This window comes from Saccopteryx bilineata, chromosome 1, assembly GCF_036850765.1.
Source record: "Saccopteryx bilineata isolate mSacBil1 chromosome 1, mSacBil1_pri_phased_curated, whole genome shotgun sequence".
In the NCBI taxonomy this organism is placed as follows: domain Eukaryota; kingdom Metazoa; phylum Chordata; class Mammalia; order Chiroptera; family Emballonuridae; genus Saccopteryx; species Saccopteryx bilineata.
Window position 1 is genome coordinate 301,456,659 of NC_089490.1, and position 72,089 is coordinate 301,528,747.

The window sequence follows — 72,089 nt, forward strand, 5'->3', positions numbered from 1 at the left end:
ATCGATGTTTCGGTCTGTTTCTCTGTCTCTCTAATTCTCTCTCTAAAATCAATCAAATAATTTTTTTTAAATATGTGTGAATAAATAATCCCAGGAAAAACAGGATCCTTACTATTTTGGAGGTAGATGAGAGATAGATCCATATTTTGTGGGACCCAAACCTTATACCTTTGTGGGGAAGGGGAGAAATCTTTAAGGAAAAGAATATAAAATACTAGAAAATTAGGTGCAGGCCTTGAAGGGGACTGTGCAACTAATCCACCTCTGAGAACGGTACATAGGGTAGAGGAGGAGGACCACCCACTCTCTGATTAAATCAGGGAGGAGGCTCCATGGTAGAAAGGAATTTGAACTGAGAATGAAAGGAGATGTCACTTTGAGGTTGAGGTTCTCAGATCTTTTTCTAGGAAAGAGATCTGTACATACCCACAAACACAAAACACAACTACACAATCTGTTTATCTCCCTGGGTGGAGAGGCCACTGGAGACACTAAGGACTGTTTCTCAGAGTTCCAGAAAAAAGCAGGCAAGGGCCAGAGATAGGCTGAGGAAGGAGAAGAAAGGGCATCGGGAGTGAAGTGGGGTTGTGACATGTAGACAGTCGATGCGTGTATGCAGGCATGAATACACGAATAAATACGAAAAAAATTTGATACATGGAAAGGTCCTGTTTTCCCTCACTAACCTGTACTCCTTCGTAGTTCATACTTTATTATCATGTATACATCTCTCAACTCATGGATTTTTCACAGATCATTAAGAACGGGCTCTGAAGAAAAGGCAAGGAAATCAGGGGCAACATCTGAAAAGATTCCTCCTGACTATGGCTCACACACACACAAGGCATGCTGGCATGTGTGTTTTCAGGAAGAGAGCATCAAACACAAACCTGGATGGATATGTAGTACGAGCAGACAGCATTTCCAGGGATGTCTATTTTGTCATCATGTTGATTAGAACATGAGGTTGTTAAGAGAGCAGAAGGAGCTCACAGTTTGAAAAGATCGTCCCCTTTGCTTCAGAATAGTATGAAGGGAGGGATAGAGGGTGGGTGTAGGTATGGATGGAACAAGATTAGTACAGCTAGTGCTCGACTTACGGCCACGATTGGTTCCGACAGACCAGTCATAACACGATTTGGTCATAAGTTGAGTAGCCTATATGTACAGTACTGTGAAATGATGTTATAAAAATCTTTAAGTCATATTTTATCACAATGTTCTTTCATTATTGTTATATATTATAATTTTCTTTGTTCATTTTATGCCATTTGTATCATCTCTACACTATTTTGTTTCTTATTTTTACACTCATCAGGTTTAAGTAAAACACTGCATTACCAGTACAACTGGTTTAATAATTGCAAAGACAGTTTCCTCTTGGTAGACATCTTGGGAGGGATTTGATGAAAAATATCCAAGATACAAAACACAAATTGCTGTACCGAGTCTGGGATAACAGTTGAAATGGTGCACGCGGGGATGGTAGTGCTGCCAGAAGCTGGTCTGCGCTGTTGTACACCCAGCTGGGCAATGCTTGCGCTGCCAGATGCAGAGCAGTCGTGGCTAGCGATTGTGGCCATAAAGTCGAATGGTCATAAGTTGCATAGCTCATAAGTCGATCAATATTTGTACTAGTGGATAATTTTTGGAGTAGCTAATTAGACATGAGATTCCTTCATTCCATTTGCTCTACTTTTGTAGCTGTTTGATGTTTTCCTATAAGAAAAGAAAAGGAGGGGACATTCCAGATGATCTTGCTTGCCTCCCTGCACTCCCACAACCACTGATGATCTAATCAGACTGCTTAGATGTTGGGCTTCATGCGCATAAATCAGGATGCTGTTCTCTCCTTGCTGACTGTCCCACGCCTCTCCTTTCACTCCCTAGTACCACAAGGTGATCAATAAGTTGACTATGAATAGGGGAATACATTGGTCAACATTAATGTCTTGAATGTCATAAATCCCAATTTTCTTCTGAGTTTTGCTGTAAAGATTAACCCCCACCTGCATGCTATGTCAGCATGTAGGTGTGGGCAGGAGGAGTCACTGTTGTAGTCTAGAGACAAAAACATGAAGTGTCATGGCCCCAGCCACTTGACTCAGGAGTTGGGCCTGTTGTTGACCTGTTGGGGAACCTTGGCAAGTTACCTAATGTGTATTTTACAATTGTGGTGTGAAAATCAAATAAGGGTAAAATATTTAACCAAAGCCTAGCATTTAGCTACACTCAGTAAAGGCAAATTACTTCTTTTCTTGTCAGAACCTGCCTCTTGGCAGCAGTCACAAGTAGGGATAGGAAGCTGGTAGACTGCCACCTACTTATAGCTGCTGTCTTCGCAGCAGCCAGAGATGGGAGGGAGCACTCTCTTCTGGTACATTCTGGTTCTCAATGGGTTCCTTGGATGGGGGAGTCTTTTATATATATATATTTTTTTAATTTTATTTTATTTTACAGAGACAGAGAGAGAGTCAGAGTGAGGGATAGACAGGGACAGACAGACAGGAATGAAGAGATGAGAAGCATTAATTATTAGTTTTTCATTGCACATTGCGACACCCTAGTTGTTCATTGATTGCTTTCTCATATGTGCCTTCAGCAGACCGAGTAACCCCTTGCTTGAGCCAGTGACTTTGGGTCCAAGCTGTTGAGCTTTTGCTCAAACCAGATGAGCCCTCTCTCAAGCTGGTGACCTCGGGGTCTCAAACCTGGGTCCTCAGCATCCCAGTCCGATGCTCTATCCACTGCGCCACCGCCTGGTCAGGCGAGTCTTTTATTTCTGTTTATACAAATACTAAGTGATAACTTTATAAAATACATAGATAAGCACACATAAAGAAATAAAAACTAGCCACAATTCTTTGACTAAGGTAACCATGGTTAACATTTTGTGGTATATGATATATAGAAATATATAAATGCACATAATATTCATATATATATACACACACACTTTTTATGAAGGTGAAATTATATTCTATATACTGTTTGGTCACCTGCTTTTCTCAGTTAATAATATATCAAAAACATTTTTCACGTCATTAATTTCATCTACATCACTTTAAAACTGCTGCCTAGAGTAAGCAGAATGGACATTTCCTAAATATCTGTATATATTCACAGTAAATTAGGGTATGTCCCTGAAGGTAGCATGCTGGGTCAAAGCATGCATGTATTTGAAAATGTGATCCATGAAGTCACACTGCCCTCCAGGAAACCACATCATCATATAGTCTCATGGCTTCACTGTTGTCGTCTCAGAAGTAGAGAGTAATTTTAACTTGAAGTCCACGAATTTTCTCATCAAATATATATTGCCGGCTTACTGACTGGCTTTTATGCCTTTCATGGGATCCTCCCCCAGAATCCAGACCCACATCTGATCTTGGGCATTCCCCCTAAACCAAACATTGCTGAGTTCCTGGCACCTGTCTCTGCTACTGCCTAAAAAGCTGAAACAGGAAGGCTTTCCAATTGTGACAGCCCTCCCTAACTGGTCACTGCCTCTGCGGTGGGAGCAACCATGGCCTGGAGTTTGCACAGGAAAGCACAGCTTGGTGGACTGCTCCTTTCTCTCCTTGGCTGGGTCTGCTCATGTGTCACCACCACACTGCCCCAGTGGAAGACGCTCAATCTGGATCTGAATGAAAAAGAGACCTGGATCTTGGGCCTCTGGGAGGCCCAAGGAGGAAGTGGCTTCTGTGTGCCAGGCCTTTGAGTCCTTCTTGTCTCTACCCCAGGAGCTCCAGGTGGCCTCCTGGAGCCTCCCATCATCATGGTGGCCTCCCATGGCTGGGGTTATTGGGGCTCCTGCTCTCTGGCTTTGGATCCAAATGCTGTCAGCTTCACGAGATCAGATGAGTATTTAAGAGGTGGCTTTGCATCCTAGGAGGTACTTTGGAGGCATCAGCTTCAGCCACTGCCCTCTTTCTAGTCTCCTGGGTGGCCTAACTCACAATCCAAGACTTCTGGGATGACAGCATCCCTGAGATTGTGCCTCGATGAAAATTTGGAGATGCCCTCTAGCTAGGCTAGGCTGCTAGTGTTTTCCTGGCTCTTGGTGGGTTACTCCTCATCTGCTTGGCCTGCCTTGGAAAAGACATGCCCTGCCCTCAGCTGGCTGGTCCTACCGCCTGCCATCATATGCTCCTGCAGAAAAGTCCGGTGACTCCTTCTATCTAATACCAAGTTCCAAGAACCTGCTCATCTAGGACTAGTTTCTGCCAAGAACTCTCTGGAATAAAGGAATATCAGTAGAATCCTCTCTTTTTCTTACCTTTCATTACTCTGTTTTTGTTTGCCTCTTTTAGGGGTTGGTGGTCACAGTCCCATTGGTTAAGGTTTTCACTATCTTTGTGGTATTGTGATCCTAATTTCAGAATAAAAAATCAAGGCACAGTTTCTACAAACATGTTTCTCTGAGTTAGATCTCACTTATATAGAATGCTTTTAAATCCACAGTATTAATTATATATCGGATTGTATACTACTATACTAAGAAAAATATGTTATAAAATTGCATCCATCATAGAAAAATCTAGTATGAATAGTCACTGTGTATATAGCTAGAAGAAGAAACCTTGGAAAACGATAATGAATTATTGGCTTAGAATAGCACCTTAAGATAAGAACCTTACTTGTGTCTATTTTCAGCATCAGGTGAACAGTTTAACAGGGAGCTTCACAATATATCTTTGTATTTTGTAGAGTCTTAATATCCTAGAGAAATATTCTTGTTATCGCTTTGTTAGGAGCCTAAGGGGGTCTGCTCTTTCTCTCTAGACTGAAGGTAAGAAACAGAGTAAGTATGGTAGGTGTTGGAATCCAAGGGAGTCCGAAAAGACCAGAGTAACAGGTTTTATTGAAAGGAAGAAAGGAACCCTGCCCAGCACTTCTCCGCGGAGAAGGGCACGAGCACAAGCTAGGGGATGAATTTTATAGGGTAAGTGAGGATCTTGAGCAAAGTGGGTGTTGAATCAAAAGTCCTGGTATGCCAGAATGCTCCTCCTTGGGGAAGCTTGCCAGGTTCTTGGAATTCCTCCGTCTCAAGGGCAATAGTCCAGTGAGTAAGGGTGAGGTCTGACAGATAAGCAGAACATCAAAAGGGCAGTTTGGAATTCACGTATCTATCATTTCTCAACTCTGTGGTATGATACTAAAGGAAAAGAGGTAGGGGGAAGGAAAGGGTATGGGGTTCAGGAAGGAGATTTGTCTCAGATTGGCAATCTTCTGGAGCTACTTCCTGATGTTATCCCTATTGAGGCCTCCTTCATCAACCCCCCTGCACGGGGTAGTTGGAGTAGGGGTGTAAAAGCATTTGATTGTAGGTAATCCTGGAGATTTTTCTCACTCAAGCCTGTAGGAACTTGATAAAGAAAGAGGCAAGCATTAAAATTAGGCACAAAATTAGGATTGGTCCTATAATTGGTGCTAGCTTGGAGAATAAGGGGTTTTTCCACCATTGTTCAAAGTAGGGGTGTTTTTATAGGGTTCCAGATTTTTCTGTTTCACGAGGGCAGATTTCAGGGTTGGTGTGTAGGGTTAGGTAGGTTTTTCCAATTTTCTGATTGGCGAAGGTCTGCATGCGGTTCTGAAAGAAACTAGTGAACAAACATAAGAGGCAGGGTCCAACAGTTAGAAAAATAAATAGGAGAGTGAGTGGACCAATGAAAGGCAATAGTCAAGACACCTAGTTTGTGTGAAACCACTGATTCCATGTTTACAAATTCGCTGGGCTTCAGAGAGAGAGAGAGAGAGAATAAGTCAGGGCAGTGGCCAGTCTCCCTGCCCCTAGACCTATTTTTATAGAAATTCTTAAGGCAATAAGAAGAGGAATTACCTGTATAGCTCATTTGGTCCTTAGATTGATGGGTAGTGTACTAGGAATTGAAAGAGGCTCATGGGGTGGGATTAGGTTGATATAGGGGGTGAGATAGATTATGGTACAGGTTTCTGTGTAATTAGTAAGGAGACACATATAGGTGTTGGTCCCACAGAAGTAGAAAGCCCCTGATTGGATGATACAGGATGAGAAGTGAATAGAGAAGAGAAGGACAGGGGTCGATTTTGTTTCTCTGTTTCTGAGATGGTCAGGGTGGAGGAAATAGCTGCCCTAATAAGTGGGGAGAGTAGAAGATTGTTAGCTAGGGTGACTAATTAAACATTCTTTGAAAACCAGTTTTCCTGCTGTTCAAATTCTTTTTTCTCTATACAAACCTCCTACAACTTACATAAACCTTCAGCTTTCATTCACTTTCTTATCCAGAAATAACTAACCTTCATGACAACTTGCTTTTTCCTTTTTCTTTCAAAAGTATTTCCATACCTTATACCTTCTATTATCAAAACCATACAATTCCTTTCTAGCCAGAACTTTTGATTTAAAAATCTTTAACCTTTAGTGAAAATTAAGTTGACTTTCTTTTCACCCTAGATTCCCTTTTCCCAAAGTCTGATTAAAAGAGTCCTTAGTTTTTCATATATTCGCCATACATAGACCAACCAGCTTCAGATGTGTAATTGGAGTAAGGCATGCCATTTTTCTACTTTAGCAGCAGTGGGAGTTGTCAGGATCACGGTGTGTGGACCTGTCCACTTGAAAGTCAGTCCTTGGGTGATGTAATACTGGAAGCGCCTTTTGGACAGTCTTTGAACAGTTTGCTGAGTAACCTGTAAATCCTGTAAGTACTTAGGGAAAGGGTGGTTACATTTCTACACTTTGCAGCTAGAGTTTAAGTCCTAGTGACCACTGCTTCTAGCTGAAATTAGCAGCAGGTCCCAGCCTACAATTGGCATGGGGCATTGAGACAAGAGGAATAAAGGAGATGCTATACATTAAATAAAGTAACAAAATCAGACTGTCAATACCCACAGTAGAGATCTTTGAGGGATAAATAAAATTCAAATATTCAGTCAAGGCATAGTAGATGGCTCTTGTGTTCACAAGAAATGAGATCAGCTTATCTGTTACTTGGAAGAAATACCTTGGGTTTGTGAACGATGTCCTTGGACCTTCAGTGGCAATTCCCAGCATGCTGGGCAAGGTCAGGTCACAGGTGGCTGGAGCAGGGCTAGAAGAGACTGAACCCTTCTTCCATGGAGCAAGGGGGCAGCTTACCATCTCATGTCCCTCTTCCACAGCACAGACGTGTCAACCAGTGGGGCCAGGAAGCCTGGCAGGCTTCAGTTCAATGACCTTTCTTTCCACTCTGGAGCAGGGCCTTGATGGAATTCTATGAAGCCCTTTAGGGTGCTGGAGTCTTTAAGAGCATATGCTAAAAGCTGATATTTCCTGACTTCTTTTGGGGCTTTATTTGCCTTTTCTGTTACTTCCTTGGACATTATAGACCTTAAAAGCCATGCTCAGAAGATCTCACTGAGAGGCTTGACTAAGAGAGCAAAATTGGGAATCCAGTATTTAAAGAAGCCTATTAGACTGAGGAAAGAAAGGATTTGATTTGCGGTGGTATGTGGTTGGAGACTGAGAAGGGTCTGAGTTCGATCTAGGGTGAGACCTCAGGTGGTGGGGGTTAAAATGATGCCCAGATAGACTATGGACTAAGAGTAAAGTTGAGTCTTAGCAGAGAAGACATGATATCACTTCATGGTGAGGAAATTAAGAAGGGTGGCGGTCAGAAGTAATGGCGCGGTAGGAAGCGATACCAATAAATCTCCCCCAAAACTCAACAAGATCTTCAACCAGAAACAGAAAAACCTATCCTTGGAGCCTCCAGATGTTTCGCAATACACCCAAAGGTATGGTCGAGTGAAAAATGGGCTAAATATATAATCAAACCCCGAAGGAAATAGGGAGTAAGAAATGCTCCACCTTCCTCACTAACCTAAATAGGGCTGCTTTCAATGGGAAATGAGAATATAGAAACTGAGGCGGGCAAAGGGGGTGAATAGATCCAGGCCACGGCACAAACGGCCGAACCAGGCTGTGGCACGACGATCCAAGCCTAGGAGAAACTGTGCCTGTGGCAACCTAGTCAATACAAGCTAACACTCGCGCCAAACCCAGACAAAGAAAGACAAGTGGGGCAGACATTTTCCCTGATCTCCTGGTCGGCACGTGCAGATAGTGGGCGAGAGATTCCTCCGAGTGCCTCAGCAGTGGAAGCTCGTGTCACCCCACAGAAAGGCAGAGTCAGAGGCCTTTGTGTGGGCTGAAAGTGGAATTTCCAGGCCGCCCTAGCACCCTGAAAAAGCCGAGCACGGGAAGGGAGCGAGAGCCAATTCCAATGCTGGAACTTTTCCGTGCGGGCGGGGGTTTCACTCAGAGTGTGAGACTTCTGGCCTGATATCCTGGTCTGTGCACAGATAGTGAGTAAGAGTTTCCTCCAAGCGCCCCAGGAGTGGGCGCCCGCTCCTGTTACCAGACAGAGTGGCAGAGCCAGAGGTCTTTGAGTGGGTGCGAGCCCCGCCTGATTATGCTAGCAGCTCTGACTGACTGAGCCTTACCCAGAGCCCTGTGCAGAGTGGGAATAGAGTAGGGAGTTGCCAGCTCTTTGAGCCTCTTACTATCCAGGTAGAGGCAGAAGCAACCCCATAGCTGGATTATCAGGCTACTAATTGAGGAAGGAAAGACGAGGAGAGAGGCTCCAGGAACACGGACTCTCTCACTGTCAGAGCCTATAAATCCTAATGAGCCTCGACTGCCAACGAGACTAAAGCACAATACATGACATCGCCATAGAGACTTATCAACTGCAAACCTCTACCTGAGCGTGCCAAAGGGGCAGAACCCAGGGTACAGAGTGACCGACCAGGAAGAGGGAGAGAAAAGAAAAAGCAAGAAGATAACCTCTCAAAATCAAGAATAATCTGCAGATTTTATAACCTATCCCATTTTATTATATTTGTTTGTTTGTTTCTCTTATCTTCATTCTTGATTTTTTTTTTCCCTCTTCCAAATTGGTCGTTTAACTCTCTGCCGGTCTTACTATCTCCTCTCCTTGAATTACACTACCCATAAGTGTTACATCTCCCATTATCTTTTCTTTCCTCTTCCTTTCTCTCTATGAGGGTTGCACTCCAAAACCCTAAACTCTCTCTCTCTCTCTCTCTCTCTCTTTTATTTTTTCTTCTTTTACTGGTTCCCTCTTTATTTTCTCTCTTTCTTTTCTCCCTCTATATTAGTTTATTTCTTTCTCCTTTACGTCTCTTCTCATTCAAACCTCAATAATGAACAAATTATCTTATCTGGGACTCAAACTTAGGTTTGTGGCATTCTGGGGGGTTTTCACTTCACCTTTTTAACTCACTAGCAGTGCTCCCATCCCTAGCTCTCCATTTTATCTAGTTCTTGTTCCACTAAATACAATAGTAATTTTTTAATTTGTCCCCCTATTTTCCTGTTTCCCTCTTATTCCTCTCATCATAACTCTTAGTCAACCAACACCTAAAAGCAAATCATTTTATTCTTGACCCAAATTTTTTCCTTATTTGCTTTTTGTGGGTCCATACCCCCTTTTTACTGTTTTTGTGTGTGTGTGTTTTCTTTTTTTTTGCCCCTTTATTACTTCTCCCCAATTCAGGCCCTCCATTAGAGGCATTGTTTGTTGTATTTAGTACAATATAAATTCACAGTTCACCACAAGATTTTCTCAAGAAAGAAGGGAGAGGCCCTGGTCGGTTGGCTCAGTGGTAGAGCATCGGCCTGGCGTGCAGGAGTCCCGGGTTCAATTCCCGGCCAGGGAACACAGGAGAAGCACCCATCTGCTTCTCCACCCCTCCCCCTCTCCTTCCCCTCTGTCTCTCTCTTCCCCTCCCGCAGCGAGGCTCCATTGGAGCAAAGATGGCCTGGGCGCTAGGGATGGCTCCTTGGCCTCTGCCGCAGGCGCTGGAGTGGCTCTGGTCGCGACAGAGCAACACGCCAGAGGGGCAGAGCATTGCCCCCTGGTGGCCAGAGCGTCGCCCCCTGGTGGGTGTGCCAGGTGGATCCCGGTCGGACACATGTGGGAGTCTGTCTGACTGTCTCTCCCCATTTCCAGCTTCAGGAAAATACAAAAAAAAAACAAAAAAACAAAAAACAAAAAACAAAAACAACCCCCCCCCACAAAAGATAGAAAAATGAAAGAGAAGGATCAAACAAGACACAAAACTAACAGAAAGCAATCTATAAAATGGTAACAGGGAACTCACAAGTGTCAATAATTACACTAAATGTAAACGAATTAAACTCACCAATAAAAAGGCACAGAGCAGCAGAATGGATTAAAAAAGAAAATCCAACTGTATGCTGCCTACAAGAAATTCATCTAAGTAACAAGGATAAAAACAAATTCAAAGTGAAAGGCTGGAAAATAATACTCCAAGCAAATAACATCCAAAAAAAGCAGGCGTAGCAATACTCATATCTGTAATGCTGATTACAAGACAGCAAAAGTACTCAGAGACAAAAATGGCCATTTCATAATGGCTATGGGGACACTGAATCAAGAAGACAAAACAATTCTTTTCCTTTTTTTCTTTTTTTTGTATTTTTCTGAAGCTAGAAATGGGGAGAGACAGTCAGACAGACTCCCGCATGCACCCGACCGGATCCACCCGGCACGCTCACCAGGGGCGATGCTCTGCCCACCAGGGGGCGATGCTCTGCCCCTCCGGGGCGTCCGCTCTGCCGCGACCAGAGCCACTCTAGCGCCTGGGGCAGAGGCCAAGGAGCCATCCCCAGCACCCGGGCCATCTTTGCTCCAATGGAGCCTTGGCTGCGGGAGGGGAAGAGAGAGACAGAGAGGAAGGAGGGGGGAAGTGGAGAAGCAAATGGGTGCTTCTCCTGTGTGCCCTGGCCAGGAATCGAACCCAGGTCCCCCGCACACCAGGCCGACGCTCTACCGCTGAGCCAACCGGCCAGGGAAAAACAATTTTTAATATATATGCACCAAACCAAGGATCACCAAAATATATAAGACAGCTACTTATTGACCTTAAAACAAAAACTGAAAAAAATATAATCATACTTGGAGACCTCAATACACCGCTGACGGCTCTAGATCGGTCATCCAAACAGAGAATCAAAAAGATATAGTGGCCTTAAACAAAACACTAGAGCACCTGGATATGATAGATATCTACAGGACATTTCATCCCAAAGGGACTGAGCATACATTTTTCTCCAGTGTACATGGATCATTCTCAAGAATTGACCATATGTTGGGCCACAAAAACATCAGCAAATTCAGAAAAATCGAAGTTGTACCAAGCATATTTTCTGATCATAAAGTCTTGAAACTAGAATTCAACTGCAAAAAAGAGGAAAAAAATCCCACAAAAATGTGGAAACTAAACAACATACTTTTAAAAAATGAATGGGTCAGAAAAAAATAAGTGCAGAGATCAAAAGATATATACAGACAAATGAAAATGACAATACAAGATATCAGAATCTATGGGATGCAGCCAAAGCAGTGATAAGAGGGAAGTTCATATCACTTCAGGCATATATGAACAAACAAGAGAGAGCCCAAGTGAACCACTTAACTTCACACCTTAAGGAACTAGAAAAAGAAGAACAAAGACAACCCAAAACCAGCCGAAGAAAGGAGATAATAAAAATCAGAGCAGAAATAAATGAAATAGAGAACAGAAAAACTATAGAAAAAATTAATAGAACAAGGAGCTGGTTCTTTGAAAAGATCAACAAAATTGACAAACCCTTGGCAAGACTTACCAAGGACAAAAGAGAAAGAACTCATATAAACAAAATCCAAAATGAAAGAGGAGAAATCACCACGGACACCATAGATATACAAAGAATTATTGTAGAATACTATGAAAAACTTTATGCCACTAAATTCAACAACCTAGAAGAAATGGATAAATTCCTAGAACAATACAACCTTCCTAGACTGAGTCAAGAAGAAGCAGAAAGCCTAAACAGACCTGTTAGTAGAGAAAAAATAGAAAAAAACATTAAAAACCTCTCCAAAAATAAAAGTCCAGGCCAAGACGGCTATTCCAGTGAATTTTATCAAACATTCAAAGAGGACTTGGTTTCTATTCTACTGAAAGTCTTCCAAAAAATTGAAGAAGAAGCAATACTTCCAAACACATTTTATGAGACCAACATAACCCTCATACCAAAACCAGGCAAGGATGGCACAAAAAAAGAAAACTACAGACCAATATCTTTAATGAATACAGGTGCTAAAATACTAAACAAAATACTAGCAAATCGAATACAACAACATATTAAAAAAATAATACATCATGATCAAGTGGGATTCATCCCAGAATCTCAAGGATGGTTCAACATACGTAAAACGGTTAACGTAATACACCATATCAACAAAACAAAAAACAAAAACCACATGATCTTATCAATAGACGCAGAAAAGGCTTTTGATAAAATACAACACGATTTTATGTTTAAGACTCTCAACAATAATGGGTATAGAAGGAAAATATCTCAACATGATAAAGGCCATATATGATAAACCATCAGCTAACATCATATTAAATGGCACAAAACTGAAGGCTTTCCCCCTTAAATCAGGAACAAGACAGGGTTGTCCACTCTCTCCACTCTTATTTAATGTGGTACTAGAGGTTCTAGCCAGAGCAATCAGACAAGACAAAGAAATAAAAGGCATCCATATCAGAAAAGAAGAAGTAAAGGTATCACTTTTTGCAGATGATATGATCCTATACATCGAAAACCCCAAAGAATCCACAAAAAGACTACTGGAAACAATAAGCCAATACAGTTAGGTCGCAGGATACAAAATTAACATATAGAAGTCAATAGCCTTTCTATATGCCAACAATGAAACAATTGAGAACGAACTCAAAAGAATAATCCCCTTCACGATTGCAACAACAACAAAAAAATACCTAGGAATAAACATAACAAAGAATGTAAAAGACTTATATAATGAAAACTATAAACCATTGTTAAGGGAAATCGAAAAAGATATAATGAGATGAAAGAATATTCCTTCTTCTTGGTTAGGAAGAATAAATATAATCAAGATGGTCATATTACCCAAAGCAATATACAAATTTAATGCAATTTCCATCAAAATTCCAATGACATTTTTTAAAGAAATGGAGCAAAAAATGATCAGATTTATATGGAACTATAAAAAACCCTGAATAGCCAAAACAATCCTAAAGAAAAAGAATGAAGCTGGGGGTATTACAATACTTGACTTCAAACTATATTATAGGGCCACAACAATCAAAACAGCATGGTATTGGCAGAAAAATAGACAATCAGACCAATGGAACAGAATAGAAAACCCAGAAATAAAACCACATATATATAGTCAAATAATTTTTGATAAAGGGGCCAACAACACACAATGGAGAAAAGAAAGCCTCTTCAATAAATGGTGCTGGGAAAACTGGAAAGCCACATGCAGAAGAATGAAACTGGACTACAGTTTGTCCCTCTGTACTAAAATTAACTCAAAATGGATCAAAGATCTAAACATAAGACCTGAAACAATTAAGTACATAGAAGAAGACATAGGTACTCAACTCATGGACCTGGGTTTTAAAGAGCATTTTATGAATTTGACTCCAAGGCAAGAGAAGTGAAGGCAAAAATTAATGAATGGGACTACATCAGACTAAGAAGTTTTTGCTCAGCAAGAGAAACTGACAACAAAATAAACAGACAGCCAACTAAATGGGAAATGATATTTTCAAACAGCTCAGATAAGGGCCTAATATCCAAAATATACAAAGAACTCATAAAACTCAACAACAAACAAACAAACAATCCAATTAAAAAATGGGAAGAGGACATGAATAGACACTTCTCCCAGGAAGAAATACAAATGGCCAACAGATATATGAAAAGATGCTCATCTTCTTTAGTTATTAGAGAAATGCACATCAAAACTGCAATGAGATACCACCTCACACCTGTTAGATTAGCTATTATTAACAAGACAGGTAATAGCAAATGTTGGAGAGGCTGTGGAGAAAAAGAAACCCTCATACACTGTGATGGGAATGTAAAGTAGTACAACCATTATGAAAGGAAGTATGGTGGTTGTCAAAAAACTGAAAATATCGAAACCCTGGGCTTGCCTGGTCAAGGCACATATGGGAGTTGATGCTTCCAGCTCCTCCCCCCTTCTCTCTCTCTGTCTCTCCTCTCTCTCTCTCTCTCCTCTCTCTCTCTCTCTCTCTCTCTCTCCCTCTCCTCTCTAAAATGAATAAATAAAAAATTTTTAAAAAGGAAAAAAAGAAAAGAATCTTTAAAAAAAATAATAAATAATAAATAAATAAATAAATAAATAAATAAATAAAGGCCTTCTGTATAAAAAACTGAAAATAGAACTACCTTATGACCTAGCAATCCCTCTACTGGGTATATACCCCAAAAACTCAGAAACATTGATATGTAAAGACACATGCAGCCCCATGTTCATTGCAGCATTGTTCACAGTGGCCAGGACCTGGAAACAACCAAAATGTCCATCAATAGATGACTGGATAAAGAAGATGTGGCACATATACACTATGGAATACTACTCAGCTATAGAAAATGATGACATCGGATCATTTACAGCAAAATGGTGGGATCTTGATAACATTATATGAAGTGAAATAAGTAAATCAGAAAAAACCAGGAACTGCATTATTCCATATGTAGGTGGGACATAAAAGTGAGACTAAGAGACATTGATAAGAGTGTAGTGGTTACGGGGGGGAGAGAGTAGAGGGAGAAGGAAAGGGAGAGGGGGAGGGGCACAAAGAAAACTAGATAGAAGCTGACAGAGGACAATCTGACTTTGGGTGATGGGTATACAACATAATTGAATGACAAGATAACCTGGACATGTTATTTTTGAATATATGTATCCTGATTTATTGATGTCACCCCATTAAAAAAATAAAATTATTAAAATAAAAAAAATTAAAAAAAGAAAAGGAAGCGTGGCGGTGTGTCTCCTTGAGGCAGGCAGGGAGGGGCTGCAGAGGAGTAGATTACTAGTTTCGAGATTGCATCCTGCTAAATCCTGAGCTAGTGCCTGCCCGAACAGATGTGAGCTGGTTTTGAACCCCTGGGGTAAGACAGTCCATGTAAATTGCTGGGCTGCATTAGTGTCCAGGTAAAAGCAAACAGAAAGTAAGAGTCAGGGTGTAGAGGAATGGTAAAGAAGGCATTCTTTAGGTCTAGGACCGTGAAGTGAGTGGTGTTTGAGGGAATGTGTGACAGTAACCTGTAGATAGATATTAGGGACTACTGGATGGAGGGGAATTACTGCCTCATTGATTAGGTGTAATGTTTGTACGAACATTACAAAATGTGAATGTTTTCAAACAGGAAGGATGGGGGTATTGCAGGGAGAGTCCATGGGGATGAGTAAGCCTGGTTTAAGAGGCGGGTAATTATTGGTTTAAGGCCTTACAAACAGACAAAGTTACACATTAAACAAAGACTTCATGTATAAATTATGATTAAGGAATTTAAATGAGTGTGGTTTACTTGCTTCAATTCAAATTATACTAGAGATATTTTCTGACAAAGAGACAAAACAGCTTACTCACTCACACAGCTCAATAGACAACTCTGCTTTTTTAAGCTTTTCGAGATGACAGGGAGTTGCCAACATTGAGGGGAGGAAGAGAGGAAGCAGACAGATGGACAGTGTGAGCAGCTGGAAAGAAGGAGGGTTAGAATCTACAGGAGGAGGAGGAGGAGATTAAAGTGCTGGCGGTGGCTCCACGTGGTCAGAGGAGTCAAAAACATTTGAGCTCTGAGGAGAGGGGAGAGGACGAGGGGTAGTGGAAGGCACAGTCAGTCTCTGAGGAGGGGGAAGGATGGGTCAAAGAAGAAAAAGAGACAGAGCTGCTCAACTGTAAGGAGGGAGGAGGGGTTTAAGAACACAGTGGAGAAGGAGGGGCCCCTAGCCAGCAAGGGAGGAGAAAGAGAGACTGGTATTTGAAAGTGAATGAGAAACAGGATTCTGCAAAGAGAGGGGGCTTTCTGGAGAGGAGAGACTTAAGTGGAAAAGATTTGCAGAGGAACCAGAGAGGGGTCCCAAGAGAAGGGTGACCCCAGGGGTCAGGCAGGAGGGGATGAGAGTTGGGAGTCCGCAGATAAGGAAAGATTAGGAGCAGAGGTTTTAGGTGAGGTTTCTTTGACCAAAAGCGGCCTTGTGTGTACAACAGGTGGCACAGAAATTTAGGACAGGAGCGAAGGTTGAAGGAAGCCTGCACATAAGGAATTTCTGAAGCTTTCCCAGTCAGGTGGCAAAAATTATCTAGGTCCCTCAGAATATTGTAATCGAATGTCCCATTTTCAGGCCATTGTCTAATTTGTATTGGGGCCACACCGTGTTACAGAAGAAAATGGGGCTTTTTGGCTTAAGGTCAGACAGGCCCAACTTAGTGAGGTTTTTTTAAGAGATATCCTAGAGGGGTGTGGTCAGAAGGCTTAGACTCTGAAGAGCACATAGTGGAGACAGGTGAGCAAGAGGGGGCGTCCCCGCCTTTTGTCACTGTTCCAAGAGGAGAAAATCTCCGTGTGGGGGAGTTGTCCCTGATAGAGGTCGTCACCACCTGTCAGGGAGTTCTGAGAGAGAGAGAGAGAGAGAGAGAGAGAGAGAGAGAGAGAGAGAGAGGAGAGGTTTGGCCAGGTGCCTAGTCTTCTGTGCAGTCTACTGAGACTGAAAGTCAAACCCCTCTAAATGTGAGGTGTGTCAGAGAAAACCGTCTGACCAGAGAAGATTTTGTGGAAAAGAGAAGCCAACCAGGGAAGGGGAAGGGAAAAACTCCTTACCTTTCTCTGGTCCGGCAGGGGTTCAGGACAGGGACAAATCGCCGGCCAATCAACCTACAATTACACGTCCAAACAGAATCAGGGAGTAAGCCCGGGACAAGCTGCCGCTGCCCATTGCTTCCCTGGTTGTAAGTTTGGACGGCAAAGAGGGATTGTCCAGGCAGTTAGTATCCTGTCCCAGGTTTTGGCACCAAATGTTGGAATCCATGGGAGTCCGAAAGACCAGAGTAACAGGCTTTATTGAAAGGAAGAAAGGAACCCTGCCGGGCAATTCTCTGGGGAGAAGGGCACCAGTACAAGCTAGGGGTTCAAATTTTATAAGGTAAGGAAGAATCTTGAGCAAAGTGGGTGTTGAATCAAAATGGGTATGTTCAGAATGCTCCTCCTTGGGGCGGCTTGCCAGCTTCTTGGAATTCCTCTGTCTCAGGAGCGATAGTTCAGTGAGTAAGGGTGAGGTCTGGCAGATAAGCGGAACATCAAAAGGGCAATTTGGAATTCACGTATCTATCAGTAGGGTGACCAGCTGTCCTGCTTTTCCCAGAACTGGGCACCTCTAGTGTGAAAACTTAGGGAAGGCCCCCGACAAACTGGAACCGATTTGTTACCCTGGAGTGGCTGTGCCCGAGAACTGCCCTCAGAAATGTTTTTTACTATACACAAAATCTTGTTATAAATCCCTTAACTTTTGACCCAAATGTCAGTAGACCTACCAGACAGTGGCTACAAATTAAGTTCCTTTCACAACAATGGCCCAAGTTGCTTTGCTTGGCCCACCTGCACTGTGGGCCTTGCACCTTGACCACCCGCCCAGCTCTCCTGAGGGAGGGGTGTTACACTTGCTCACAAACCTACCATCAACAGAGACTGCCCTGTGCTACCCACCCTGTTCCTCTCACTACCATCTGTCCCCCACTCCCGTAATTGAATGAAGAAGAACCACTGTCGATCCTGTCCACAGTCTCACAACTAAATGAGGAGGAAAACTAAGGGTGGTGACTTCCTGTGTCCCCAGATAGGTGACTTCTCCCAGTTTGATATCTGCTGGATTGCTTGCAGGACCAAGACTCCTCCCGCCCTCCTTGGGTGCTGGCCCGTGCCAGCTCAGCTGCTTGTGCTCAGACATCTCTCACTTCTCTATAAATATAGCTCTGACATGACCCTGGCATCTTGAGACAGCTGCTGCTCAGGCAAGAACACACTCATCAACATAGGAACAAACGGGTTTGCCGGTAGAGCCTGGGCCAGTTCCCTCCTTTGGCTATGAGCAAGTCCCAAGAAAGCAAGTCTGCCTGGATGCAACTTCATCTTCAGCAACTTTGACCACCTGGCCCAGAGTAGGGAGTCACAGTTTTCTGAGTACAAAAGGGTAGTTCTCATCAAAGCTATATTCTGGCCTTCTCTGGCTCCAGGGCTTGTTTTATCGTCTTCCCCTTCTCAATAAAGTTTCTAAGCTCTTTAGGTCAAGTTTCAATCAGAGGTGAGACTCAAATATCCAAGTCATCCTTGGATCCCACAGGATCTGCAAGAAGAACACAGTTCATCATTTATCCACCTGATCCTTTATTCACAAATTGAATACATATTTATTGAGCATGTAACGTGGGCCAGGCACTGTGCTAAAAATGGGGACTAAATGGTAAAACAAAATTTTATCCCTGCCCCTCAGAGAGGCAAATAAGGGAGACAAATGTTAATGTAGAATCACTTAAATAAATGAAAATTGTAGTTATGACGAACTTTACAAATTCGGAAAGTCATATGGTCTATAAGATCATGCAATAATAGAAATTTAACTTTGTCAGGGAGTTGCAAACAGCTACCCTAAAGAAGTGAGAATTGGCCAAAAGCTAAGGAATGGATAGCAATTTTAGATAGAGAAAAAGATGTATAAGGCAAGACTAGTGAGTTAGTAAGAAACCCAATCTTAAAGGGCCTGTAGGTCAAATTGAGGAGGATATATCTATTGTCAAAACCATGGGAAGCCAAGTATGTGACCAGGAATAGGAGGTCAGCCCCCAGGTGACTGCATCAGTAATATGCCCCCCACCTCCTTCTAACACCCTGTTTTTGTACAGTTTCCCTATCACACAGTTGGGTAGGATTTAAGAGTTCACAAAGAACGTTCACATACTTTTATTTACATAGATTTATTTAATGTATCTTGAGGGTTTGGGTTTTTTGTTTTTGTTTTTTAGTTTGGGAGAACAGATTTTTTTATTCTACTGAGAAAATTGATATTCAGATAATTTAGGCAACGTGACCATGGCAAGTAATTAGCTGGTCAGAACGGGAATCCAGAGCTTTGATGCCATGGCTGCCTTTCATCACCCCATTCTCTTGCTTTGTGGGGATGGGTTGCCAAGACAATCCACTAAACTGAGGGAAAAGCTAGCACCAAGGCAGAAGGGAAAACCAAAGACCTACAAAGAAAAACCACGCCTTTTGTCCTTCTGTTGAGGTTTAAACAGGGTCTTTGTTGACAGCTAGCCCCCCTGTGCCTGCTGGTGGCTGGTGCCCTCATCCTAGTCCCACTTTTGCAGGCGCTGATATTTTCCATCAGCACATGGTTATGCCTTCCTCCGCGGCAGGGGACACAAACTAACGATTTAAGAAAGTAGTCTATCTAACTTTCCTTACAAAAAACAAAAAGGCATTTTTAAAAAATGGGGATGGGGCAAGAACTGTTTGTTGATTGATTCCCAAATGAGCAATAGTATGTCATTCCCTGGAAAGAAATATGATTTGCATTTGGGCCAAAATCCACAGTTAGAGAGAGTTTGAGGAAGAAGAAGCTTTTCATCTAAAACAGCCACTGTTTCTACCTACCAGCTTTGTAGGGGAAATAATGAAAAACAAAAATAGAAATAATTAAATCTTAGCTTCAACTCAGCCTCTTCTCATATATTTGTGGCAAATTACTCTACCAAAAACTTTTCTTTATTGTGGTCACACGTAGACAGGTGTGTTGTTGTATGTATTAAAAACAGGAAGGAGCATCAATCAGTGCTTCAAGTCAAAAGCTTTTCTTGTGTGCAGGGCTTTGTAAGAAAATGACTCTAGGGACTCATCAAATTTGAGGCAGTTAGAATTTTGAATACTCAGTGCTATCTTCTCCACTCTGCCTTTCGGTCTGAAAATTTTACCTTTGGTGGATAAAGCATTTCAGAAAGTTCTTATTAGAATACTGATCTGTTACCTTTCTGAGCCTCTGACACTAGCTCCCAAGGAAGAAGTCCTAAGAGACCGCAATGTGAGTTAGAAACATGTTGAAACGGGAGGAAAATCAGAAAAGGTTTAATGGACTTTTAAACAGGAGATGTGTCTTAGTAGTCATGTCAGAACAATAAAACACTAAGAGTTAGAAAATGTTTGCAGTCACTGGCCTCTAATATGGAACTGAAAGGTGAGCTCACTTTCTATTCTACTGATGGATAGGTTATTTTTTAAGCTAGTCATTCTGTTTACCACCTCATCCATATTTATAGGATGTGGGATGGACTATTCTATTGCCCAGAATTTTGAATAGACCTTCAAAGTCAAGTCCTGAGGATAATATATGCCCCACAGTCTAAAGAGAGAGGCTCAACACATTGCTGCTAACAAGTAGTCAAACTGGTCAGCTTTCATATGCAGTAGCATATATGAGAGAAATACAGAGATTAATTAGGGAGGATTCCCAGAAGGGAATGCATAATGTTGCAGGAAGTGACCCGACAGGATAGACACTCAGATAACTCAATCAATAAAGGAAGGAGAATTTATTAAGCCAGCAGAGCATGTGAGGCTTATAGCTTCAAATCACGGGCTCCCCAAAGTTGACTTTCTTACAGGTTATATTCCTTTACAATATCTAAGCAATGTGCATGTGATTTCTTTGTTTAAGGTTTCTCAGGACTCAAGGAGAGGAGAGGCAAAGTTTTGGTGGGGTAAGCAAGGGGGAAAGGGTTTCCAGATCACTGGTTGTAGTTACATACAGATTCTGCTGTTCTTGCTTTGTACTGTAACTATGAGATATAGATAATTTATTGGCTGACTCGGTTACTCCAGCTGGCTCTTGTCCCTTGTATTCTTTTCATTTCTTCCTTCTAAGTCAAGAAGTGGCCTGGCCCTCCTTCCTCACTCCTACCTTGAGAGTTCAGAATTTGTTTTATACTGGATTCTCACATTCTTCATCTGATCCCAAGGGGAAGGCCTGATAGTGGTGGGTGAAGTATACATGGGCTGTGGTTCATTGCTGTACTGTGGCCTCTATCCTGTTCCTTATGCTGTTCATTAATAAAGGCAACAAACACAGACCTATTAAGCAAACACCTAGGAGTAGTAAGGCTGTTCCTATTAGGATTTTAAACCCACCAAAGGCTGACAACCATCCCCCCAAAAAGCTATTAGGGTTCTATCTGTGCCAAACTTGCACGGGCACGTGTGCCAGTTTTATCATCTTCTTTTTTTTTTTTTTTTTTTTTTTTTTTACAGAGGCAGAGATAGACAGGGACAGACAGACAGGAACGGAGAGAGATGAGAAGCATCAATCATCAGTTTCTCGTTTCGCGTTACGACTTCTTAGTTGTTCATTGATTGCTTTCTCACATGTGCCTTGACTGCGGGCCTAATCCGACGCTCTATCCACTGCGCCACAACCTGGTCAGGCTCATCTTCTTGACAAGGTCCTCAACTGCCTGGCCCTGGTCATCTATTTGTAGGCAACAATTAGTGAGATTGAATTTCCCACACACTCTTCTTCTGCTGCTAACAGATAGTCTAGTGCCAATCTGTTTTGGTGGATGACGTTTCTCATCTGAGTTTGCTGATGTGCGAGGGTTAGGGCTCTCCTCGTCTCATTGGTAATGATTTTTAAAACTGCCTACAGTTGGATAATCAGTTTAACATATAAATGGGGGTACGATACCCCCAAGATCCATCCTCTTCCCAGGTGGCAGGACCATAGTATTGGATTATCCACTCTGGGGGCCACTCATCATCTTTCCAATCTCCTATCTGGAGTTCTCTTTTTACCCGCTGTAAGGGCTGTGGAGCTGGGTAGCCAGGCAGTTCCCTGCTTCCAGAAGCAAGAGGAAAAAGGAGGGCTTTATTATACCTATTACACAGCTTCCTTCACAATTCTTGGGAAGACAGGTATAAACCCTGTTCTTATAGTTCTAGTAAAGTTCACATGGTGCTATCCAGTCTCTGGCCCTGCCTGAGTCCTGCCAGGCTCCAGTTAGCTCAGGGAACCTGGCCAGTGGATTTCTCTGTCTGGTTTCCCCACCTCACACTTTGCTTGGAGATAGCATTATAATATCATTGCTCAAGGCAAGTCAGCTCCCCCATTGATTCAGTCAGTTTCCTCCTCCTCTGGCTAAGCAGTACTGCCCTATGAGAGTATGTTTCAAAATCCATTGGCTGTCAGCAGAGGTGCAGGGGTTTTTGACATTTGGCCTAGAATCTGTGGGAACTAGTTCCTTAGCTTCCCACAGCCATCTGTCCCTTGTTAGAGTTCCCCCACATTCATAGCAAGAGGTGATATTTAGGGAATGGCTTCAGCCATCTCGAGGAACAAGTTCTTAGTTGTTGGCAGGAGTGGTGGTAGGGTTCTAACTGCTTCTTCGTAAAATATTTATATACTTGGAAAGCTTGAACCGGGTGGTTCTGTATCTGGCCCAGGATGATGAGTTGAGCATAGGGGTTTAAGCCAGCTCCATTATTGCCAAGGGTTAATACCTCATTTTTCCTCCAGCAGAAGTCCAGAGGGTTGGTTATAACTAGCTCTCAGGGATTGCACCCATGAGTAGTGTAATTTGACAGGGCTGTTCCTTTCCTCAGGAATACTTCCCTCTTCGTAGAGCTATACTTTTCCCAGGTTGCCCATGAGACACATGACCAATATACACAGCTGGTTTCACAGGTGTATACTTTGGAGGGTATACATAATTTTCTTCTACCTTGTAGCTTCTCTCCCAGCTGAGAGACCTGCGGGTACTTCCTTCATCCCATCTTGTCTGCTAATGGCTGCACATACATCAAAACTCAGTGTAACTTGTCTGAGGTTTCCTTTCACTTTGGTCTAGGCTATTGTTGGTCCTTCTACCTATTTTCCCCATCCTCTTGCTGCTATTTTTATTTCAAATATTGTTGTAGTAAGAGGATCTGTAGGATTATAACAGATATAGGGCTGGTTATCTCCTGGATCACACACTGAATATTGAGTCTGATTATAGGTCCAAGTTGTTTTCTGAGTTCCCTTACACTCATAGAAGCTATAGAAAAGCAAGGTGGTGGAGACCTTTTGGCCTTCCTTGGTAACATGATACACAGTTCACAGTCCTCTGCCCTAGTTCCACTCCCTTCCCAGAGTCCAATTATAAGGAGTCCTATGGTGAGGTTCCTCATGCTTCAGTTACCAATAGACCAGTCAGCTCCCAGTTTGTGGCTGGAGCATGGCATGCTGTCCTTCTCAGAGTCAGCTTACAAGGATTGGCAGGGTCAGTCCCTGCTATCCCCGAGGCCATCTCCGTTGGGGCTGCAGGCTTCAGGTGGCTGTGGTGAATCAGGCGAATATGCCTTCTATCTTGGCAACAGTGGGAGTGGTCAGGATCACAGTGTAAGGTCCCTTCCACCTGGGTTGGAGGTGAGCTGGACTTCAATCCTTGACCCACACCTGGTTTCCTGGGTGGAAAAATGGGTAGGGGCAAACAAAATGATCAGAGCCCTATCTAGCACCCATTTCGATATGGTACCGGCTACCTTGCCTAAAGCTTCTAATTGCCTATGTAGTTCTGTTTCTTCTCATTCTCAGGGAGTCCCTGGAAATCTATGTAATATTGGGGGAGGCCTATTGTATAATACCTCATAAGGTGAATACCTGATGTTCTTGAAGGGGGTGCACCAAACCATAAACAATATTAGAGGCAAAGCTTGAATCCACTTAAGACCTGTTTCCTGACATAACTTGCTAAGCCCTAACTTCAGAGTCCTATTCATACCTTCTACCTTTCCGGAGCTCTGAGGTCTGTATGCCAGATGAAGCTTCCAGGTGATGTCCAATGCTTGAGCTGTTCGTTGTACTACCTTAGCCACAAAGACTGGGCTGTTGTCAAAGACGATCCAAGAGGTAGTCCAAATCTTGGAATAACATCTCTGAGCAATAACCTTGATACTTCTCTAGCCTTTTCAGTCTGGGTGGGGCAGGCTTCTACCCATCCTAAGTAGGTGCACACTAACACCAACAGGTACTGATAACCTTGACTCTTTGGCATCTTGGGGAAGTCTTCTTGTATATCCTCAAAGGGGGCTGCCCCCTAGAACTGGATACCAGGGAATACCGAAGGTCCTTGTTTTGCAATATTCTGACGACAGGTTGAGCAGACCAGGCTGAGTTTCTTGGCTAGGGTTGCCAAGAGAGGGATATAGAAATATCTCCCTAGCAGTTTTTTTGTCTTTTCTTGTTCCAGATGGGTGGCAGCATGCAAAGCCTAGACTATAGCTGGCCCAAACAGGTGAGGAACAACAACTCTACCATCTGGCAGTTGCATCCAGCCACCCTTTAATTCTTTGGCCCTTCTTTCTCTGTCCACCTTTCTCTCCCTCGGAATACCTGGGTGCAAATACTGGGGCCCATGGGATGAGAGGGACTTAGTGCCCTTCTGGTAGGGCAGGGTAGAAGCCCTCTTTGCTTCTGCTCTGGCGTTTCCCTGGGTTTCTACCGTTCCTTCCCTCTGGTGTCCTTGGCAGTGGATCACTGCTACTTGTTTTGGCTTCCAAACTGCTTCCAGCAGCTGGAGAATTAATTCCTCCTGGATATTTAAATTCTTTGCCCCCAGCAGTTAAGAGTCCTCTCTCTTTGTAAATTGCCCCATGTACTTGGAGAGTGAGAAAGGCAAAATGGGAATCTGTAAAGATATAAACTCTTTTCCTTTCACTGAGCTCTAAGGCTCAAGTCAGGGCAGTCAGTTCTCCCTGCTGAGCACAAGTGCCTTGGGGTAGAGGCTGCGCCTCTGGAGTCTCTGTTACAGTCACTACTGCATCCTCTGCCTGCTTTTCTCCCCTTGAGTTCACAGACTGCTTCTATTTACATACAGCTCCCAGTCGGGCTCCCTTAGGGGCTGATCTAGTAAGTCCAGCTGGCTGGAGTATACTGCGTCAGGTACTTCCAAGCAACTGTGCTGCGGCTATCCCTCACTCACTGGGAGCAGTGTCCTGGATTTAGAGTGGTACACACCTCTACTACTAGTCTTAGGTTTTTATATAATAATCTCTGGTACTTAGTGAGGCGGGCATTAGTGAGCCAGTGATGCCCTTTGGCATTCATCAGAGTCACTGCATGGGGCACCTGCACTTTCAGGTCTTGTCCTAAAGTTAGTCTGTCTGCCTCTTGCACCAGCATGGCCGTGGCTGCTAGGGCTCTCAGGCATGGAGGCCAGCCCTTTGCAACCCTATCTAGTTGCTTGGAGAGGTAGGCTACCGGTCTAGGCCATGACCCTAAATCCTGGGTTAAAACACCCACTGCTGTCTTGCTCCTCGCTGAGACATACAGCACAAAAGTTTTTGCTAGGTTAGGAAGACCTAGTGCTGGTGCAACTTGTAATTCCTTTTTAAGAGTCTAAAAGGCACAGTCCTGTGCTGACCTTCAATCCATGGGCTCTTTTTCTCCCCCCTTTGTGACTTCGTAGAGGGTTTGGCCAGTACTGCAAAGTTGGGGATCCACAATCCTACTGCACCCAGGAAGTCTCTAACTTGTCTCCTCGTGGTGGAGGGGGTTGGAATGTTCTGAATAACCTGTTTCTATTTTACCCCTAGCCTCCTTTCCCCTGTTTGAGAATGAACCTCAAGTATTTTACTTGCCTTTGGCTGATCTGGGCCTTCTTCTTTGAGACCTTGTATCCATTCTTCTCTAGATGATGTAGAAGCTTGTCTGTTCCTCGAGCACATCCTTGGAGAGTCTCATGACTTAGCAACAGGTCATCTACGTACTGAAGGAGGACACATCCTATGTCCTGTGTAGGAAACATCTGTAGGTCCTGAGCGAGGGCTTCCCCAAAGAATGTAGGGGAGTTCTTGAACCCTTGCAGGAGCCTACTCCAGATATACTGCACCTTTCCCCCTGTACCTGGGTCCTCCCATTGGAAGGCAAACAGCTTCTGGTTTTCAAGAGCTAGAAGGCACCTTGTAAGTCTAAGCAAGTGAACGATAAGACTTGAGCAGGGAGGAGGCTTAGGAGGGTATAAGGATTTGGTACTATTAGGTCTAGAGTCACTGCTGCCTCACTTACGACCCTCAGATCCTGTACTGGCCAATAATCATCAGTCCCCAGTTTTCTGACAGGAAGCAAAGGAGTATTCCAAGGTGATTGGCATGGGATAATGACTTTGTACTCTTTAAGTCTTTGTAAATGCACTTGGATTTCTTCCAAGGCCCACCTAGGAATTGAGTATTGTTTTTGGCTGACAGGCATTGCCCTAGGTTTTAACTCTATCGCACTGGCACTTGGTTTATTGCCAGCCCCCCCCGGGGGGGGGTAGGTTCAGCCCAGACTCCAGGGTATTTATGAATTAGTTTTTGGTTTGGAGGCTTCACAGACATGGCAGCAAAAATCCTCCACTCCTTCTATCTGGGGACGGTTAGAGTTAGAACAAGCATGGGCTTAGGCACCTGTAACTCTTGCTGGCCATTGTCAGCAAAAGGTACCATAGCCCTTAATTTGCTTAGCAGATTGCGTCCTAATAGGGGCACTGGACAGTCAGACATGTATAAAAACTGATGTATAACTTCATGACCTCCTATTGTACATTTACGGGGCAGACAGAACGCCTGTTCGTCCTGTGTTCCTGTAGCTCCTACAATGTTCACTCTACGGGTGCAGAGTGGCGCTACTGGCTGGGTCACCACTCCCCCTTGTCTTGGTTGGGACATTTATTTATTCAATGACCGATTCCCGGCAGATGGCACACTGATCACGTTGCAGGGGAGCTCTGTCTGACTGACAGTTCTTGCCCTTGCCTGTCTTCTTTCCATTTTTGAATGGGGGGGGGGGTTCTTTTTCCCTTCTGCTGAAAAGCTACAGCTATAAATTCAGCCTTTTTCTGCATTCGGTGCTCACCTTCATTTCTGCTTGTTAATCTCCATGTTCACATAGACTTTATTGGCTACTGCTAGGAGTTGGAATACATTCATTCCCGCAAAGCCTTCTAATTTCTGGAGTTGCTCTTTTTATATCTCCTTCACTCTGGCTGACAAAGGGCATATTAACCATTCTTTGGTTCTCTGGACTCTCTGGGTCACAAAGGGTATAGATTCTGTAGGTCTCACAAAATTTCTCGTAAAAGTCACCTGAACTTTCATCCTTCCTCTGCAAAGACTGTGCCACCTTGTTGATATCAGTGGCCTTCTGGCCTCCCATCTGTAAGCCTTGGAGGAGAGCCTCTCTATATCTCCTGAGCCATCTCAAACCTTCCTTATCATTTGGGTCCCACTTTGGATCCTCTCCTGGCATCTGGACCATTTTCCTGGGGATTCTGGTATTCCTCAGGAGCATTCTCCTCTAGCCTTTAGTTGTTGCCTGTATTATCCAGCATCTTTCCTCTGTGTTGAACAGAGTGAGGAGCAATTGATGGCAATCTACCCACGGAAGATTGTGTGTCTGGACTATGGATTGCATGAGATCTATTACAGCCTGAAGCTTTTCTGTATAAGAGGGAGTGTGGTGTCTCCAATTGAGGAGGTCAGTGGTGGTGAAAAGTTGATAACACCAAAAGAGATGGGAAGATGGCAGTGGAGTAGGCGGACACATAGACGCCCAGCTCTCACCACCAAACTGGAATACAAATCAATTTAGGAAAAATCAGCGTGAAAAAACCAACTCTGGACTACAAGAACAGCTCTCAAAAACCAAGGAGCAAAGAAGAGGCCACAACAAACCTGGTAGGGAGCGCCTGAATGTCCTCTGCTTACAGGAACAGAGTGGAGGGGGAGGCTGAGAGTCCAGAGGGGATCTAACCCAAGGGAAAAGAGCAGAAAATGCTGCTCACAGCCACTTGCCTGGCGACCAGGGAGCGAGGTGTGTTGAAAAGACCAGCTTATCTTCCAAGTGGAAAGGACAGGGAGAGGGACAGACTGTGAGGGGCTAAGGAATTCAGGAAACGAACTAAAAAAGCTGACTCATCCATGCTGGAGGTGGCCATAGCTGGGGGAGGGACTGAACCTTCCACAAAACAGTACTGAATTGCTTCCGGATCAGAGATCTCCAGACATCTATCCAGCTCCAATCAGCGCAACAAGACACAGCTGAAAACAAGAAGTGGGGAGGAGGGGCAGTAACTCAGGTCTACATGGAGATCTGAGATACACCTCCCCCTACTGAAGCTGAGAAAACACCCTGCCCCCAGAGAGATTAGTTGGCTGAAGAGGCCTTCAGAGTCTCAGATTACACCCATCGCATTCCTGGATACACTTTCAAGAAAGCCCCCTGCTGAGATAAATAAACAAGACTATCACCTGTTAAGAAAACAAACAAATCAAGACTTCAAAGCTGCCGAAATCCAAAAGTGGATTACAAATAATAGCTGATACCAACCCAAGAAGACCTAGAAATAACACAACTGAAAACTGGAGGCAGACAAAACCAAGCCTAGACTCAACCAACTCTACAAATAAAACACCGAAACACAATGAGAAAACAAAAAAGTGCAATCCAAATGAAACCACAAGAGATACCTTCAGGAGATGAACTGAGTGATATTGAAATAATCAAACTTCCAGATGCAGAGTTCAAAATAATGATTGTAAGGATGCTTAGGGATCTTAGAACAACAATGGATGGTCATTATGAACACCTAAATAAAGAAATAGCAAGTATAAAAAAGAATCAGGTGGAGATTATAAATACAATATCAGAAATAAAGACCACAATGGAAGGAATTAAAAACAGGATAGATAGAGCTGAGGATCGAATCAACAAGTTGGAGGAAAACTGGAATGAAGGCATGAAAGCAGAGAAGAAAAAAGAAAAGAGACTCAAAAAGTCTGAAGAAACTCTTAGAGAGCTCTGTGACAACATGAAGAGAAATAACATCCGCATCATAGGGGTTCCTGAAGAAGAAGAAAAAGAACAAGGGATAGAGACTTTGTTCAATCATATCATAGCTGAAAACTTTCCTAAATTAATGCAGGAGAAACTCTCACAAGTTCAAGAAGCACAGAGGACTCCATTAAAGAGAAACCAAAAGGAACCTACGCCAAGACACATCATAATTAAAATACCAAAGCTAAGCGATAAAGAGAAAATATTAAAAGCTGCAAGAGAAAAAAAAGCTATCACCTACAAAGGAGCCCCCATAAGGATGACTTCTCAACAGAAACATTTGAGGCTAGAAGGGAATGGCAAGAAATATTCAAAGTAATGCAAAACAAGAACGTACATCCAAGACTACTTTATCCAGCAAGGCTATTGTTTAAAATTGAAGGAGAAATAAAAAGCTTCCCAGACAAAAAACAACTCAAGGAATTCATTACAACCAAACCAATGCTGCAGGAAATGTTAAGGGGCCTGTTGTAAACAGATCAAAGTGGGAAAAGAATATAGCAAAAAAGGAATACAGCTTTAAAGAATAAAATGGCAATAAACAACTACATATCAATAATAACCATAAATGTAAATGGATTAAATGATCCAATCAAAAGACATAGGGTAGCTGCGTGGATAAGAAAACAGGACCCGTATATATGCTGTCTACAAGAGACACACCTTAGAACAAAAGATGCACATAGATTGAAGGTAAAAGGATGGAAAAAAAACATTCCATGGAAATGGAAATGAAAAAAAAGCTGGGGTAGTAATACTTATATCAGACAAATTGGACTTTAGAACAAAGGATATAGCAAGAGATAAAGAAGGCCACTACATAATGATAAAGGGAGTAATCCAACAGGAAGATATAACTATTACAAATATCTACGCACCTCATATAGGAGCACCTAAATATATAAAGCAGACTTTGGTGGATTTAAAGGGTGAGATCAACAGCAATACTATAATAGTAGGGGATTTCAATACTCCACTAACATCACTAGATAGATCCTCAAGATAGATCCTCAAGAAAGAAAATTAACAAAGAAACAGCAGACTTATTAGACACACTAGATCTACTCTATTTAATAGATATCTTCAGAACCTTTCACCCTAAAGCAGCAGAATATACATTCTTTTCAAGTGCTCATGGTACATTCTCTAGGATAGACCACATGTTAGGGCACAAAAGTGCTCTCCATAAATTTAAGAAGATTGAAATCATATCAAGCACTTTCTCTGATCACAACAGCATGAAACTAGAAATGAACCATAACAGAAAAGCTCAAAAATTCTCAAACACATGGAAACTAAATAGCAGGTTGTTAAATAACGAATGGATTAAAAGTGAGATCAAAGAAGAAATAAAAAAATTCCTAGAAATGAATGACAATGAACATACAACAACTCAAAATTTATGGGACACAGCAAAAGCAGTCCTGAGAGGGAAGTTCATAGCACTACAGGCACACTTTAAGAAGCTAGAAAAAGCTTAAATAAACAACTTAACCCTGCATCTAAAAAAACTAGAAAAAGAACAGCAAGTAAAGCACAAATGTAGTGGAAGGAAGGAAATAATAAAGATCAGAGCAGAAATAAATGACATAGAGGCTAAAGAAACAATACAGAGGATCAATGAAACTAGGAGCTGGTTCTTTGAAAAGGTAAACAAGATTGATGAACCTTTAACTAGACTCACCAAGAAAAAGAGTGAGAGGACTCAAATAAATAAAATTAGAAACGAGAGTGGAGAAATAACAACTGACACAACAGAAATACAAAGTATTGTAAGAAAATACTATGAAGAACTGTATGCCAAAAAACTAGACAACCCAGATGAAATGGACAATTCCTTGAAACATACAATCTTCCAAAAATCAATCTGGAAGAATCAGAAAACCTAAACAGACTGATTACACCAAATGAGATGGAAACAGTTATAAAAAAACTCGCAACAAAGAAAAGTCCTGGGCCTGATGGCTTCACAACTGAATTCTATCAAATATTCAAAGAGAACTAACTTCTATCCTTCTCAAACTATTTCAAAAAATTCAAGAGGAAGGAAGACTTCCAAACTCCTTTTATGAGGCGAGCATAATTCTGATTCCAAAACCAGGCAAAGACAACACAAAGAAAGAAAATTATAGGCCAATATCTCTGATGAATATAGATGCTAAAATCCTCAACAAAATATTAGCAAACCGGATGCAACAATATATGGAAAAAATCATACACCAGGATCAAGTGGGATTTATTCTGGGGAGGCAAGGCTGGTACAATATTTGTAAATCAATCAATGTAATTCATCACATAAACAAAAAGAAGGAGAAAAACCATATGATAATTTCAATAGATGCAGAAAAAGCATTTGATAATCAAAACTCTCAGCAAAGTGGGAACACTGGAAACATACCTCAACATGATAAAAGCCATCTATGAGAAACCCACAGCCAACATCATACTCAATGGGCAAAAATTAAAATCAATACCCTTAAGATCAGGAACAAGGCAGAGTGTCCCTTTTCACCACTCTTATTTAACATAGTCCTGGAAGTCCTAGCCACAGCAATCAGATAAGAAAAAGAAATAAAAGGCATTCAAGTTGGAAAAGAAGAAGTAAAATTATCATTATTTGCAGATGATATGATATTGTATGTAGAAAACCCTAAAGTCTCAGTCAAAAAACTACTGGACCTAATAAATGAATTCAGCAAAGTGGCAGGATATAAAATCAATACTCAGAAATCAGAGGCTTTTTATACGCCAACAATGAACAGTCAGAAAGAGAAATTAAGGAAACAATCCCCTTCACAATTACAACCAAAAAAATAAAGTACCTAGGAGTAAATTTAACCAAGGAGACTAAAGAATTGTACTTGGAAAATTACAAAGCATTGATAAAAGAAATCAAGGAAGATACAAACAAGTGGAAGCACATACCGTGCTCATGGTTAGGAAGAATAAACATCATTAAAATGTCTATATTACCCAAAGCAATCTATAAATTCAATGCAATACCAATTAAAATACCAATGACATACTTTAAAGATATAGACTACATATTCCAAAAATTTATATGGAACCAAAAAAGAACACGAATAGCCTCAGCAATCTTAAAAAAGAAGAATAAAGTGGGAGGTATCACACTTCCTGATATCAAGTTATACTACAAGGCCATTGTACTCAAAACAGTCTGGTACTGGCATAAGAACAGGCATATAGATTTATGGAACAGAACAAAGAACCCAGAAATAAACCCACAGTTCTATGGACAACTGATATTTGACAAAGGAGGTAAGGAAATACAATGGAGTAAAGACAGCCTCTTTAACAAATGGTGTTGGGAAAATTGGACAGCTACCTGCAAAAAAATGAAACTAGATCACCAGCTTACACCACTCACAAAAATAAACTCAAAATGGATAAAAGACTTAAATGTAAGCCTTAAAACTATAGGCATATTAGAAGAAAACATAGGCAGTAAGCTCTCTGACATCTCTCGGAGCAATATACTTGCTGATTTATCTCCATGGGGAAGTGAAATAAAAGACAGGATAAACAAATGGGACTATATCAAACTAAAAAGCTTTTGCACAGCTAAAGACAACAAGAACAGAATAAAAAGACAAACTACACAATGGGAGAACATATTTGACAATACATCTGATAAGGGGTTAATAACTAAAATTTATAAAGAACTTGTAAAACTTAATACCAGAAAGACAAACAATCCAATCCAAAAATGGGCAAAAGAAATGAATAGACACTTCTTCAAAGAGGACATACAGATGGCCAATAGGCATATGAAAAAATGCTCATCACTAATCAGTAGAGAAATGCAAATTAAAACCACAATGAGATATCACCTCACACCAGTCAGAATGGTGCTCATCAACAAAACAACACAGAATAAGTGCTGGCGAGGATGTGGAGAAAAGGGAACCCTCCTGCACTGCTGGTGGGAATGCAGACTGGTGCAGCCAATATAAAAAACAGTATGGAGATTCCTCAAAAAATTAAAAATGGAACTGCCTTTTGACCCAGCTATCCCACTGTTAGAAATATACCCCAAGAACACCATAACACTGTATGAAAAGAAGAAATGCACCCCATGTTTATGGCAGCATTGTTCACAATAGTAAAGATCTGGAAACAGCCCAAGTGTCCGTCAGAGGACGAGTGGATAAAAAACTTTGGTACATATATACTCTGGAATACTACTCAGCCATAAAAAATGATGACATCGGATCATTTACAATAACATGGATGGACCTTGATAACATTATACTGAGTGAAATAAGTAAATCAGAAAAAAACTAAGAACTATATGAATCCATATATAGATGGGACATAAAAATGAGACTCAGAGACATAAACAAGAATGTGATGGCAAGGGAGGTAGGGAGTGGGGGGAGGGGAGATGGGGCGAGGAAGGAGAGAGGGGTTGAGGGAAGGGAGGGGCACAAAGAAAACCAGATAGAAGGTGACAGAAGACAATTTGACTTTGGGGGAGGGGTATACAGCACAATCAAATGTCAAAATAATCTGGAGATGTTTTCTCTCAACATATATACCCTGATTTATCAATGTCACTGCATTAAATTTAATAAATAAATTTTAAAAAAAGTTAACACCAACACTTGCTGTTCCACTATATTCCCCTGCTCGTTTATCACTGTGTTTCTTACTTATCTCAGAGGCATCTGTATATCAGGCATTGTCTTTGAGCATAACCTCCCAGCTAGGGGGAGAGAGCCTGTGCCTGATTCCAGTAGTGCAGCTGGAATCACCTTCGGCTTGGATTCAAGTGAGCTTATGTTGGGATCTGGTAAATCTGGCAATGATGGGCCTGAGTCAGTGGCAGTCTCTAGGGTGGACAGAGAGTCAGGTATGAAAGGGTAGAGGCTCGCTGGTACTTAAAGTGGAACAGCTAGAGTTTCAGCTTCTTCTGATTCACTAGGGGTTAAAATTTCTGGCTTTGGCTGCTGTGGTGGCTCTCTGGGTCTGGTGAAATGCTTCCTTGCCTTAGCTACCAATACTGTAGAAGCCTGACCGCTAAGCCAAGTGGGCAGGGGCAAAACTAGTGTAAGCCAAGTGTCTATGTAGGGAAACTGATCGGGGAGGCTTAGATCCCTAGTGACTTCCTGCCACACCTTCTGTACAACACACTTATACAAGCTTCCCTCTGGTGACCATCCTACCCAAGAAGTGGGCCATTCTAACTCACACAGGTCCTCAATTTCCCTGGGGACATATTAACCCTGTAATTCCCTGAAAACCCTTTCTTAACATTCTTGACCATTGTGGCTAAAGTAGTGGGTTTTCCCTGTGAACCACTTATACCTCCCGTGACAGACAGCAGTCATGCCACAAGAAGGAATGGGGGAAAGGAAGGGGAAACTTGGAGGGGAAGCCACTCGCTTCAGTTCATCACCGGGCACGCCCCTCACGGGAATGGCGGGCCCTCTTGGCTTATGGAAGGCTGATATAAACCGTCCACATGCAATTCTGCCTCTGAACCATATGAGGTGCCCTATGGAACCGTGGTTTGGGACCCAACACTTGCTTCGGCCCTGTGGGAGAGAGTGGGAACCCTCTCCTAGTGTTCGTCTCGTTCACTCGGCATGCACTCTCTTTCACACAATCTCCCAGCAGTGGAGGGTGACTAGTCACCACTCCTAACCTATGGAGGGCAATTAGTGACTCTCTAGAGGGTGATCAGGCTTCCCTTCTGCCCAGTAGGGCAGGACCTCAGCTAGCTACCCTTGCCCACTATGCCTTACTGTGCTTGAGACGTGCCACTGTTCCTGTTCCTTTGTTATCTGAATCTTTCTGGGACCAGCAGCTGGGAATTCCCCTTTCCGCCCTGTGAGGTGTCCACATGGGAAAATTCCCAGTGTGCACTCAGCAGGCACATCTGTAGGACTGCTTGGGGGCTACCCAGTGAGGTATCCAAAGTCCACCAAGTGCGGGTGTCTCTCCTCCTTGCTTCCCCACCAATGCACCAAAATCTGTTGCAGGAAGCAACCCGACAGGATAGACACTCAGATAACTCAATCAATAAAGGAAGGAGAATTTATTAAGCTGGTGGAGCATGTGAAGCTTGTAGCTCCAAATCACGGGCTCCCCAAAGTTGACTTTCTTACAGGTTATATACCATTACAGTATTTAAGCAATATGCATGTGATTTCTTTGTTTAAGGTTTGCCAGGACTCAAGGAGCGGGGAGGGAATGTTTCAGTGGGGTCAGCAAGGGGGATGGGGTTTCCCGATCACTGGTCATAGTTACATACAGATCTTGCTGTTCTTGTTTTGTACTGTAACTATGGCATATAGATAACACTGAGGAACAATCCTTTTTCATTTTCTGAGGTTTTAGAACTTTTTCTATATATTTCTGCATTGCTGATTCCAAATCTGAAATCTGTTTTTTGGTGCATGCTCTAGTTTTTATGCAATTTTAATTTCTTTTGTTATAGTTAATGGCATGTATTGGTTTTTAAACTGGAGTTAAAGGGCAACGACTATTGGATTGAACATAACCACAAGGCAATTAATGTTTTACAACCATCACTTTTACATAATTGTAGTTGTTTTTAAATGTAAAAAATTATTATCTGATAAAAACACCCTCTTATTTTGTTTTAAGATTGAATCATGACTTCTTCAAGTAGAAGTATTCAATAAATGTAAGAATAATCCTGAAACCTTCTGTTATATATGTGGCTGTTACACACTTCAACGTCAAAGGCACAATATTTCATCATTCATGACACATGCATATATTGCCTATTTTCAAGTTCCCCTTGGCAATCAAGACAAGAATTGGGCTCCTCATATTGTGTGTCATAATTGTGAGGAAATGCTTCGTGACTGGACAAAAGGAAAATGCAAAGGAATGCCTTTTGGTATTCCCATGGTTTGGTGTAAACCTAAGGACCTCAGCAGTGACTGTTATTTCTGTCTGATCCATACAAAGGGCATCGGCAAGAAAAAATGGCATATGATCGCATATCCTAATATTTCTTCAGCAATACAACCTATCCTACACTCTGAGACACTCCTGGTTCCAGTTTTCAATGATTTTATTTCTTTTAAGGATGAAGAAAGTGAACATGTCCTCAACAAGTGTATTTTGATAAGATGCATGAGGAAATGGTTGTAGAATCTGAAGAGTCTTCTTCTGAGGCCAGTCATTAACCCCTCAGCAGTTTAGCCAACCCAAATTGAATGACTTAGTAAGAGATTTGGGCCTGTCAAAGAAAGCAGCTGAGTTATTAGCCTCCAGGCTTCAAGAAAAGAAAGTACTTCACCAGTCAGCTAAAGTTTCCCATTTCAGGAAGTGTGAATAAATTTTTGTGGACATTTTTTTTGAAGACAAAAACTTTGTTTACTGTCATGATATCAGTAGTCTTCTCAGCCAGCTAGGTGTTACCACTGACAGTCCAACAGAATGGCTATTTCCTGACAGCTCTAAACAGAGTCTGAGATGTGTTCTCCTACACCAGTGGTCCCCAATCTTTTTTCGGTCACGGACCGGTTTAATGTCAGAAAATATTTTCATGGACCGGCCTTTAGGGTGGGACGGAAAAATGTATCATGTGACTGAGACAAGCATCAAGAGTGAGTCTTAGATGGATATTACAGAGGGAATCTGGTCATTTTTTAAAAATAAACATCATTCAGACTTAAATATAAATAAAATGGAAATAATGTAAGTTATTTATTCTTTCTCTGAGGACCGGTACCAAATGGCCCATGGACCGGTACTGGTCCACGGCCCAGGGGTTGGGGACCACTGCCCTACACATGGTAATGTTTATGCAGTGGTTCCAATTGATTATTCAACTCATCTGTGAGCATATTATAATGACATAAAAATTGTCCTCAACTTACTGAAGTATGAGGAGCATAACTGGATCATTTGTGTGGATCTTAAAATGGTAAATTTCCTGCTAGGACAACAGAGAGGTTTCATGAAGTATCCTTGCTTTCTGTGTTTGTGGGACAGCTGAGCTTGGGAGAAACACTGGACACAGAAGGAGTGGCTGAAACGTGAAGCTCTGGAAGTAGGGATGCAAAATATTGTGAATGAACCTGTAGTTAATCGAGACAGGATCATTTTCCCCTCATTTCACATCAAAGTTGGCTTAATGAAGCAGTTTGTTCAGGCTTTGAATAGAGAAAGTGAATACTTTCAACATATTATTTCTGCTTTTCCTGACTTGTCTTTCGAGAAGATAAAAACAGGTGTATTCGATGGACCTCAAATTTGAACCCTCATACGTGACGAAGAATTTGCCAGGAAGATAGATAAGGAGGAGAAAGCAGCATGGCAGTCATTTGTGGCAGTTACAAAGAACTTCCTTGGCAACAAAAAAGCAGAAAACTATGAACTTGTGGTTCAAAGGATGCTGTTGGCTTTCCGCAACATTGGATGTAACATGAGCGTTAAGATTTACTTCCTGAACAGTCACCTTGATAAGTTTCCAGAAAATCTTGGAGCTGTTAGTGATGAGCAGGGAGAACGCTTTCACCAAGATCTGAAGATGATAAGAATGTTATCAGGGGCAATGGGAGAGAAATATGATGGCAGACTACTGCTGGAGCATCAAACAAGATTGTCCTCAACAAGTACATAAACGCAAGAGCTACAAACGCAAATTTTTGCCTGAATAGAATTTAAATAAGTTTTGCATAAATTTTATGATTAAAATAAGTGTTTTAATATGTTCTATTTCAAAATTTTAGACAAATTCTGATGCAATCATATCTTTTGGTGTATTAATGTATTTGCTGCATTATATAAATTATTATATTTTCACAAAGATAATGCCCAAGAAGAACATTCTACTTCATTATGTTAAACTAAATGTTGAAAATTTTACAATAAGATGAAAACCTAAAATCTTGAATTGCAAAACACCTGTAGCTTACAGAGAAAAACTAATGTCAGATCTGAGATCAGCACACTTGAATTAGGTAAGAACAAGTGTTTTTGCGGATGCAACAAAAAATTTGATTCTCAGTGTTATTACTGGCTGACTTGGTTACCCCAGCTGGCTCCTGTCCCTTGTATTCTTTTTGTTTCTTTCTTCTAAATCAAGAGGGGGCCTGCCCCTCCTTCCACAATTATTGCTGGGAGTATTATACCTTGTTTCCCCACAGTTCCAAGAACCTACTCATGACTTAAGTGAGGGCTTATTTTATACTCTCTTGACTCTCTAGTGTCCTTTGTTATGACAAGAATCAATTACTAGCTCCTCCTCCCATCTTTTCCAAGTGAGAGTAGGGGAGATAGACAGAAAGACCCCCGCATGTACCTTGACCAGGATCCACTCAGCATCCCCTGTCTGGGACTGATGTTCTGCCCATCTGTGACCATGCTTGCAACCAAGCTATTTTTAGTGCCTGAGGTGGAGTCTTCATGGAGCCATCCTCAGTGCCTGGGACCAGTGCATTCGAACCAATTAAGCTGTGTCTGAGGGAGGGAAAGAGAGCTAGAAAAAAGGGAGAGGAAGGGGTGGAGAAGCACATGGTCACTTCTCCTGTGTGCCCAGACCAGGAATCAAACCCAGAATATCCACATGTTAGGCCAACACTCTACCACTGAGCCAACCAGCCAAGCCAAGGCCCGAATTGCTAGCTCTTGTGTGAGCACTTTATAGATTCTTCAGAGAACCCTTCAGAAAACTTCTACTTTGTCTCTGATGTGGCTTTTGGATTTTCTGGTTGACCTCTCTTAAAGCTGAGAAGCTCCCTACTTTTCCCTGTGAGGAATAGAGTGGAGATGGACCTTAGGAGAACCACTCATAAATGGGATTTATTCCCAGGAGTTAAGACCAGTATCTGAAACACAGCCATTCCAACCTTGCTGAGCTGCAGAAACTCCTGGCCCAGTCCTGCTTCCACGAGGACAGAACCTGAGAAAGTTCTTGGGAAGGTCTGGCCTGTGCTGTGGGTGCCAGACCACCTGGAGCAGCCTGAAACCAAGGGATGACTGGAGCAGGGCATGGTGGCGGCACCTGCACTTCTGCATTTTCCTGGGGCAAGTGTGGTGAGCTCCCCATTACCCAAACGATGCTCTAGAAGGCAGTATGAGTGGCATTGTCCCAGAACACTGATGAAAGATGGGGATGACTATGGAAAGAGCTTCTTAGCTCTCAGAGGTCAACCAAAAAACTCAAAAGCCATGTCAGAGACAAAGCAGAGGTTTTCTGTAGGGTTCTCTGAAGCACCCATAAAATGCCCACACATGAGCTAGTGATTAGATTTCTGCCATAACAAAGGACATTTGAGAACCAAGAGAGTATACAGTGAGTCTTCAGTTAAGTCATCAATAGGGTCTTGGAACCATGGGTAAACAATGTAGGATAAAACCGATTTTACCATAGATAAATTGATATTAACAAGAGTTAAGTTCCTGAACCATCTTGTCAACACAATAACAAAATGACTTATGCAGGGCCTGCTGTGTTACAAACAAAACTTTTTCTTAAAAAAGTAAAGGAAGACCTGTGGTGACACAGTGGATAAAGCGTCAGCCTAGAACACTGAGGTCACTAGTTCCAAAACCTGATCTTGCCTGGTAAAGGCACATATGTGAGTTGATGCTTTCTGCTCCTCTCCTCCTTTATTTTCAGGTGTGCAGCATAGTGGTTAGACATTTATATAAGTTACAAAGTGTTCCTCCCGATAAATCTAGTACCCACCTGGCACCATACAGTTATTACAATTTTATTGCCTATATTCCCTATACTGTGCGTTTCAATATTGTGTTCATCTTCACCTGTCTGCAGAGACGTGCATTCGAACATTCCTGTCTTCCACAGTTTCCTATAAATCTTTTTTGTGAATACAAAGTTCATGTAGAGGTATCTTATATACTGTATATGTATCTCCACCCTGTCCTGTGAGGGGAAAGCCTGCAGGATGAAATTCTCAGGAGACAGATGGATCGACGTGTGTCTAAGCACAAGTAGCCCTGCTGATCAAGCAAAAGCATGTGATCACAACAAGGAGGCAGTGCACACCACAGCTTTGTTTGGGGAGCACTCCAACAGATCTGTATGCAGGAAGGAGTCCTCTGAGCATGAGGCCTTCCAGAGACAACAGGATGGGGTCCCCATCTATAAAAGAAACAGGGTAGGTAGCTGCAGGGGGAAAAGGGAGTCCATCAGGGACTTGAGGTGTGTGATGATGTTGGGTCACAGAAACCAGGGGATTGCGGTGGGTTGAGTTTGTTCAGACCCCCATGGCCAGGAGATGGTGGTGCATGTTTCACTGTATGCAAAGCAGGCAGACTTTATTATTATTATTACTATTATTATTATTATTATTATTATTATTTTAATGTGGCAGAGGTGTAGAGCCGGGCCCCAGGACAAGTGGTAAAACGGCCCGTCTGGATTTCCTCTACTCTTTCTTTGGCACCGTCTGTCCCCACACCAGTAGGCAGACTTTATATGGCCAAAATGTGCTTATTTGAGCTATAATTTAAACAAATGTATGTGTAAGAATTGGAGTTGGGTCAGGTAGTTTTGAACAAATGGTCCAGCCTACTGTGTGAAAAAAGCACAGCGCCAATGCTCTGGGCATTTTTGGTTCCTTTACGTAACCATGCTCACATATACTCTCACGTAGTTTCTCTTTCTCCATAGGAGACCCAATAATCTGCTGTCCTTGTCACTGTTTAGCTTTATTTTTTTGGGGGGGGAATCAAGGCCACCAGCCTAATATTTGGAAAAGAAATGCAGGCAAAAGCCTGAGTCAGAAAAAGATTCTAAAAACTGACCAGCCTCCTGCTTGTTTCCCTCCAACCAGAGCTTCTCGGACGTCCCTTGGGAAAATCAAGTACAGTGTCCACCCCTACCCCTTACTCTCCCCCCACACACACACACTTATTCAGGGTCAGATCTTTTGCCCTGAGCCCTTGTCGTGATCAGGGGACCACACCAGTGACCAACAGTCTGCTTGGTTCTCAAACTGTCTCAGAACCCAGAACATTCCAAACCAACTGTCAAATGACAGCTCTGCCAAGAACCAGCCCTGAAGGAGCAGTTATCACCACAGCCGGGGCAAGCACGGGCAGAGCTTTGGTGCTGGGAAACTAAGCCTGTAGGCCCTGGTCCGGGACTGACTCCGGCCTAGTGCTGTTTGTGAGGCCTTGGCTGGGACCTGTCAGGCCAGGCAGGGACTCTGCTCTCATAAATTCTGCTTTCAATTGTGTTTGTAGCAATACTCCTGATGGACTAAGGAAAGCGATTTTCCACGTATAAAAGAGAGAATACGGTTTTGCAGTTTCACAGGTTTCTCTTGCCTACGAGGTATCAAATAGCTACAATGACTGATTTTGAATCACCTGAGAAATGTAATTCCCCCAGTGCCTTTGTAGGGTGTACCCTGTACTTGGCAGGACATTCTGAGTGCTCCTGGGAGCCACTCTTCATTGGACCTCTGTAGAAACCTATTACCCAGCAGGACAGATTTCATTATCACTAAGGCTCTCCAGAATCTGCTCCATAGAGCTTCTGCAGCCAGTGCCTCAGTTGGTTAAAGCATGGCCTCAGGCACTGAGAATAGCTCCATCGGAGTACAACAGCCTCAGGTGCTAAAAAAAACTCAGTACTTGAGCATCTGCCCCAGATAGGGGTTGCTGAGTGGATCTTTATCAGGGTTCATGTGAGAGTGCCTCACTATCTTCCTCCTCTCACCAAAAAATAATAATAATAATAATAAAAAAACAAATAAAGCTGTTGTAGGTGGGAGCTCTTCCTGGAGTGTGTACCTCTGAAGCCCATCAAGTTGCCAATTATAAAATGCTTAAACCAGTTGATCCTGTGGGAAATAACTCATCACCCAAATTATAATAGAATCTCTCATTTCAAGACAATCTTTTCTATGAGCTATCAGTTGGTAAAGACCCACAGTAAATACCAAGCCACTGAATTATGGTTGTTTTGTGTGTCATGTATTCCATACTTTGTCAGATTCTCATATCTGAACTGAATTAAAAAGTAATATACATATATGTCATAAATAAAGGGGACATTACCTGAGCAGTAGATGTTTTGACTTCAAAAACTGTCTGAACAGGGACTCAGGTGGAGAGCTAGGGGGACGCAGGAAAACTGTCAGTACCTTCGTAGTTGCTGATCATTAATTACTCAGGGAGCTTCGATGGGTGCAGACCAGGGAAGTGGGGTATGGAAGTGGACACTTAACAAGTATAGACTGAGCTGATGTGCTATCCTACAGGGTGGAAGACAGAAGCAAAAAAAAAAAAAGGCAGAGTCTTTGTACAGTTTTTGCTCACATATTAGATACTGAATAACCTACAAATTATTCATCATGAATCAAATATTTGGATTTTTACAGTATTTTAAATCTACACATAGGTTGGGTATACTGTGTTGAGAAGCAGGACATAAATTTAACAAACCCATTGCTGGTGTATTCTGACTGCTCCCGGGAAGCCTCCCAAATTGGTCCTACCGGGACTGTTGAAATCCAGCAGACCAGATGTTACCATCGCTAACGCTCTCCAAACTCAACTCTTTCTAAACACAGACATCAGGAAGAACATTACGAGAGAAAGGGGCTTACCCCTTTATCCAGAGACCAGGGGGGCTATGCTGGCTGACACCTAAACACCCTGCTCTTTCTTCGGCATTCATAGCACCGCCAACTGTCTTTTTTTTTTTTTTTAATTCTGCCATTAAGTGATTCCAGAATTGATGTTCGAGGCATCTGCATGTATATAAAAGAAAACACTGTGAGAAAACACAGGTCAAGCTGTGTGATTTTACACAGGTCTGTTTTGAATGAAAGGTCCAAAACCTCACAGCAAGGAGATATAATCCTTGTTAAAAGGCAGGGACTTTCTCTGGAGCATGTACCTATCAAAGTCATGGGGAAGCCAATTACAGAACACTTAATCTAAGGTGGAAAACTGTGAGGGAAAGACACCGCATTTATAATGAATGCTATTGTTTCAAAATGTTCTTTTCAACCAGTTATCAACTAGTAAAAGACACAAAGGCAACGTTAATCTGACATATCAAGGGTACTGCAGTATGTCTAGCAAATTGCACATTTCAGGTTTTTTATATCTGAATTTAATTGAAAAGGAAAGAAACCATGAAAGCAACATTTCTATATCACATCAATAAAGGGGGCCTTACCTGAACCACAAAAGTTTTTTGACTTCAGAAGTTGCATTTAACAGGGTCTCAAAGCCAGGGGGACACAATCTCTGTCAGTGCCTTGATGGTTGCTAATTCTGAAATACCCGGGAGTTCTTCTTGGTTTGAACAAGAGGCTAGAGGCTATGATGTTGGTTAGTTAATAAATTTGGACTGAGCTGTAGAGCCAGCCCCCTGGGTGAAAGGTGACGAAGGAGAGGAAAAAGGAAGGAAGGAAGGGAGGGAGGGGAGAAAGGAGGGAAGAAGGGAGGAAGTTAGTTTTCTTTTGTGTAGTTTTCCATTACATACAAGAAATTTTAAAACTTACCATTATTCATTGTGTAAGAATATTGGAATTTTTATACTACCTTCTATTTTTAATTTATTGATTGATTGATTTGAGAGAGAGCAAGAGAGAGAGAAGCACCAATTTGTTGTTTCACTTAGTTGTGCGTTCATTGGCTGTTTCTTATATGTGTCCTGACTGGGGATTGAATTTGTATCAGTATCAAGGTTGGGTCAAACTGCGCAATTTTACAGTGGTCTTCTCTTTTTTTTCACTCTTAATGAGTTAATAATAATAAAAAGAACAAATACAGAACAGGGGCCGAGTCAAAGATCCCAAATAGGGGACATCTGTAAAACAGAAGGAGCATTCCACAGAGCATGTACTTGCAAGTACTGCAAATTACAAATTCTTCATCCATTGAGGGAAGTTGGTCATGAGAAAAGGACCCCACCATTCAGTTTATAATAGATGCTATCATTTCAAAAAGTTGTCTTCTATCTGCTATTAACTGGTAAAAGGCCCACAGTGTACTCTAACCCATCACATTAAAGACACTTTTTGAGTCGTGGATACTGCATATTATTAGAATCTCATATCTGAACTTGATTAAAAAGTAAGGAAAGCAATGGTTCTATATAACATAAATAAACGGGGCCTTACTTAAACAGCAGATGTTTTGGCTTCACAAGGTGGCTTTAATAGGTTCTTGGGGGAGCTAAGGGAACACAGGACAACTGTTAGTACCTTCGTGGTTGCTGATCATGAATTACTCATGGAGCTTTGACAGGCGTGAACAAGGCGCCAGAGGGTGTGGAGGTGGTTAGTGAACAAGGGCGGATGGTGTTAGATACTTTGGACCTTGTGTTAGGTTTAGGTTTGGGGGCTCCTTTAGATCCAGAGCACCTTTAAAGCTCAAATTCCCCTCACCCAACTTCCCACTAGGGCTCAAAACAGAATATCCTCATCCCCCACCAGGGGATACAAGTTAATTTGCTTGCTATTCTCTCTCTTAATGGTTTCTTGGCCTTTACTTTGAAATGTAGTAAAAAGTTTACCTTTGCAAGAATGTCAGGGAAAACCTACATTGGGGAGGGACCTGGCCATTAGGGGAGTTAAAATCACAATAGTTGTTTGTGAAAGCCTAGCCACAGGCTCAGAGACACCAGGACCTTGCTGTTCCTGGGATATTCCTGCCTTCTTGGCTGTCTTCAAAATTTACCAAGGATCACGCAGAGTAAACCTGTGCAACATCAAAAAGAAACTTGTGTTTCTGTAGCAGAATTCCCCCTCCTCCTGCTAATTGTCAAGTCAGTGACTAAGGCCACCCCCCCCCCTATGCTAATCTGAGCATGCCCAGTTGCAGGCAACCCCATGCCAGCAAATGCTGGCCAGAACTCCTATATCTAATGCTCCCTCCCACAGCTTGGGGCTGACACCCTTTGCTGGTCTCAGCCCACTTGCATCCAGGCACTTTTAAAATAACCTTTCCTTTTGGAACACACTAGCCTAGTGTTTTCTATTTGTCCCACGGTTTCTGCCTTTCACCTTGTACTGCTAAAAACCTTTGCATTCCCACGGGACAAAATCTGTTACCTCCCATAATTCTACAGTAACTATTGCTGCCATTGTTTTTCAGAAAGCAACCAAAGCCATAGATTAGGATGTGCTAATCTGAGCATTTTAGATGTGCCAACCCCCACGTCTACGGATGTCTGCATTTTAGATAGCAGCCATCCCTAGCCTCTATAACCCTAACTCTTCTGCACACTTGGGCTGGCACTGTTCTGGTCTCAGCTCATCTGCTGGCAGGTGATTTAATAGACTTTGCTCAGAAACCTCTCCAGCCTGGTTCCTCTGGGCACAACACCCGCCCTTACAAACGGAGCCTCTTCTGGGCCATCCCACTGGGTGGAAGCCACATAACAAAGCAGATTCATAAAGACAATGATACGAAGGGTCTTTGTACAGTTTCTTCTTACACACGGGACATGGAGAAACTGGCAATTATTTGTCATGAATCAAAATAAAATTGGAATTTTCACAGTATCTCCAATCTAAACCACAGGTAGGGTTCACCCTGGTATTTGGTAAGGCACTGACCCTTCAAACCCACTGACGGTGTATTCTGAATGCTCCTAGGAAATCTCCCCCACTGGTTGTGCCTAGACCCTGTTATCTAGCAGGACAGACACTCTAAAAAGATATACTCTGTCAAAACATACATGTCAGGAGAAAGTTATCAGGGAGAGAAAGTTATCAGCCCTTCCTTCAGACCCCAGGGAGGCTATGCCTGCTCAAATCAGATCATCCTTTGGATTTATAGCACTTCCATAGAAACTCGCTGGCCATAGTAGCACACATGTAACACCATTGTCTCTGACCACACACTCATGCCCATGTCAGTACCCAGAATAAGGTGGCTATATAGACAAGACACAACTCTTTTTTTTAATTCAGATAGCAAGTGATTCCAGAATGCATACAAGTATCTCTGATGTCTGAGATACCTGTAATTGTAGTAAAGAAAATTCTATGAGGGTCAAGTCAAGCTGTGAGATTTTACACAGGCAGTTACTTGAACATTCACAAGCACACAGGTGCACACAGGTGCCTGGGAACAGAGGCACACGAATATGCTCACCAAGGGAAAGCACTGGATAGCTCGACACTCCCTGGGAGGATGCTCCTCCTTAGGGGAAGTTCTCCTAAGTGGAAGAACTTGGTTGTTTATTTTTTTCTTCTTCTTTTTATTAATTAATTAATTAATTTTTTAAGTGAGAGGAGAGGAGATAGACAGTTCCCTGCCCACCCTGGGCTGGACATGCTTGTGTCCATGCATCATATCAGTATGATGTCCACATGCGCCCTGACTGGATCCACCCGGCAACCCCCATCTGAGGCCAATGCTCTGCCCATCTAGGGCCGATGCTCGCAACCGAGCTATTTTTAGCACCTGATGGAGAGGCTCTACAGAGCCATTTTCAGTGCCTAGGGCCGATGTGCTGGAACCAATCAATCCATGGCTGTGGGAGAAGAAGAGAAAGAGAGAGAGAAGGGGGAGAAGGAGGATATGAGAAGCAGATGGTCGCCTCTCCTGTGTGCCTTGATCAGTTCTTCTCTTTTTCTTTAATGAACAGCTTTTTAATATAGCCCACGTATGTAAAATACTGTACAGTGTAAAAGATCTAGAAAGCTAGACCTTCAAGTCTTGTTTTCAAAAAGCCATTAATCTTAAGCGAAAACTCAAGTATGGAGTACAAAACCACAGCAAGGGCTGTGTTGAGTCTAGGTTGTCTGTAGCCTGTGTCCTCCATGCAGAGCAGCAGCTTACTCAGTGGACATCATACTGATATGATGCATGGACATGGGCATGTCCAGCCCAGGGTGGGCAGGGAGCTGCATCTGGGTCCCGTTGTCAGGTCACACAAGACCAAGAGCTGGCCAGCATAAAAGATTAAGTTGGAATGTGCCCCCTACACAGCCCCAACTTCAAATTCTGGATTTTCGTTCTTCCCAGGAGTCATGCTGGGTTCTTGTAAACACTGTTCACCATAAGGCCTTATAGTCAGTCTAATGGTAGGGACTTCTGTAGCCCTCGCATGTGCTGCCGTCTCATTTCCTAGGTACTACTGATGAGATACGAGACTGACCCTCTCTCGCCATCCGTGGTCCACCCCTTGTGGACAGCTCACTGGTCAGTCACTTGAAACATCCTGGAAGATCAGCACGTTCATTTCCCTAAGAGAGGATCATAACCCGTCTGCCCAGTGTGTTTTCTTGAAGCTTCCTGAACCCATCTGCATCTCCTCTCCAATCTAGCATGACGTGTTCTAAGTCAGATTTATGCTTGATGGCTCAAGTAAAAGGGGTTGTAAAGTGGAGTACTGCACAGTCTGGCCACAGCCCGGGGAGAGAAACGACTGGTTTTCCTAGAGTTTCTGCACCTCTCCTGTAACGTCAGTGTCCCTGGGCAGGGTCTGACGTCCAGCGGGGCTGGTGTCAATGTCATGATGTGCAACATGGTCAGCTTCTGCCTTTTGTAAGTTATTCCAGGACCTTCTTTCATCATAAGATCAAGGGGAATCAAGTTAATTTCCCTGATCAGCTGCATACAGTTCCAGATTATCAATATGTGTAGTCAATACTAGGGCTCCATTTTCCGTCAGGCGCAGAACTAACGGAAGTAGCTGTTTTCCAGAGCCTTCCATCTTTGACTCCAAGTCCTCAAGCACTTCATAGAGACAGTTCTTGAAAAAAACGTGGATCAAACATTACTAGTACAAGAGGAGAGTTTCTGAATGAGGTCACAGGCAGACATAGACAAGATTCTCAATTTTGTGGAGATGAATTGACCCCTTCCTCCAGGGTACAGGGCAGGAGCCCGGGGTGCAGCCACAGATCCGACACCTGTTCGGTCACCAGCACATACATGTTCCTGAGGCTTCTTTTTAAGCTTGGAAGCAGCGCCCCAGAGTTTCTGGTGGCAGTGTGTGTGCGTGCCATCACTGGAGAATCCAAAACTCATGTCTATTTCTTAGGCGGGCTCCCTGGAGAAGCGTCTGTGGCAGCATCTGACACTGAGTCCCATGCTCTTCTCCTCTGAATACTGTGTTTTCCAGGTTTTGTGCCCACCTCTCTAGCAGAAACTCTCCTTCCTCTGCTCATTCTGCATCTGTGACAAACACCACACTCGAACTCTGTTCTTAATTACTTTAGAATTCACTCTTTTACTATAATAAACCCTTGCTTTCTTTGTAATAATCACATTTAAAAATACAAACTAAATAATAGTCTTCACCCCATTCCGTGGCCAAAGAAGGGATAACATTAACATACACTTTTAATGTTTCTAGAATTATAAAAGAAATGCACTGTATAAGAAATTTAACCACCATCTAAAGGAGACTTGATTGGCAAGCCTCATCTCCAGAGGTGATCATTGTGCATGGTTTGGTGGGTCTCTGCCAGGCTCTGTTTCTCATTTTGTCTTTTTCTGTCTGTGTCCATCACATGCTTTTACACATAGGCCTGTCTGCCTGTTGAAATTGCATGTATGCCATCTAATAGGTGGGATCCCAGATGTAGAGGGTTGGTCCCAGGGTCTCATCTAAAAGAATCCCGGGGATCCTTAGCAGTGGCACAGAGAGACCCCTGCACCTACTTAAGCAGCTGTGTAGCTTCCCTCCTCCGTGTGGTCCAGGATGATAAAAGTCAAATCTCTCTGCAGGAATATTTCCCTCAGTGTTCCAATGGGGAGTCTTTGAAAATGCACCTCTGAAAAATTATGCAAGTGTTCCTTAGGGTCACCTCCTAAGACAAGTGCTGCCTGTGGAAGCTTGATGGGTCCTGCACACTTTCCTCCCAGAGGGGGGCCTTTCCCCTCCTCCCCAGGGCATCTACTGGGGCCTCTGCTCTCTTACTTCATATCTGGGGCTGGTTGCCTCCCAACTGGAAGCCTGTCTGTGAGAGTGTGGTCTCCAGCGTTTATGTGCGTACATCCCTGTCAGAGGGGCCGGGCACCTCTGACATGTACTGGTTGGTGTATGCACTGCCTCTTGTTGAAGTGCCTGTGTTTTCTCTTTGTACTTTTTAAAACACTAATAGAGAGAACATTTTGCACTGCAAGGACCTTAAACCTTTCCCCGACCTTGTGTTGTAAAGAATGCTTTCCAATCGTGGTTTGTCTTTCCAGCTTTCTGCGTTTTTCTTGTTTTTGTTTGGGGCACAAGAACCAGCCATTCCCTGATTGTCTGGCTCTTGGCTCTGGGCTCACACTCATCTCGGTAGTCTCAGCCCTGGGATTGTGCACATATGAATTTCTTTTGGGGAGATAAAATATCCTGCAAATAGATTGTGGTGATGTTTGTGCACATAAGGTAAATAATGCTCATAACTTGCACAGTTTATAACACTTTATACTATGTAATTTACAACTTGAAATAAAATACGCGACTTAAAACAAAAATATAAATACCAAAACAAAAGCTCAAAAAAGGTGGCTAAGGGAGTCCTGGTGGAAGAGCTAGTGGAACCAGAGGCTCTATAGCTGACATTGAGGAATTTTGTATAAACCAGCTGTTTCTTCAGGGATGGTGGGTAATGTGCCAGCTCCCGGTCTCCAGCAAAATCCAATGCAGGTGTGTAAGTGATGGCTCTCCCTGCAGGGGCCTGGGTCACTTGCCAGCTCTTGTGTACAGGAACAAGGGATGGTCTTCCCAGTGGGGATGCTGTGTGATGTGCCGACGCCTGCTCTCTTGCGGAAGCTGTCACGGGTGCAGAAGATGGTTCTTACAGAGGGGCTGCTGGGCCCTGTGCCATCACCTGGTCTCCTGCAGTATCCAGTGCAGTTGCAGGTGATGGTTCAGCTGGCAAGGGTGATGGTTCCTGTGAGGTATCAGGTTACCGTGGGGGAACTAATGCAGGTGCAATCCATACTTTTCTCAGCAGGGGTGGTGGGTCCAAGGCCAGCTCCTGGTGCCTTGCCCTCGGGAGTTACTGCACTTGCTGCCTCTCATTCCAGATCTGCTGATGGGATGGACGCTGGGGTTGCTGGCAGCACTGGGGTGGCTGCTGGACGTGGACATTGCTCAGGTTCTGGAATGGCCTTTACTTCTACACTGTTGTCTGCATTTGTACCTGGTTCCTTGGGATGTCCGACAGGTGTTGAAGTGGAAGCTGGCTCTGCTTCCTGGGCTGGGACTGGGGCTGCAAGAGGAGAAAAGGTCATCCATGTGCCTGCATCTCCATGTGCCCCCCCCCCCCAGACAGAACACAGGCATAGCCTTCCAGAGAGCCATAGCCCAGGACCCAGCACGGGATATCTTCCCTGCCCAGACGGGCAGCCTGAGGACAGACTTTGTTCCCAGTCCAGTGCCAGCCTCCGGGGGTCCTCCCTGTGCACCCGGGCCCCCGCCCCTCCTTGTATGCTCTCATGCACCCCCCACCTGCCTTCTCATGGTTGGCCTTTGCTATTGCAGGCTCCAGGTTCTCAAGGCAAATCCTGGGGAGTTGACACAGTGTTCCAGATCAAAGCTACACATGACAAAGCACACATAGACCATGGACGGGACCCTGGAAAGTGACTGGGCAGTGTCTGGGCAGCATCTGGGCAGGGCCTTCCCCAGACATCCCTGAGCCATTTCTGGAAACCTCGCAGGAAACCCAAGCTAATTGAGTCTGTACAGGCCCTCGTTAGTAGTTTGGCATACTTACCTCTCTCTTGGGGAGATGGAGTGCTGCCTCAATCAGCCACCTCCTTGCTGGTCTTTTGGGTTGAGCTCTGCAATGACAGTGACTGGCAGCCTATCTGGGGGCACCAGAGCCCTGCCAGTTCTTTGTTGTTCTTCTCTGGACCATTTAACCTTCTGCACTTCGATGAGGCCCAGCACTGTGTCTGCGCAGTCTTCACCCTGGGGACTGTCCCCCTCCAGGGAGAGGGATACACCTCAGGCAGAGGGGCCCGCCCACAGCCCACAGTCATTCCCCCAGGCAGCCTTGACTTGTGCTGTGAACAGGACTGACCCTCCAGGCTTCAGTCCCCTCCTCAGCCTGCTCTTGCTTATGGCAGGCCCTCCCCTTCACACACACATGGGCTGGGGACATAAGGATGCCCAGGTGGGGTCAGAATGGCGACCTGGCATGAATTGGACCACCCTGGACCTCCCTTCATTACCTTTGGGTTCCTGTAAGAAAAAGGCAAGAGGCTTTGGGTGAGACCCCAGTATCTACTATGTCTAAAGAGGCTGTCTTTGCCGGCTTTGCTGAGGCCACCACCCTGCACACTGGGGACCCAACACGTAAACATCCTGTCTGTGCAAATGTCTGGAGTCAAGTGAGCTGGGTAAGGGCTTCTCTAGAATGTGGCTGCCTGGTTACCAGGGTTCCAAGTTCTGTTGAATTTCATCATAAAGAAGTAAGGTCACTTCCTGGGGTCCCCAGACAAGAGCTCCCCAAGGGTCCCTCTGGACCCCTCTGGAGCATCTGCTGATGCTCATCCTGCACCCAAACCAAACACAGTTACTAACTGTCCATACAGCCTGACAAAGTAAGGGGCTCAGTTTACTTCTTTCTCTTTCTTTGATGTCCTATGACCATTAGGGAACCTCTGGGGCTTCTAAGTGACTCTCATCTCAGAATGGCAATGTTGAGAGTGGCACCTTGGTCCCAACCCCAATGCCAACCCTCATGCTTCAGGGTGAGAAGCTCACCATGCAAAAGCCATAAGTGAAATAATGTAATATAATATTATTCTGTCTCTGGCTTTTTTTTTTTTTTTGACAGAGACAGAGAACCAGAAAGGGGTACAGATAGGGACAGACAGACAAGAAGGGAGAGAGATGAGAAGCATCAATTCTTTGTTGTGGCACCTTGGTTGTTCAATCATTGTTTTCTCATATATGCCTTGACCAGAAGGTTACAGCAGAATGAGTGACCCCTTGCTCAAGCCAGCAACCTTGGGGTCATGTCTTTGATCTCACACTCAAGCCAGCAACCCCAGGCTCAAGCTGGTTGAGCGATTGCTCAAACTGGCAACCTCGGGGTCTCAAACCTGGTCCCTCAGTGTCCCAGTCCAACGCTCTATCTACTGCGCCACCACCTGGTCAGGCTGTCTCTGGCTTTTTTTTAACTTAAATTATGTTTGTACTATTATAGCAGTAATATTGGACTTAACTTTCATTGCTATGTAGGATTACATTTTATGAATACACTGTACTTCAGTTTGTTTATCCATTTTACTATTGGACTTTCCTTTTCCAGTTGGGTTTTTTATAAATAATACTGCTATAAACTTTGTTAACAATTTTGTAAAGCATATATACATATTTTTATTGGGAATATATCGAGTAGTGGAGTTACAGGGTAATTGGGTAACTAGTTAAGTCATTTCTAGATGTTTTTAAACTTTATTTCTTTTTTTGTGACAGAGAAACAAGGGACAGGTAGGGGTAGACAGACAGAGAGGAAGAGAGATGAGAAGCATCAATTCTTCATTACAGTTCCTTAATTGCTCATTGATTGCTTTCTCATATGTGCCTTGACAGGGGGGCTACAGCAGTGCGACTGACCCCTTGCTCAAGCCAACAACCTTAGGCTCAAGCCAGCGAACCCCCGCTCAAGCTGTGAGCCTGTGCTCAAGCTAGACAATCCCACACTCAAGCCGGCAACCTCAGGGTTTCAAACTTGGGTCCATTGCGTCTCAATCCAACGCTCTATCCACTGTACCACTGCCTGGTCAAGCTAAACTTTATTTCTTGATACATCAATGTAAAAATTAAATACTTCCCACTGTGGTTAGATTCTCGAGAAGAATACACTACCCTAGGTAATCCGAGAAGCCCAAAGTAGTAAGCACTAGGGTTCTTATTTAAGAGGAAGGCTACAGGTTGGGGATGGGGGGGAGCATGTGATAACAAAAGCAGAGGCCAGTGTGGTGCTACCACTGGCTTTGAAGATGGAATGGGTCCCAAGGCACGGAATGGCAAGCAGCTTCTACAAGCTGAAAAATAAAAGACAGAGCTTCACTCCTGAGTCTCCAGAAGCAGGGAAGTCTTGTTGGTTTCTTGATTGCAACCCAGGCAAACCCATTTTGGACTTCAGATCCACAAACTGCACGATAATAAATGTATACCATTTAAACCACTAAATTCATGGTGGTTTGTTGCAGCAGCAATATTAAACCAATGCTTAACTCTCTTTCTACCTCATAATATTTTTTAAGTTTCTAAAATATTGATTTATTCTATGAATTCAAACAGAAGTCCCATGGAACCTAGGGACCACTCTAACTGAGACCCATTTTAATGTCCTATAACTCGAGTAGATTTAGAGCCTATTAGTGCAAAACTTATTTGAATATAACTTAAAATCTCTCTATGTAGGTAAAACATGCAATTTCATCTTCATATTGAAGAGCACAAGATACTGGGAGAAATTAAACACTTTGATCAAGTTCACAATAGAGCCAGGTCAGACCGCAACTTATTGTGTCCATTTTCTAGTGAGCACCTTGTGTATCCCCTCATTGTCTTCAGCATATTAAATCAAAATCCTGTATATTTGAACTTCTAACGTATACTGAAACATACAATTTACATTAACATCTCAGATTTTTACACATGCAGATACACTAAGAAATTCAATATTTTAGGTAACTTTTAGGACATTTTTTTTTACCATTAAATTATCCAAGATGATAGGCAAGGACAAAATAAAAAAATTTTGTCCCTTTGTGCAAAGCTAGTTTTCTGCAGGTATCTTTAAATAATCGGCACGTAGTAGCATGTTGCATAATGGGGGATTTAGTTTTTTTTTTCTTTCAGAAAATGAGGGGAGATGGATTCTTTTCAACTAATTTTCACAATAGTTGTATCATCATGGGGATTAGCATTAACATGTTTTACTCCTTCTGTAATATATGTCCTGATTGGAAATAAACACTTTCAGTTAGGAATCCTTTTCATTATAAAACTTCATGTTATAATTTAATATTTATGTCTGTGATTATTAAACATCTCTCGGCTTTGGAAACAAAGCTTTGTGACTTCGAAGCTGGAAACTCAGCAGTGTATCACCTGTGCTTTTGTACACTGTGAGCCTCCTAAGAGGTTCTCAATAAGTAGCTGTGTATGAATTTAGGTGGTAGGGAAACGTTAATGCCATCAGAACATGTTTCTTTCTGGTTTTTATTTTTTTTGTATTTTTTCTGAAGCGAGAAGTGGGGAGGTAGAGAGATAGACTCTTGCATATGCCTGACCGGGATCCACCTGGCAAATCTACTAGGGGGGAATGCTCTGCCCATCTGGGGTGTTGCTCCATTGCAACTGGAGCCATTCTAGCACCTGAGGCGGAGGCCATGGAGCCCTGGCCAACTTTGCTCCAATGGAGCCTCCGCTGCAGGAGGGGAAGAGAGAGATAGAGAGAAAGAAGAGGGGGGAGGGGGGAAAAGCAGATGAGCACTTCTCCTGTGTACCCTAGCTGGGAATCCAACCTGGGACATCCACACTCCAGGCTAACACTCTACCACTGAGCCAACTGGCCAGGGCCAGAACACATTTTGTTTTGTCTTGTTTTGTTTTTAAAACCAAAATTGTGTTCTTGAAACAGTGTTCTCTTGTAACAAGAATCATAAAAATGTAAAAGAACTTCAATTGTTAAGAAAATTTGAATAGTCTGTGTAGAGACTCTTGTTCAGCAAGTTATTTATTTTTTTTACTGTGTTGTTAAACTCAAAAGTTAAAGGTAGATCATGTACCTTATGTATTCAATACATCTAACTGAAATACCTTTAGGGCATAACCATCTCTTTTTAAAACTTTTTTTCAGGTAAAGCTAAATGACCACAGTGTATTTTCCCTGACTTAACAATTGAAGAAATCAGAGCTTAGACATGAGCAGTAAATTGTTAAAATTAATATAGCTGACAGGGTATATTATAATTTATATACTATATACTATAATTTGTTAGAGCAGGGGTCTCAAACTCACGGCCCTCCGAACAATTTTGTGCGGCCCGCAGACTAATCCACAAAGTTCAAAATATTTTGGATAAAATTAAGTAAGCCTAGGGGCTTACTTGTATTTTTCATTTCTCTAGCATCCTAGCTAGATATTAGCTTAGTTAACAGCAGTTGTGATGCGAACTACAGTTTCTGGTCGTTTTGTGACACTGAGGAAACTGCATGTACGATTGTGCTTGTTGTACTGATTTTTTTTTGTTTGTTTTCAACTGCAGTGAGAAAAGTGTTGCGTAACAGTTGCCTTTTGTAGACCTAGTGCGGCCCGCCGAACGGCTGTGCTCTTGCTCTGCGGCCCACATGCTGAGTTGAGTTTGAGACCCCTGCATTAGAGCATTTCTGAACAAATATTTGGAATAGGTGAGAACATTTTACCCACACGATAGATTTAAGTAGCAGAGGCTATAAAAACTGTATTATGATGACAAAGTCACTGAATCAAAGACAGAAAATGCAATGGAAACTAATGTCTACCTTGGTTGGTACCTTTATAGCAAATACCACCAGTGGTTAGCAAATACATTTCACTACTGGGAAAATAGAATAATAAAAGTTTAAAAATAGATCAGGGGTTTGACTTTGGGTGATGGCTATACAGCACAATAGACTGTCCAAATGATGTGGAGATGTTTGCTTAAAATCAATGTACTCTAGTTGACCAATGTCACCCTGTTAAATTTAATCATCTAAATAAAAATGTAAAAAATATTTTTTTAAATAGATCAGGGGAAAGTCTAAAGTCTAGCAATGTAAATTTCCTTCAAATAATATTAAGAAAAGTTAAAAATCAAGAAGTAGCCAATCAAGCATGTTGAAATGTATTGTTTGCTATGTAGTAGCCTTTGTTTTAGGCCATCACTAAAATTAACATTTTCTCTCAGTCTGAATGTGGTACTTAAAATGCATGTAAGCTCAGATTAAAAGGCAATCATTTCATCTTAATATATTTACCTTCATAAAATACTTGTGCCCTAGCATTAGCTCAGTTGGGTAGGAGCATCATTTTGAAACAACAAGGTTGAGGGTTTGATCCCTGGTCAAGGCACACTTGGGAAGCAAGCCAAAAAAAAATTGCACGACTAAGTTGAACAACAAATACTTCCCTTCCTCCTCTCCTCTCTCTCTGTCTCTCTAAAAATTGATAAAAATTAAGCCCTGGCCATATAGTTCTGTTGGTTGGAGAGTCATCCTGGAACATGGAGGTTGTCGGTTTAATTCCTCATTCAGGGCACATACAAGAACAGCTCAATGTTCCTCTCTCTCTCTCTCTCTCTCTCTCTCTCTTTCCTCGCCTCTCTCTCTCTCAAAAAAAAAAAATCACATTTCCTCTATTTTTCACATTTCATTGTTATCAAGTGAATAATTTGTCAGGGACCAGAACTAGTTTACGGCCAATGTTCCAGTAGATTCTTTTGTGTGACAGGAGGGTACAACATGTCAGTTGTTTTTCCTGTAATATTTAATAGTTTCTCATTTGTAATCCGATTCTCCCTCCACCCCAGTCCCACACACAACCCCAGTCACATCTGATCATTTTGTGTTTCACTAGATGGAACACTCATCAGAGGCTGTGTTTTAAATCACAGACATAAAATGAGTGATCCTATCATTCCTCGTGGCTACATTTAGGTGTGTCTCCTCTTACAGAGGTTCAGAAAAGTTAATGATGTCTCCTGCTATAACAAGTAACTGGTTACATGGAGAATTAAATTATCAACTCATAAATTTATATCAATGGCTAAAAAGTACTAAAACAATGATTTGGTAGTTGTTTCAGAATTAATAGAAATTTAATTTATAAGAAAGTAATTTAAAATGTGTATGTATATGCTCTTAAGTAATAGGCTGTTCACTTAAAGAATTTTTAAAAAGAAATAATGGCAATTAATGTACAATTTTACAGCTTAATTTAATGGAAATCCTTAAATTATCAAGGTAGAGTGATAAGAAGCATACCTTTCTCATTGTATAAATATTTTAACCAACTTTTACCAAGTGAGATGTTATTACTGGTCAAGAATGATTAGACCAATACTATGTCTAGCAATGTAATCAAAGGGTTACTCAAATAAATGTGTGTATATATACACATATATATGCCTATTGGCTGATTACAATATTTCTAACTTTCTCTAAAATAATGTGAGACTATAGCTTTAAAATGAGATTGGGGAAAAAAGACATGAGGAGTATTAAAAGACAGAAGAGAAACAGCTTTATTCACAAATAAAAACGGAAACATTATTGAAATTTCAGGATTTTGTGATTGGAAGAGACGAGAGTTCCTGAGGAATGGGTTGGTGTGTTTTCTAGAAACTAGTAAGAGTCCATTAAAGCCAGTTTCATGAGTGCTGTGAGTCACAACCACTGCCCGACCCCCCATGCTGTGTGTCAGGCTACGGCTGAGATAGTGTTACAACGCCAGGCTTCTCACTGTGATTTCTCATTACTCAATAGTAGGACGTTTGGATATGAATTATCTTACAATTTCACTTTGGTTGAACAGAACAATGGCCCGTAAAGCATCATTTTCAGTTCCCGAGTAACCTAAAGGGAAACTTTCACAATGTCCGGAGCCCTTGATTGTCCAGCAAATTAAGGAGGAGGATACCCTCAAAGCACTTACAGCCAGTGGTGGGATCAACTAATTTAACAACCAGTTCTCTATCCTCATGACCATTTTAAGTATAAAAAAATGATATACCAAAAGGTAGTTTATTATTTCATGCATTTAATACTTAAATAAGAATAATAAAAGAGGTACCCAAAACTAAATTATGTTATGTTTTATAATATTAATGAAAAAATATTAAATAATACCTGACAGAAAAACAATTAAACTGCTATTTAAGATATTTCCATATTGTTTCTTGATTGGCATCCTCCCTTGCAATTTTTTTCACCTGTGAACAGAAGGAACATTACTATGGGTGCTTAGAATACGTTGTTGCACAGATGAATGTCAAAAAGAGTAAGGAATGTAAATGTGTGATTTCCACATTGGGTGGCTGCCCAGGCGCCCACCTTAGCGAGAATCCTGATTACAAGTACCATTTTAACAACCGGTTTACCGAACTCAGCAAAAAAATAGGTATTAGCTCTGTTGAACTGGTGCGAACCGGTGCAAACTGGCTGAATCCCACCACTGCTTGAAGCAGGAACACACTTGGGCAGCACCAACCTTGACTTCCAGGTGGAGGAGTATATCTAGAAATGGAAAAGTGATGTCATTGACACTGTAAATCTGAAGAGGATCCGGGAGAAGCTTCTGCCAGCAGCTCCTGCCATTGTTGCCACTAAAAACCCTGCTGATGATGGCAGTGGCATATCGACCGGGAACACTGGCCTGCTAGGTGAGCTGAGTTTGTGGCTGCCACTGGTGCTGCTCCTACTGCCAGTAGCTTCCCTCCTAGAACTTTCACTAACCAGATCCAAGCAGCCTTCCTGAGCCAAGAGCTCTGGTGGTGGCTGATCCCAGGGCTGACATCCCTGGCAACAGTGAGAGGGCTCACTGAGTGGGTCTGACGGGGTAGATGCTGGCCTGGGAAGTTCTGCACACACATGGCACCATCTCCTGTGAACACCCATGGGGGGGGGGGGTCATGCCTGACCTCTACTTCTACAGAAATCCCGAGAGATGGAAAAGGAAAAGCGAGCCATTGCTGAAAAGGGTGAAAAGGCTGTGAGCAAGGAGGAATTTCAGGGTGGATGGACTGTTTCAGCATCGAGTTCACTGCTGCTCTGCTCAGCCTGAAGCCACAGACCAGTCTGAAGGCATGCAGGTGCCCGTCCTGCAGTTCCCCGCTGCAGCCTGGGGCATTCAGCTGCCCCTGAAGACTGACTGGTCTGCAGCGCCCAGCTCAGGCTGCTGAATGAGTAAGAACAATCGCTGAGTGGGCTTAAGCTCTTCTTCCACAAACTCTTAAGCAGAATGGAAATAAGGTTGACAAAAAAATAAACAGTTTCTTAAAAGACAAAAAAAGCCTCAAGTGATATACAGAGAATTCTCTGTTGAAACTATGAATCTAATTAATTTCAAAACCAATAAAAAAAACAACAACACAGGAACAAGTAGATATTTTAATTAATGCCTGCTCTGTGAGAATGAATTGTGCACACTTTATTGATGTCAGGGTTTATGAATCACAGCACAATGATTTATGGTTATGTCAAGGTGGCGATAATTGTACTATTAGAGGAAAAGACAGCAGTACCGATATCTGAATAATTATATCATTTGCTGAGGGTAACTGAGCTTCTGTCAAATATAAAATCCCTGAAGAAGGCATCATGTGTGAGAAAGGCAGTCACAATGCTAGGACCTCATGGTTGGCCTAGATTTAGATAAGGAAATGCAACAGGTGCTGATAGACACATGAATATGGATAGGATTTGGGTAGATATGGCTATGACTATGAACATAAATAAAAAGTTAGGTAACAAGCACTTATTTTCACTCTTTTTTTTATTCTTTCCATTGTATTAAAGTGCCTTTAAGTCTAACAACTACCACTGGAGAAATACTTCTCTTTTCCAATGGTGTTCTTTTTTTTTTTTTTAATAATTTTATTTTTAATGGGGCAACATCAATAAATCAGGATACATATATTCAAAGATAACAACTCCAGGTTATCTTGTTGTTCACTTATGTTGCATACCCATCACCCAAAGTCAGATTGTCCTCTGTCACCTTCTATCTAGTTTTCTTTGTGCCCCTCCCCCTCCCCCCATAACCACCACACTCTTATCAATGTCTCTTAGTCTCACTTTTATGTCCCACCTACGTATGGAATAATGCAGTTCCTGGTTTTTTCTGATTTACTTATTTCACTTTGTATCATGTTATCAAGATCTCACCATTTTGCTGTAAATGATCTGATGTCATCATTTCTTATGGCTGAGTAGTATTCCATAGTGTATATGTGCCACATCTTCTTTATCCAGTCATCTATTGACGGGCTTTTTGGTTGTTTCCATGTCCTGGCCACTGTGAACAATGCTGCAATGAACATGGGGCTGCATGTGTCTTTACATATCAATGTTTCTGAGTTTTTGGGATATATACCCAGTAGAGGGATTGCTGGGTCATAAGGTAATTCTATTTTCAGTTTTTTGAGGAACGACCATGCTTTCTTCCATAATGGTTGTACTACTTTACATTCCCACCAACAGTGTATGAGGGTTCCTTTTTCTCCACAGCCTCTCCAACATTTGTTACTACCTGTCTTGTTAATAATAGCTAATCTAACAGGTGTGAGGTGGTATCTCATTGCAGTTTTGATGTGCATTTCTTTAATAGCTAAAGAATATGAGCATCTTTTCATATATCTGTTGGCCATTTGTATTTCTTCCTGGGAGAAGTGTCTGTTCATATCCTCTTCCCATTTTTTTATTGGATTGTTTGTTTGTTGTTGAGTTTTATGAGTTCTTTGTATATTTTGGATATTAGGCCCTTATCTGAGCTGTTGTTTGAAAATATCATTTCCCATTTAGTTGGCTGTCTGTTTATTTTGTTATCAGTTTCTCTTGCTGAGCAAAAACTTCTTAGTCTGATGTAGTCCCATTCATTAATTTTTGCCTTCACTTCTCTTGCCATTGGAGTCAAATTCATAAAATGCTCTTTAAAACCCAGGTCCATGAGTTTAGTACCTATGTCTTCTTCTATGCACTTAATTGTTTCAGGTCTTATGTTTAGATCTTTGATCCATTTTGAGTTAATTTTAGTACAGGGGGACAGACTGTAGTCCAGTTTCATTCTTTTGCATGTGGCTTTCCAGTTTTCCCAGCACCATTTATTGAAGAGGCTTTCTTTTCTCCATTGTGTGTTCTTGGCCCCTTTATCAAAAATTATTTGACTATATATATGTGGTTTTATTTCTGGGTTTTCTATTCTGTTCCATTGCCAATGGTATTCTGTTAGATTTTTCCAAAGACAGCACTTCCGTAAGACCTGGGATGTCAACAGTGTCAGATATCATTATGTCTTCGCAGATACATGCACGGGTTGCAACAAGAGTTAGAGGTGAGAATTTTCCACCAGCTTCCCAGAATTCTCCTTTAAAATAAACATTCTGGTGCTACAAACAACTGAGCTTACCATTGCTGTTTTCCTACAATTTCTGCAAATTCCTTATTTCCTAAAAGCTTAGTGAGGTTCTCCCTGACTTTTTGCCCCAGCCTTAAATTCAGAAGTCTTATTATTAAATCTTTTTCTGTTTTAAATATTTCAGTTGTTTCTTTTTTGTCTGAACCCTGAGAAATTCACAAATATTACACAAACCTCTATCTATAAAGAAAATGTTTTTCTTCCCTCAAAAAACAGCTTGAGAACATCCTTAACCCACATCTAGAGTCTTTCTAAACACGCCCAACTCATTCTTCCCAGTGAGTTTGGAGTTATATCTTCCAAATTAACATTTTATCCAGGAACTGAAACTGGAAAAATGACCCTCAGGTCTGCTTGTCACCATGAAAACCAGCTACGTGGCACAGGTGCTGGTGAGAAGGCGAGACGTTTATTCAAGCGCCAGCCACCTGAGAGGAAGGGGGCGCTCCTGTCCTCAAAAACCCATCTTCTTCTGGTGCAGGAAGGGGTTTTTATAATGAAGGAAAGGGAGGAATGAACAAAACTAGAAGAGATGAATCCAAAGGAGGCAATTGAGAGTTCTTTGCTGAAGGGACTCAGCTCAGTTTGTTCAGATTAAGTGGATGAAGGTCTCATTATCTTTTGGAGCAGGTACATCTGAAAGCCGGAATTGGTCTTCTTGGTTGTTACCGGAACCAAAGCTAGCAAACGAATTATGAACTTAGGATTTTTTAAAGACTTTATTCATTTCAGAAGAGAGAGAGAGAAAAGGTGGAGGGGACAGAAAGTATCAACTCCCATAAGTGCCTTGACCAGGTTAAAGCCCTGGGGTTTCGAACTAGTGACCTGAGCGTTCCAGGTCAATACTTTATATCCACTGCACCACCACAGGTGAGGACTGAACTCAGGGTTTTTGTTCATGTAACAGGCGCCCAGAGTACCACAGTCAGGGTCTCTTTGAGAAGTAGCTACTCCTCTTGCTCAGATTTTATCCCTTGATATGCATCAACTGGAGGGAAACAGGCCTTTTAATTGTCACACGAACTTGGCCAGAGGTGAAAGCACAGGATTGATTATATACATGTGATTTGTTACAGAATACTCAACTGTGATTACCAGACTAGTTATACTGGATCATGGTTATTGTAGGTCACCAAAGGAGAGTCACACAAGGCCCAGGAAATTTTTAAGAAGTTTATTTATGCATCTGCAAACAGATGGGCTGAGACCCTAGTGGGTTCAGCAGTGAGAGGATGCAAAGTCTCAGGGGGTCCTCGGTTACAACAGTCAACAAATGGTGTTTTGAGTTTATGATCCTCACTCCCATAAAACTTAAAAAAATTGAGATGTGTTTTGACTTATGCCGTTATGTCGTACTTGTGGACTCCATGGATGAACAAATTTGGTTGCATGCAGTGCAAGAATATGCAGTATTTTTCTGTGGCTTAGTTGTGTTTCTATATTCTACGTTATGATTTTACAACTGTGTTATGGATAGGCTAAGAAAGGAGAAGTCAGGCTCCCTACCCCTCATTCCTGAGGAGGAAGAAATAAGAAAATGCAAGGGAGAGGAGCCTGCAGGGGCAACTGAGTCAGCCAGTTATAGATTAACTACTTCCTATAGTTCTCTGAAAGAGTGACTGAGGCCACTTGCTACACAAAGCAAGGAACATAGAACTTATCTGTAAAACCTCTTCCCCTTTTCTTAAAAGCTTTTAAGAAACAATGTTTACATACCTTCATTTAAAAAGTCCAACACTTCTCCTCTGAACCCACCTAAACTCACCCTCCCATCCTGGAGTCATGAGAGTGATGTGTACCTCTAGACAAAGGGATCATGAGTCCCTTGCATGAAAACCTGTATTCTGTAAAAGGTATATAACCTGTAAGAAAATCAACCTCAGGGAGCACGTGTCTTTGGAGCTACTAGTCCCCACATGGTCCGCTTGCTTTTTAATAAATTTTCTTTTCCTCTAATAAAGTTATCTGAGTGTCTATCCTCTGTTGAGTTGCTTCCTGCTACAGATTTTGGTGCACTGGCCCGGAAGCAAGGAGAAAAGACACCTGCATTTGGCAGACTTCAGGTACCCCACTGGGGAGCCCCCAAACTGTTCTGTAGATGAACCCACTAAGTGTGCACTGGGAATTTGCTCTTGTGGACGCCTCATAGGGCAGAAAGGGAAATTCCCATCTGCGAGTCCCAGTGAGATTCAGATAACAGAGGAACGGGAAAGGAGGTGCATCTCAAGCACAGTAAGACATACCAGGCAAGGAAAGCTATCTGAGGTCCTACTTTACTGGGCAGAAGGGAGGCCTGATCATCCTCTGGAGAGTTAACTAATCACCCCCCAGAGGTTAGGAGCAGCGACTGTATACTCTCCATTGGTTGTGGGAAGTGGTCCCCACGGAGTGGTGACTCATCATCTTCCACTGGTTTTGGGGAATGGGCCCCCCGGGTTAGGAGCTGTGACTCGGCATGGGTTAGGAGTGGTAACTCGTCACCTTCCACTGGTGTGTGGGAGGTTGTGTGAAAGAGAGTGAGTGCCAAGTGAACAAGAAGGACACCGGGAGAGGGTTCCAATTCTCTCCCACAGGGCCAGGCGAGTGTTGGGTTCCAAACCATGGTTCCATAGGGCACCTCATATGGCTAAGAGGCAGAATTGCATGCAGACAGTTTATATCAGCCTTCCATAAGCCAAGAGGGCCCGCCATTCCCACGAGGAAAGCAGCTGGTGACAGAGTGAAGCTAGCGATGTCCCCTCCAAATTTCCCTTACCCTTCTCCAATTCCTTCATGTGGCATGATTTTTGTCTGTCATGGAAAGCATGGGAGATTCACAGAAGAAACTCACTCCTTTAACCACGATGGTCAAGAATTTTAAGAAAAGGTTCTCAGGGGATTACGGGGTTACTATGTCCCCAGGGAAACTGAGGATCTTGTGTGAACTAGAATGGCCTGTCTTTGGTATAGGATGGTTACCAGAGGGAAGATTGTATAGGTCTGTTGTACAGAAGGTATGACAGGAAATCACTAGAGATCCAGGCCACCCCGGTCAGTTTCCCTATATAGACACCTGGTTTACACTAGTTTTGCACCCTCCCACTTGGCTTAGAGATCAGGCCTCTACAGTATTGATAGCAAACGCAAGGAAGCATTCCACTAGACCCAGAGAGGTGCTGCAGCAGCTGAAGCCAGAAATTTTAACCCTTAGTGAACCATAAGAAGCAGAAGCTCTGGCTCCTCCACCTTACGTGCCGGCGAGGCATTACCTTTCCACACCGGACTCTCTGTCCACCCCAGAGACTGCCACTGACTCAGGCCCATCATCACCAGGTTCATCAAGCCCCAGCATAAGCTCACCTGAGCCGGAGGTGACTCCCATGGCCCAGCCAGAATTAGGTCCAGGCTCTCCTCCCCTAGCTGGGAGGTTATGCTCAAAAACAATGCCTGATATGCAGATGCCTCTGAGAGAAGTAAGAAACACAGTGATAAATGAGCAGGGGAACAGCAAGTGTTGTGTATCAACCTTTCACCACCAACAACTTTCTCAACTGGAGACACCACACTCCCTCTTAAACAGAAAAGCTTTAGGCTCTAATAGATCTCATGCAATCCATAGTCAAGACCTAAAATCTTCTGTGGGTAGATTGCCATAAATTGCTCCTCACTTTGTTCAACACAGAGGAAAGATGCTGGATAATGCAGGTGGCAACTAAACAGCTAGAGGAGAATGCTCCTGAGGAACACCAGAATCCCCAGGAATGTGCAAGGGTCCAGATGCCAGGAGAGGATCCTAAGTGGGACCCGAATGAAGAGGAGGGCTTGAGACGGCTCAGGAGATATAGAGAGGCTCTCCTCCAAGGCCTACAGAAGGGAGGCCAGAAGGTCACTAATATCAACAAGGTGGCACAGGCTTTGCAGAGGAAGGATGAAAGTCTGGGTGACTTTTATGAGAGATTGTGTGAGACCTACAGAATCTATACCCTTTGTGACCCAGAGAGTCCAGAGAACCAAAGAATGGTTAATATGCCCTTTGTCAGCCAGAGTGCAGGAGTATATATAAAAAAAAAAATCTCCAGAAATTAGATGGCTTTGCGGGAATAAACATATACCAACTCATGGAAGTAGCCAATAAAGTCTATGTGAATAGGGAGATTATAAGCAGAAAAGAAGATGAGCGTGGAATGCAGAAAAAGGCTGAGTTCATAGCTGCAGCCCTTCAACAGAAGGGAAAAGGAAAATCTCCCCCATTAGAAAAAGGGAAGAAAACAGGCAACGGCAAGAAAGAGCAGTCAGGCAGAGCTCCCCTGTGACGTGATCAGTGTGTCATCTGCCGGGGAACCGGTCACTGAAAAAATGAATGTCCCAACTGGGGATAGGGGGAGGCGGGCCTGCCAGCAGCTTCCCAAGGGGAAGGTTCCCTGTTCAACATGGCTGGGGAGTCCCTCTTGGACTGAGGGTGACTGGACGCAGGAGCCCCCCTGAGTCTATGGTCCGCATGGAGGTAGGGGGCCAGCAGATGGACCACCTGGTTGATACAGGGCTGAACACTCAGTGGTGACCCGGCCAGTAAAACCACTCTCCACGCATAGAGTGGACTAATTATAGGAGCTATAGGAACACAGGCCGGACAGGCGTCTGTCTGCCCCGTAAATGTACAATAGGAGGTCATGAAGTTATGCATCAGTTTTTATACATGTCTGACTGTCCAGTGCCCTTGTTGGGACGTGATCTGCTGAGCAAATTAAAGGCTACTATCTTTTGCTGACAGTGGCCGGCTGGACTTGCAGGTGCCTAAGCCTAGGTTTGTTCTAACTCTAACCATCCCCAGAGAGGAGAAGTGGAAGATTTTTGCTACCGAGTCTGGGAAGCTACTAAGCCAAAAACTAATTCATAAACACCCTAGAGTCTGGACTGAAAGCCCCCCCCCCTCGGGCTGGCAATAAACCAAGTGCCAGTGCTGATAGATTTAAAGCCTGGGGCAATACCCGATTCCCAGCGGCGGCCTTGAAAGAAAAACAGGTGCATTTACAGAGGTTCAAGGAGCACGGCACCATTATCCTGTGCCAGTCACCCTGGAATACTCCTTTGCTCCCTGTCAGAAAACTGGAGACCAATGATTATTGGCCAATACAGGACTTGAGGGTCATAAATGAGGTAGCAGTGACTGCATTACACACTCCTAAGCCTCCTCCCTACTCCAGTCTCATGGCTCACTTGCTTAGACTTAAAAGATGCCTTCTTCAGTATAAGAATGGCTCCTGAAAGCCAGAAGCTGTTTGCCTTCCAATGGGAGAACCCAGCTACAGGGGAAAGGTGCAGTATACCTGGACGAGGCTCTTGCAAGGGTTCAAGAACTCCCCTACCATCTTTGGGGAAGCCCTCGTTTGGGACCTCCAGAGGTTTCCTGCACAGACATTGGGTGTGTCCTCCTTCAGTATGTAGATGACCTGTTGCTAAGTCACAAGACTCTCCAAGGATGTGCTCGAGGAACAGACAAGCTTCTACATCATCTAGAGAAGAAAGGATACAAGGTCTCGAAGAAGAAGGCCCAGATCAGCCAAAGGCAAGTAAAATACTTGGGATTCATTCTCCAACAGGGGAAAAGGAGGCTAGGGGTAGAAAAGAAACAGGTTATTTAGAACATCCCAGTCCCCACCATGAGGAGACAAGTTAGAGACTTCCTGGGTGCAGTAGGATTGTGGATCCCCAACTTCGCAGCATTGCCAAACCCTCTATGAAGTCACAAAGGGGGGAGAAAAAGAGTCCATGGATTCAGGGCCAGAACAGGACTGAGCCTTTCAGACTCTTAAAAAGGAATTACAAGTTGCACCAGCATTAGGTCTTCCTAACCTAGCAAAAACTTTTTTTTTTTTTTGTATTTTTCTGAAGCTGGAAACGGGGAGAGACAGTCAGACAGACTCCCGCATGCGCCCGACCGGGATCCACCCGGCACGCCCACCAGGGGCGACGCTCTGCCCACCAGGGGGCGATGCTCTGCCCCTCCAGGGCGTCGCTGGGTCGCGACCAGAGCCACTCTAGCGCCTGGGGCAGAGGCCAAGGAGCCATCCCCAGCGCCCAGGCCATCTTTGCTCCAATGGAGCCTTGACCCTAGCAAAAACTTTTGTGCTGTATGTCTCAGCGAGGAGCAAGACAGCAGTGGGTGTTTTAACCCAGGATTTAGGGTCATGGCCTAGACCGGTAGCCTACCTCTCCAAGCAACTAGATAGGGTTGCAAAGGGCTGGCCTCCATGCCTGAGAGCCCTAGCAGCCACGGCCATGCTGGTGCAAGAGGCAGACAGACTAACTTTAGGACAAGACCTGAAAGTGCAGGTGCCCCATGCAGTGACTCTGATGAATGCCAAAGGGCATCACTGGCTCACTGATGCCCGCCTCACTAAGTACCAGAGATTATTATATAAAAACCTAAGACTAGTAGTAGAGGTGTGTACCACTCTAAATCCAGGACACTGCTCCCAGTGAGTGAGGGATAGCCGCAGCACAGTTGCTTGGAAGTACCTGACGCAGTATACTCCAGCCAGCTGGACTTACTAGATCAGCCCCTAAGGGAGCCCGACTGGGAGCTGTATGTAAATAGAAGCAGCTCTGTGAACTCAAGGGGAGAAAAGCAGGCAGAGGATGCAGTAGTGACTGTAACAGAGACTCCAGAGGCGCGGCCTCTACCCCAAGGCACTTGTGCTCAGCAGGGAGAACTGACTGCCCTGACTTGAGCCTTAGAGCTCAGTGAAAGGAAAAGAGTTTATATCTTTACAGATTCCCATTTTGCCTTTCTCACTCTCCAAGTACATGGGGCAATTTACAAAGAGAGAGGACTCTTAACTGCTGGGGGCAAAGAATTTAAATATCCAGGAGGAATTCTCCAGCTGCTGGAAGCAGTCTGGAAGCCAAAACAAGTAGCAGTGATCCACTGCCAAGGACACCAGAGGGAAGGAACGGTAGAAACCCAGGGAAACGCCAGAGCAGAAGCAAAGAGGGCTTCTACCCTGCCCTACCAGAAGGGCACTAAGTCCCTCTCATCCCGTGGGCCCCAGTATTTGCACCCAGGTATTCTGAGGGAGAGAAAAGGTGGATAGAGAAAGAAGGGGCCAAAGAATTAAATTGATTGGATGCAACTTCCAGATAGTAGAGTTGTAGTTTCCCATCTGTTGGGGCCAGTGGTAATCCAGGCTTTGCCTGCTGCCACCCATCTGGGACAAGAAAAGACAGAAAAACTGCTAAGGAGATATTTCTAGATCCCTCTCTTGGCAACCCTAGCCAAGAAAGTCAGCCTGCGCTGCTCAACCTGCCGTCAGAATAACGTGAAACAAGGACCTTCAGTACCCTCAGTATCCAGTCTTACGGGGCAGCCCCCTTTGAGGATATACAGGTGGACTTCACCGAGATGCCCAAAAGTCAAGGTTACCAGTATCTATTGCTGTTAGTATGCACCTACTCAGGATGGGTAGAAGCCTATCCCACCCAGACTGAAAAGGCTAGAGAAGTAACAAGGGTATTGCTCAGAGATGTTATTCTGAGATTTGGACTGCCACTCTGGATAGGCTCCAACAACAGCCTGGCCTTTGTGGCCAAGGTAGTACAAGGAACAGCTCAAGCACTGGACAATACCTGGAAGATTCACGCAGCATAAAGACCCCAGACCTTGGGAAAGGTGGAACACATGAATAGGACTCTGAAGTTAGGGCTTAGCAAATTATGTCAGGAAACAGGTCTTAAAATAGGTACAAGCTTTGCCTCTAATATTGTTTAAGATTTGGTCCACACCCTCCAAGAACACTGGGTATTCACCTTATGAGGTATTATACAATAGGCCTCCCCCAATATTACATAGTTTGCCAGGGACTCCCTGAGAATTAGGAGAAACAGAACTACATAGATAATTAGAAGCTTTAGGCAAGGTGGCCAGTACCATATCCAAGTGGTACTAGATAGGGCTCTAATCAGTTTGTTTGACCCTGTCCATTCTTTTTCTTCAGGAAACCAAGTGTGGGTCAAGGATTGGAATCCAGCTCCCTTTCAACCCAGGTGGAAGGGACCCTACACCGTGATCCTGACCACTCCCACTGCTGCCAAGATAGAAGGCACACCCACCTGGATTCACCACAGCTGGCTGAAGCCTGAAGCCCCAAAGGAGATGCCCTCATGGACAGCGGAGACTGACCCTACCTATCCTTGTAAGTTGACCCTGAGAAGGTCAACATGTCCTGCTTCTCTCACAAACCGGGAGCTGGCTGGTCCACGTACGACCAAAGTCTGAGGAACCTTGCTGTGGAGCTTCTTATGATTTGACTCTGGGGAAGGAGGAAAACTAAGGTTAAAGGAAAGCCAGAGTAAATCATCTTAATGTTTAATGCTTGTGCCACTGTAAGTCATACAGAGAAGGGGTGTAGGTCCCTTGGCTGGGAGAGAAGCTACATGGTAAAGGAAACGTATATATGTGCTCACAGCTATCCCTGTAGAATAACCTGTGAACATTGATCATGTGTCCAATAGGCTACTTAGAAGAAGGACACCTCCAAAAAGAAATATATTTTAAAAGAGGATTAGTTATTACACACTTAGTCCTGACTGAAGGTTAAGGTTTTTAGAAATTAAGAATTCTGATTAATTGGATAGAAATTGTATGGTTTTAATGATAAAAGGTATAAAGCATAGAGGTACATTTAACAAACTTTTTTTTTCAGAGACAGAGAGTCAGAGAGAGGGATAGATAGGGACAGACAGACAGGAATGGAGAGAGATGAGAAGCATTAATCATTAGTTCTTCGTTGCGACACCTTAGTTGTTCATTGATTGCTTTCTCATATGTACCTTGACTGTGGGTCTTCAGCAGACCAAGTAACCCCTTGCTCAAGCCAGCGACCTTGGGTCCAAGCTGGTGAGCTTTGCTCAAACCAGATGAGCCCGCACTCAAGCTGGCGACCTCGGGGTCTCGAACCTGGGTTCTCCGCATCCTAGTCTGATGCTCTATCCACTGCACCACTGCCTGGTCAGGCAGCATAGAGGTACTTTTAAAAGGAAAAAGTTGTTGTGAAAGCTGGTTATATATGAATATTAAAGAAAGTTCACAAAAGTTGAAGGTTTGTGTAAGTTGCAGAAAGATTGTGCAGGTTATAGGTTTGTTCAGAAATTAAAAAAAAAGTAAGGTGAGACTCCAGTATAATAAAAAGTTCTGGAGGTCTCAAAGGGGTAAATAAGGAAAGAGAAGGCAAGCCCCCTAACCCTACTCCCTGTGGAGGAAGAAACAAGAAAATGCAAGGGAGAGGAGCCTGCAGGGCAACTGAGTTAGCCAGTTATAGACTAACTACTTCCTAGAGTTCTCTGAAAGGGTGACTGGGGCCACTTGCTACACAAACCAAGGAACATAAAACTTATCTGTAAAACCTCTTCCCCTTTTCTTAAAAGCTTTTAAGAAACAATGTTTACATACCTTCATTAAAAAGTCCAACACTTCTCCTCTGAACCCACCTAAACTCACCCTCCCATCCTGGAGTCATGAGAGTGACGTATACCTCTAGACAAAGGGATCATGAGCCCCTTGCATGAAAACCTGTATTCTGTAAAAGGTATATAACCTGTAAGAAAATCAACCTCAGGGAGCATGTGTCTTTGGAGCTACTAGTCCCACATGGTCTGCTTGCTTTTTAATAAATTCTCTTTTTCTCTAATAAAGTTATCTGAGTATCTATCCTCCATTGGGTTGCTTTCTGCTACAAGGTAAGTGACTTAGGCTAGGGTGTGTTTTGCCTTACACCAAAATTTGGGTTATATCACTGTCGTAGGAACAGAACTGTGTTGTAACCTGAGGACTCCCTGTATAAGAATGAGTTTGGCTGTATTTCCATTGCAGGGGGAAATCTTCTGTTACCTGCGGTGGTTGAACAATGGAAGGGCTAAACAGTGGGGGTGGTAGTGATTAATGGCCAAGTAACAAAACATTCAGTAAGTATGTGTGGGGGTAACCAGCTGGCAGAATGTCCGAGGGTCAGGTGGAGGTAAGACATCAATTAGGATTGCACAGGTGGAGAGCTGCGGGAACTGCCCTGGCCCTGGGTCACCTAAAGCTCAGCTTGGCTAGTTGAGGCTTTTAGTAAGGGGCCCTGAACGTGACAGAAAGGAGAGGAATACAGACAGAGGCCTGCCTCAGTGTTAGTGTGATCTGAGACAGGAAGAGGGCCCCCTCCTCCCTGAGCAATGAGACGTGGCTGGCCTCTCCACCTTTGTCTTTCTGCTGAGCTGCAGGCAGGACCCATTGTCCTTAGGGGCTAGTTCTCAGGCTTCAGGACTCCATTATGTGACATGGAAGGAGCACCAGTGGGTTCACACCTGAGGAGGCCACTCTGTTGAATGGAGTGGTCAGTGTGGTAAGGGGGTGTAGCCCAGTGAAGGGCCCAGGGGGGAGGGATCTTCCCATTTGTGAAGAGGGTGTGGTCAAAAGAGCAATGCTTAGGTAGGGTCTGCCCCTCAGGCAGGATGCTGACATTGAATTTCAAACATGGTGCAAAGTGCGCCAGGGCCAGCAGGGGGCGCAGTGGCTTGTGTCTGAGCCCTGTGCGCTGAGATCACAGATGTGAAGCTAGCACCTGACTGCTTAGTTACCTATTTCTCTATGTATAAGATGCATTTTTCCCCCTGAAAAATTTGGGGTCTACAAACTGGGTGTGTCTTATACAGTGGTTGTTGATTTTTTTACTTGCATTTCCTGCTTTTTTGCACTTGTTTTTGTGCTCATTGTTGAAGACAGTGATTAGTCCTCATCAGACACAGACGAGGACAAGCTAATGGATGGGGGTTTTGACAGTGATGAGGAGTTGTACGAATTTTTTTTTTAATAATTTTATTTTTTTAATGGGGTGACATCAATAAATCAGGATACATATATTCAAAGATAACATGTCCAGGTTATCTTGTCGTTCAATTATGTTGCATACCCATCACCCAAAGTCAGATTGTCCTCTGTCACCTTCTATCTAGTTTTCTTTGTGCCCTTCCCCCTCCCCCTTTCCCTCTCCCTCTCCCCCCTCCCCTCGTAACCACCACACTCTTATCAATGTCTCTTAGTCTCACTTTTATGTCCCACCTACGTATGGAATAATGCAGTTCTTGGTTTTTTCTGATTTACTTATTTCACTTCATATAATGTTATCAAGATCCCACCATTTTGCTGTAAATGATCCGATGTCATCATTTCTTATGG

The 72,089-nt window shown here is 43.1% G+C and overlaps 1 protein-coding gene, 1 non-coding gene and 1 pseudogene across 2 annotated transcripts; 1 reads left to right on the top strand and 2 right to left on the bottom strand.

Moving 5' to 3' along the window:
* The first annotated feature begins 3,526 nt into the window (after positions 1 to 3,526).
* CLDN25 (claudin 25) lies at positions 3,527 to 4,214 on the top strand. Its single transcript, XM_066253631.1, is given in 5 exon segments — positions 3,527 to 3,684; positions 3,686 to 3,761; positions 3,764 to 3,794; positions 3,797 to 4,135; positions 4,138 to 4,214. Coding segments are annotated over 5 exon segments (681 nt in total).
* A 35,940-nt stretch (positions 4,215 to 40,154) lies between these two features.
* Positions 40,155 to 40,284, bottom strand: LOC136321265 (small nucleolar RNA SNORA55). The gene has a single exon (XR_010728535.1). It is a non-coding gene; the product is annotated as a small nucleolar RNA SNORA55 (small nucleolar RNA).
* A 6,691-nt stretch (positions 40,285 to 46,975) lies between these two features.
* Positions 46,976 to 47,801, bottom strand: LOC136319532 (protein FAM118B-like; annotated as a pseudogene).
* Between the last annotated feature and the right edge of the window lie 24,288 nt (positions 47,802 to 72,089).